This window comes from Microcaecilia unicolor, chromosome 14, assembly GCF_901765095.1.
Source record: "Microcaecilia unicolor chromosome 14, aMicUni1.1, whole genome shotgun sequence".
NCBI lineage: Eukaryota > Metazoa > Chordata > Amphibia > Gymnophiona > Siphonopidae > Microcaecilia > Microcaecilia unicolor.
The window spans coordinates 20108912-20179953 of NC_044044.1; the positions used below are offsets into that span (position 1 = coordinate 20108912).

Consider the following 71042-nt stretch of genomic DNA (forward strand, 5'->3'; position numbering starts at 1 on the left):
GAGCAAAAGCTACACATCTATGTAGATCACTAAAAAGGTCATCTAGCACTGGTCTCGAGACAAGGAAAATACAGCATCCATATGTATAAAATGAAAAGGGTGAAATGGGACCGACCTCATAATGCAGGCACACAAACAGCAATGTGATGCATGCAAAGGACAAACAGTGTCAGTCTCAAGACACACCCACTATGGGAGAGATCTGAAGTGCAAAATAGCCATTGGAGAAATAGGTTTTCAAACAAAATTGACTACCAGAAATCATGATTCAAAATCAATGATAAAACCGCTACCTCTTCTGGAAAAATGTTAGTACTGATGCCTTTGTTACATTTCTAAACACTTAAAAAAAAAAAAAACAGACGTAATATGCAGCACACGGTGGTCAGCAATTTTTAAGCTGCTAATAGCAGTAGGAGAATTAAGGCCAGATATTCAAAGCCAGGCCACAACTGGAATCTGCAATTGAATATTCTGGTATGTACGGTCAGACAGATTCAGACCAGTGCCCATTTAGCTCAGCAGATAAGTTAGGACAACCTCTCTGTTGTCCTAACTTTGAGGTCATTTTACTAAGCCGCGCTAAAAAGTGGCAGGCGCTGCTGTAGGCATGCAAGTTTACCACGAGCTGGGGCAGTAAAATGGCTGCATTTGCTATATCCCCCATTAATGGCCATGCACTAATTTCACAATCAGTGCGTGGCCTTTAAGGCAGAAGCCTTTACTGCCACCTATTCACTTGGAAGTAAGGGTTCCTGCGGTAATTGGGCAGCATGCGGCAATGTGCCTGAACTATCTGAGTAGCACAGGGCACAACTACTCTCTGCCCATGGGTGCGTCTCCCATGCTGAAAAATAAAAAAATATTTTTCAGTGTGGGATTAGCGCGTGCTGAGCAGCACACTAACACCTCAGTGCATCCTTATATCTGCTTACTTAACTGGTTAGCAGACTGAATATCACCACTAACCGGATAAGTGCAGACTCCATCCAAGCTCCCCCTCCCCAGACCACCCCTGCACTAACCAGACAGTGCAGGGGCGATTACCGCCATATTCAGTGGCACTGCCCTGCTGCATATCACCGGATAGGCAGGTAGAAGTGATTTAAGTGTCACCAGCCTCAGGTGAAAATATTGCAGTTCACCCCCCTCTTCCACCCTGGCAGTCATCATCATAACATCTGTATTTCCTTTACATCATTGCTAGCAACAATTAAATGATATATAGCGTTATTTTCCTTGGTTCACCTACAAATTATAGCGTTTAATGTGTCACACGTGTGAATACTGTCTCTCAGGTGAGAACCACTGGCTTAAATAAACTGCTAGGAAGCAAAAATTTACCTTAAAACATACAAAACTGCATTTTAAAAATAAAGAGAGGAATGATTTAATTAAGTTGCATACCTTCCTCTCTGTAATTCCACAATAGGTACTCTTGACCACACGCTCTATCTCTGTCCACACTTACAATTATTTTGGACTCTAGTTTGGGATAGAATTCCACACTACTTCATTCACAGATCAAGTCTGTAAATGTCCAGTAGCGCTCAAGAAATGTTAAGTAGTAGTAGTAGTTACAGATCAAGTTAAGACTTCCATACAATTAACTTCAGATCACTTGTTTGTCAACATTACCTATCACCAACACAAAAGAAATTATTTGCTATTCTTATGGCTGTAGCCCTTAAAACAATATAACTCCAAAGTTTCTTTGGCTTTCTTTGAGGAATTCTGTTTGTATTATTTATAAATATGAAGCTAAAATTGCAGAGAAGTCGAATAACCTTCCTCATTTCCTTAAGGTTTGGAAACCTGTTGACTTCTATTGCATTTTAAAAATAAAGAGATGAATGATTTAATTAAGTTGCACACCTTCCTTTCTGCAATTCCACAATAGGTACTCTTGACCACACGCTCTATCTCTGTCCAGACTTACAATTATTTTGGACTCTAGTTTGGGATAGAATTTCTACACTACTTCATTTACAGATCAAGTGAGAATTCCGTACAATTAACTTCAGATCACTTGTTTGTCAACATTACCTATCACCAACACAAAAGAAATTATTTGCTATTCTTATGGCTGTAGCCCTTAAAACAATATAACTCCAAAGTTTCTTTGGCTTTCTTTGTGGAATTCTGTTTGTATTATTTATAAATATGAAGCTAAAATTGCAGAGAAGTCGAATAACCTTCCTCATTTCCTTAAGGTTTGGAAACCTGTTGACTTCTATTGCATTTTAAAAATAAAGAGAGGAATGATTTAATTAAGTTGCACACCTTCCTTTCTGCAATTCCACAATAGGTACTCTTGACCACACGCTCTATCTCTGTCCAGACTTACAATTATTTTGGACTCTAGTCTGGGACAGAATTTCTACACTACTTTATTTACAGATCAAGTTAAGACTTCCATACAATTAACTTCAGATCACTTGTTAGTCAACATTATCTATCACCAACCCAAAAGAAATTATTTGCTATTCTTATGGCTGTAGCCCTTAAAACAATATAACTCCAAAGTTTCTTTGGCTTTCTTTGAGGAATTCTGTTTGTATTATTTATAAATATGAAGCTAAAATTGCAGAGAAGTCGAATAACCTTCCTCAATGCCTTAAGGTTTGGAAACCTGTTGACTTCTATTGCAAACCTAAGTTTTAACATCCCTTATTGTATGCCTTCTAGGTATCATCAACACACCTTTTGTTATTCTTATGGACCAATGCTGTTGCCCTTGTTTTGTTCTTTTGTACTGTTACTTATAAAAAAGCTTTAAGGAAGAATATTTGACGTCAAAAAATAGAAAAGACAGACATTTGTCCATTAGATTGTAAGCTCTTCGATTCTATGTTATATTGTACAGCGCTGCGTAACCCTAGTAGCGCTTTAGAAATGTCAAATAGTAGTAGTAGTAGACACACAATGGAGCAACATCTGTGCAATTTGCAGGAGAGCAGCAAGAGTTCCCCTAAGCTAAAGTCACAGAAATGGAGATTTCACAGCTTAGAAATAACAGCTGCTGGTTTTGACCCCAGTCATTACCCACCACCAATTTACCTGCAGCTAGTGCTGTCCAGTTAACGATTGCAATCGATTCGTGTTCAGAGAGAGACTTTCCCCACTTCCTCCCCGCTGTCACCCAAACAGCAACAGCGACAAGAAGCTCAACTAACCGCAGCAGGGCCCAGCCGGGTCTCTCTATTGGCCCAGGCAGGCTGCCGGCTCTGCCCCGGAACAGGAACTGACATCGAGGAGCGGGAGCTGCGCGCGCCAAGCAAAGCACCAATGCGAGGAGCCAGGGAGAGTTGGATGTAAACAAGGAGGTTGAAAAGGACGCGGGATGACGTCGCAACGTTGAAGCCAATTTGGCCCGGTCGCTCTTTCCCATTCCCCGCGCGCAGTCGTCATCTAGTACACTCAAAACAAAGCAAGAGCTGCTGCAGCCTCCTTGTCCTTCGTTACTGTTTGGGTAGCATTTTTAGTTCATCTCACTTGTATTTTCAAACAAGTCACCTTTAACTGTATTTTCTCAATTTGTAATTTTTTCTTAATTTATCTGTAAGCCACATTATGCCTGCATGTGGAGTGGCCTAGTGGTTAGGGTGGTGGACTTTGGTCCTCCTGGGGAACTGAGTTGGATTCCCACTTCAGGCACAGGCAGCTCCTTGTGACTCTGGGCAAGTCACTTAACCCTGCATTGCCCCATGTAAGCCGCATTGAGCCTGCCATGAGTGGGAAAGCGCAGGGTACAAATGTAACAAAAATAAAATAGATACTATTGGAGATTCTACATGGAATGTTGCTACTGTTGGATATTCTACATGGAATGTTGCTATTCCACTAGCAACATTCCATGTAGAAGGCTGCGCAGGCTTCTGTTTCTGTGACTCACAGAAGCAGAAGCCTGCGCGGCCACATTGGTGATCTGCAAGGGCCGACTTCTAGTGGAATAGCAACATTCCATGTAGAATCTCAAATAGTAGCAACAGTGGAGGAGTGGCCTAGTGGTTAGGGTGGTGGACTTTGGTCCTGGGGAACTGAGTTCAATTCCCATTTCAGGCACAGGCAGCTCCTTGTGACTCCAGGCAAGTCACTTAACCCTCCATTGCCCCATGTAAGCCGCATTGAGCCTGCCATGAGTGGGAAACTGCAGGGTACAAATGTAACAAAAAAAAATGTGGGATACAAATGAACCATAAAATAAGCGTTAGGGCTTGTGCAGCCTAGGATGTACACAGAGGGAGTGTAATAACAGAATAACTTTTCATAGGTCATTTGTTATAAACCATTGCAACGGACTTTATGCAGGATGCAAAGAACAACTCATAAAGAAACTACGGACTGCTCAAAACACAGCAGCCAGGCTTATATTTGGGAAACCGCAATTCAACAGCGCCAAACCCCTACGAGAAAAACTGCACCGGCTCCCAATCAAAGAAAGAATTACTTTCAAAATCTGCATCCTAGTCCACAACATTATCTATGGCAAAGCTGGGAAGGGCTCCACATCGCTCATTAGATCTTATTATTCTATAAAGTATGCCTAAATGAAGGCGTACTTTATAGAATGCACCTAGGCCAATTTAATTTTGGCGATGAATTTTTAGGCGTGATGTATATTTCCTATACTTTTTAGGGAACAGATGAGTTGCTATATACTGGACTTAGTCCAGCGTATAACATACTTTTTAAGGAAGGGAGACAAAACACATAAAGGCCACACTTAATGTTCACTAATGCATCATACATTCACCTCTGAATTCTCATTCCCGTAATATCACATCTCTCATACCTTTACTCACAGAAAGATATATACCATATGTCCTCATGCCTTTTTATTGCCCTCCAAGCTCCCAGTGTTTCCTTCCAAAGTTTCAATGTTTATGTTCCATTGTTACATTCCCTAACGACACCTCAATTGTTTCGCATAACTCTGCACAATGTAATCTATAACCAATCTGTAACAAATTGTATTTCTAACATTTAACTCATATTGTAAGCCACACTGAACCCGCAAAAAGGTGGGAAAATGTGGGATACAAATGCAATAAATAAATAAAATAAATGTATGATTATATGTATTCTCAAAAAAGAGCTCCTGCAAGCATTAGAAGCACTGAAAGAATAGAGTCCAAATACTAGCCTGGACAGCAGCACCTTTTCCATGGAATAGCTAATCAGATCTGACCAGTGTGTTTTTTTCTAGCAAAAAAGGTGCTGGTACTCAAATGCTAGGCCACCCTTTAGGAGTGTGGGGTGATCACTGAGGGATCCACCCCAATAGCCAGGCCCCCTGCAACCAGTCACAGAATCTATGACAAGACAGAATTGACACATAGGATTTTCATTTGATACTCAGATTTAGCAATCAACAAGTCATAGAGCATCATAGTAACATAGTAGATGACGGCAGAAAAAGACCTGCACGGTCCATCCAGTCTGCCCAGCAAACTATCAATACTGTTTTCTGCTAGCCATCATTATTCCCAGGATGCATCTATACACATTATTTGACATCTCTCTTATAAATAGTAATAAACAATATTAATAAGTAAATAAATAGCTAAAAACTCTAAATATTGAGCACCTGATTCTCATAACATGATGTCTGTGACTAGGGTTACCATTCGTCCGGATTTCCCCGGACATGTCCTCTTTTTGAGGGCATGTCCGGGGCGTCCGGCGGATTTTGCCTGCACCCACGTTTGTCCGGATTTCTGGACAAACGTGGGCGCGGGTGCGGGCAGGCGCGTGCGTGTGGGCGGGCGATCGGCGCCGTGGTAACCCTACTCCCGTCCCCTCCCCTTCCTTACCATGTTCCCTGGTGGTCTAGTGACGTCTTCGAGGCAGGAAAGAGCCCCCTCTTTCCTGCCTGGAGCGCTGCCTCCCCTGTCTATCATCCTCCTCGGTCTGGCTGGGGATTCAAAATGGCCGCCGAGAGTTGAACTCTCGCGAGGCCACTTCAACTCTCGGTGGCCATTTTGAATCTCCAGCCAGACCGAGGAGGATGCAGCAGGCAAGGACAGGCAGCGCTCCGGGCAGGAAAGAGGGGGCTCTTTCCTGCCCCGAAGAGAAGACCCTACTAGACCACCAGGGCTAGATAGTAAGTGAGGGGGGGAATATGTGAGGGGGGGGGAACCATGTGACGGGGGGCGGGGAATAGAGGGGCGGAACGAGGACCCGAAGGGGGCGTGGCGGGGGCAGGGTATGAGGCGTGGCGGGGCGGGGTAGGGGGCGTGACATGTGTCCTCTTTTTCAGAGGACACAAAATGGTAACCCTATCTGTGACCCTTTACACTTCCTCTGTGTACATCCACCCGCGGGAGGTGGTGGAGATGAAAACGGTAACGGAATTCAAACATGCGTGGGATATGCATAAAGGAATCCTGTGCAGAAGGAATGGATCCTCAGAAGCTTAGCCGAAATTGGGTGGCGGAGCAGGTGGGGGGGAAGAGGGGTTGGTGGTTGGGAGGCTAGGATAGTGGAGGGCAGACTTATACGGCCTGTGCCAAAGCCGGTGATGGGAGGCGGGACTGGTGGTTGGGAGGCGGGAAATGCTGCTGGGCAGACTTGTACGGTCTGTGCCCTGAAAAAGGCAGGTACAAATCAAGGTAAGGTATACACATATGAGTTTGTCTTGTTGGGCAGACTGGATGGACCGTGCAGGTCTTTTTCTGCCGTCATCTACTATGTTACTATCCGTAGGCTGCACAAGCCGGAATGTTTGAAAATACAAGTGAGATGAACTAAAAATGCTACGCAAACAGTAACGAAGGACAAGGAGGCTGCAGCAGCTCTTGCTTTGTTTTGAGTGTACTAGATGACGACTGCGCGCGGGGAATGGGAAACGGCGACCGGGCCAAATTGGCTTCAACGTTGCGACGTCATCCCGCATCCTGTTCAACCTCCTTGTTTACATCCAACTCTCCCTGGCTCCTTGCATTGGTGCTTTGCTTGGCGCGCGCAGCTCCCGCTCCTCGATGTCAGTTCCTGTTCCGGGGCAGAGCCGGCAGCCTGCCTGGGCCAATAGAGAGACCCGGCTGCGGTTAGTTGATCTTCTTGTGGCTGTTGCTGTTTGGGTGACAGCGGGGAGGAAGTGGGGAAGTTCTTTCTCTGAACGTGAATCGATTGGAATCGTTAACTGGACAGCACTAGCTGCAGGTAAATTGGTGGTGGGTAATGACTGGGGTCAAAACCAGCAGCTGTTATTTCTAAGCTGTGAAATCTCCATTTCTGTGACTTTAGCTTAGGGGAACTCTTGCTGCTCTCCTGCAAATTGCACAGATGTTGCTCCATTGTGTGTCTACTACTACTACTATTTGACATTTCTAAAGCGCTACTAGGGTTACGCAGCGCTGTACAATATAACATAGAATCGAAGAGCTTACAATCTAATGGACAAATGTCTGTCTTTTCTATTTTTTGACGTCAAATATTCTTCCTTAAAGCTTTTTTATAAGTAACAGTACAAAAGAACAAAACAAGGGCAACAGCATTGGTCCATAAGAATAACAAAAGGTGTGTTGATGATACCTAGAAGGCATACAATAAGGGATGTTAAAACTTAGGTTTGCAATAGAAGTCAACAGGTTTCCAAACCTTAAGGAAATGAGGAAGGTTATTCGACTTCTCTGCAATTTTAGCTTCATATCCTATATAAATAATTCTCACCTCCAGCGTTCTGACTTGCCTGGGACCGTGGCTCGTTCCAAGTTGGTCTGCTAGGCTCTGTAGATCAGGCTGACATCACCATAGCTATTATGATGTCAACTTCAGAACCCCGGGGGGGGGGGGGGGAAGAAAAAATGCCTCACAGCTGATCCATGTCCAGCGGAGGGTCGCTGGATATGGGGGGGGGGGAGAGGGGAGGATCGCTGGACATGGGTGGCTGGGGGGGCAGGGGAGAGAGGAGGGTCACTAGACATGGGTGGCTGCAGGGGGTCAGGGAGTCGCTGGACATGGGTGGGGCAGGGGAGAGAGGAGGGTCACTAGACATGGGTGGCTGCAGGGGGTCAGGGAGTCGCTGGACATGGGTGGCTGGAGGGGGGTCAGGGGAGAGAGGAGGGTCGCTGGACATGGGTGGCAGGAGGGGGAGAGGAGGGTCGCTGGACATGGGTAGCAGCAGGGGAGCCGAGGAAAACCTTGCTAGCGCCCGTTTCATTTGTGTCAGAAACGGGCCTTTTTTACGAGTTTATAAATAATACAAACAGAATTCCACAAAGAAAACCAAAGAAACTTTGGAGTTATCTTTGCATTCTGATAATATTGTTTTAAGGGCAACAGCCATATCAAATAATTTCTTTTGTGTTGGTGATAGATAATGTTGACAAACAAGTGATCTGAAATTAATTGTATGGAATTCTAACTTGATCTGTAAATAAAGTAGTGTAGAATTCTCTCCCAAACTAGAGTCCAAAATAATTGTACATTTGGACAGAGATAGAGCATGTGGTCAAGAGTACCTATTGTGGAATTACAGAGAGGAAGGTGTGCAACTTAATAAAATCATTCCTCTCTTTATTTTTAAAATGCAATTTTGTATGTTTTAAGGTAAATTTTTGCTTCCTAGCAGTTTATTTAAGCCAGTGTTTTTTTTAATTTTATTTCTTACATTTGTACCCCACATTTTCCCACCTATTTGCAGGCTCAATATGGCTTACATGGTGCCGAAGAGGTGTTGGTTGACACCTGAGAGACAATATTCACACATGTGACACATTAAACGCTATAATTTGTAGCTGAACCAAGGAAAATAATGCTGTATATCATTTAATTGTTGCTAACAATAATGTAACTTAAATACAGATAATATGATGGGGGCTGAGCTGCAATATCTTCACCTGAGGCTTGTGACGCTTAAATCACTTGTACCTGCCTATCCGGTGATATTCAGCAGGACTTAGCCAGACAGTGCCACTGAATATGGCAGTAATCTCGGAGACTTCAACATACACGTTGATGACCTGTCCAACTCTCACGCTTCTCAGTTCCTCACTCTAACATCCTCCTTCAACCTCCAGCTATGTTCCACCACCCCTACTCACCGTGATGGCCATTGCCTTGACCTCGTCCTCTCCTCTTCCAGCTCACCCTCCAATTTCCACACCTCAGCTCTTCCTGTCTCTGATCATCACCTGATCACCTTCACACTTCTTCACCCTCCCCCTCAGCCCCGCCCAACATTAACCACTACTTCCAGGAATCTCCAGATTATTGACCCTCCCACCTTATCATCTAGTATTTCTAATCTCCTCCCCTCCATCATGTCCTCCGAGTCTGTTGACGAGGCTGTCTCCGCTTACAATGCCACTCTCTCCTCTGCTCTGGACACCCTTGCACCATCCACCTCCCGTCCCACAAGGCGTACTAATCCCCAGCCCTGGCTGACCCCTTGCATCCGTTACCTTCGCTCCTGCGCCCGATCTGCTGAACGCCTCTGGAGGAAATCTCGCACCCATTCAGATTTCCTTCACTACAAATTCATGCTATCCTCCTTCCAGTCCTCACTATTCCTTGCCAAACAGGACTATTACACCCAATTGACTAATTCTCTCAGCTCTAACCCTCGTCGTCTCTTCGCCACCCTTAACTCCCTCCTCAAAGTGCCCTCCGCTCCCACCCCCCCGTCACTCTCTCCTCAATCACTGGCTGACTACTTCCGCGACAAGGTGCAAAAGATCAACCTTGAGTTCACTACCAAGCCACCTCCTCCTCTTCACCCTTCAACCCTCTCCCTCAACCAACCAACCCAGACCTCCTTCTCCTCCTTTCCTGATATCTCCGAGGAGGAAACCGCCTGCCTTCTTTCCTCCTCAAAATGCACCACTTGTTCCTCTGATCCCATCCCCACCAACTTACTTAACACCATCTCTCCTACTATCACCCCCTCCATCTGTCATATCCTCAACCTCTCTCTCTCCACTGCAACTGTCCCCGACACCTTCAAGCATGCTGTAGTTACGCCACTCCTCAAAAAAACATCACTAGACCCTACCTGTCCCTCCAACTACCGCCCCATCTCCCTCCTACCCTTCCTCTCCAAGACACTTGAGCGCGCAGTCCACAGCCGCTGCCTTGATTTTCTCTCCTCTCATGCCATCCTTGATCCGCTTCAATCCGGTTTTCGCCCTCTTCACTCGACAGAAACAGCACTTTCTAAAGTCTGTAATGACCTGTTCCTTGCCAAATCCAGAGGCCACTACTCCATCCTCATCCTCCTGGATCTATCCGCCGCTTTTGACACTGTCAATCATGACTTACTTCTTGCCACACTGTCCTCATTGGGTTCCAGGGCTCTGTCCTCTCCTGGTTCTCCTCCTATCTCTCCCACCGCACCTTCAAAGTTCACTCTCATGGATCTTCCTCCACCCCCATCCCCTTATCTGTTGGTGTTCCCCAGGGATCGGTCCTTGGACCCCTTCTCTTCTCAATCTACACCTCTTCCCTGGGCTCCCTGATCTCATCTCATGGTTTCCAATATCATCTCTATGCTGATGACACCCAACTGTATCTCTCCACACCAGACATCACCGCGGAGACCCAGGCAAAGGTATCGGCCTGCTTATCCGACATTGCTGCCTGGATGTCCAACCGCCACCTGAAACTGAACATGTCCAAGACCGAGCTTATCGTCTTTCCACCAAAACCCACTTCTCCTCTTCCTCCACTTTCTATCTCAGTTGATAACACCCTCATCCTCCCCGTCTCATCTGCCCGCAACCTCGGAGTCATCTTTGACTCCTCTCTCTCCTTCTCTGCGCATATCCAGCAGATAGCCAAGACCTGTCGCTTCTTCCTCTTTAACATCAGCAAAATTCACCCTTTCCTCTCTGAACACACCACCCGAACTCTCGTCCACGCTCTCATTACCTCTCGCCTGGACTACTGCAACTTACTCCTCACCGGCCTCCCACTTAGCCATCTATCCCCCCTTCAGTCTGTTCAGAACTCTGCTGCACGTCTCATATTTCGCCAGAACCGATATACTCATATCACCCCTCTCCTCAGGTCACTTCACTGGCTTCCGATCGGATACCGCATTCAATTCAAGCTTCTCCTTCTTACCTACAAATGCACTCAGTCTGCTGCCCCTCACTACCTCTCTACCCTCATCTCCCCTTACGTTCCCGCCCGTAACCTCCGTTCACAGGATAAATCCCTCCTCTCAGTGCCCTTCTCCGCCAACTCCAGGCTCCGCTCATTCTGCCTCGCCTCACCCTATGCTTGGAACAACCTTCCTGAACCCTTACGCCAAGCCCCCTCCCTGCCCGTCTTCAAGTCTTTGCTTAAAGCCCACCTCTTCAATGCTGCGTTCGGCACCTAACCCTTACCGTTCAGTGAATCCAGACTGCCCCAATTTGATTGCCCCTATCGGACCGACCGTTCACTTGTCTATTAGATTGTAAGCTCTTTGAGCAGGGACTGTCTCTCTTTGTTAAATTGTACAGCGCTGCGTAACCCTAGTAGCGCTCTAGAAATGTTAAGTAGTAGTAGTAGTAGTAATCGCCGCTGCACTGTCTGGTTAGTGCAGGGGTGGTGTGCGGGGGGGAGCTTGGGTGGAGTCGGTACTTATCCGGTTAGTGGTGATATTCAGTCTGCTAACCAGTTAAGCAGATAAAGGGATGCGCTGAGACGCGCTAATCCCACACTGAAAAATATATTTTTATTTTTCAGCATGGGAGACGCACCCATGGGCAGAGAGTAGTTGTGCCCTGTGCTAATCAGATAGTTCAGGCACATTGCCGCATGCTGCCCAATTACCGCAGGAACCCTTACTTCCAAGTGAATAGGTGGCAGTAAAGGCTTCTGCCTTAAAGGCCACGCACTGATTGTGAAATTAGTGCATGGCCATTAATGGGGGATATAGCAAATGCAGCCATTTTACTTCCCCAGCTCGTGGTAAACTCGCATGCCTACAGCAGCGCCGGCCACTTTTTATCACGGCTTAGTAAAAGGACCTCAAAGTTAGGACAACAGAGAGGCTGCCCTAACTTATCTGCTGAGCTAAATGGGCAGTGGTCTGAATCTGTCTGACCGTACATACCAGAATATTCAATTGCAGATTCCAGTTGTGGCCTGGCTTTGAATATCTGGCTAAGCTTAATTCTCCTCCTGCTATTAGCAGCTTAAAAATTGCTGACCACCGTGTGCTGCATATTACGTCTGTGTTATTTTGGATTTTTTAAAGTATTTAGAAATGTAACAAAGGCATCAGTACTACCATTTTTTCCGGAAGAGGTAGCGGTTTTATCATTGATTTTGAATCATGATTTCTGGTAGTCAATTTTGTTTGAAAACCTATTTCTCCAATGGCTATTTTGCACTTCAGATCTCTCCCATAGTGGGTGTGTCTTGAGACTGACACTGTTTGTCCTTTGCATGCATCACATTGCTGTTTGTGTGCCTGCATTATGAGGTCGGTCCCATTTCACCCTTTTCATTTTATACATATGGATGCTGTATTTTCCTTGTCTCAAAACCAGTGCTAGATGACCTTTGCAAGGTGATTTCTTTTTGTGATCTACATAGATGTGTAGCTTTTGCTCCAAAAGAAGTTGGTTCTAGATGTTATTCTGAACAGCTTACTATTATATATGTGATTAATGAAGGGACTTCAGTGAAAATGTATTTTGATGAACTCTGACAATGTAGAGTTCTTCTAACAGTGTACAGTGTGCTCAGGGAGCCCATTGCGAGTAACTAGAAGAATTTTGGGTGTTTTTACCTGTCCTAAGGTAATATTACACATATGTGGTACTGGCTATTCACGTATAGATAGATGGTGAGGGTCGCTAGTCTGACTTTCCTCACATTTTATTGTATGTTTTTACTCTTTACTTTTGTTTGTTTTGAAGAAAGTGCATAAATGTTCTCTTTTTTTTGTTGTTGTTTATTAATGGTTGCTTATGAATCCTTGAACATCTTGAATTGTATTTGTGCTTCCCTTTCTATGAGGCCATTTTACTAAAGAGCACTACTACTACTACTATTTAGCATTTCTATAGCGCTACGAAGCATACGCAGCGCTGCACAAACATAGAAGAAAGACAGTCCCTGCCCAAAGAGCTTACAATCTAGTAGACAAAAAATAAAGCAAACAAATCAATTAATGTGTAGAGGAAAGAGGAGAGGTGGAGGCGAGTGGTTACGAGTCAAAAGCAATGTTAAAGAGGTGGGCTTTCAGTCTAGATTTAAAGGTGGCCAAGGATGGGGCAAGACGTAGGGGCTCAGGAAGTTTATTCCAGGCGTAGGGTGCAGCGAGACAGAAGGCGCGAAGTCTGGAGTTGGCAGTAGTGGAGAAGGGAACAGATAAGAAGGATTTATCCATGGAGCGGAGTGCACGGGAAGGGGTGTAGGGAAGGACGAGTGTGGAGAGATACTGGGGAGCAGCAGAGTGAGTACATTTATAGGTTAGTAGAAGAAGTTTGAACAGGATGCGAAAACGGATAGGGAGCCAGTGAAGGGTCTTGAGGAGAGGGGTAGTATGAGTAAAGCGACCCTGGCGGAAGATGAGACGGGCAGCAGAGTTTTGAACCGACTGGAGAGGGGAGAGGTGACTAAGTGGGAGGCCAGCAAGAAGCAGATTGCAGTAGTCCAAACGAGAGGTGACAAGGGTGTGGGTGAGGGTTTTGGTAGAGTGCTCGGAAAGAAACCCTTAACATAGGCAGCCGAGAGACCTCGGTTTACAATTTTTATAGCAGTAACAGCATTAATCATCACATGACACAATGTATTTGATGTGGTATAACTCGGCCGCAGCTTTATTTATATACAAACATCTCACATATGGGTATACCCAAGCCTCCCACAGCCTCTGGCTCAAATGTCCATCCGCAGTCCGCCGTCCTAGCAGGACTGACCAATCGTAACCTGTGCTCCCCGCCGTCTAGCAAGGGAGCTCCACCGTACTCGCAGCTGCCCCAGCTGCCTAGCTTACACCATCAGGCTTGGGTACCCCGCCAAAGCTGCGACAGTATAGAACAATGTACAGTAAACATGGCATAACTTGGGGAGGGAGGGCTGGGTGCACCTGGAGCCCGGACGTGAAAGAGGGCGTCCGGGCTCCTCCCCGGGGCTTTTATCCCCCGTTTTCTCTCCTCCCTCTCAGCGGGGTGCCCCTTTCGCATTGGGCACGCGGCCACCTTGTACCTGGCCTGGGCACCCCACTGGGCCAGAACGCGCATGCCCCCTCGGTGCACGGCGCCACGTTATCTTCGGCTCCGTGCACCCAAGGGGGCACTGCGCCTCTCTGTAATGCTAGCGTGAGCGGGAAACCACATGAAGAGGCTAGTGCAAAATGTGTTAAAGCATTTTGCAGTATTTTAAGCCTGTTTGTGCACTGTAATATGCCTGTTAAGTTTTTTTTTTTTTAGCATTTTTTTTGGAGAGGGCTAACTGGATAACGCAGAGTAAACACGGAAGCACTTAGCACCTCTTAAATAAGTGGTGGTAAGTGCTCTCGTGTTAACTATAGGCAGGTACCTAGTACACGCCCTGCAATAAAATATTTTTAAAAGCCCCGCAAAGTGCCGTGTTAAATCTGGGCTTAGAATGCAGGAAAATCCCAGGTTAAAACGTGTTAAGCCTTGATTTCACCACAATTTAATAAAAAGGGCCTCTGTTAGGTCAGTGTTTCAAGTTATAAGCAAAAAAAACACATTGTTTTAAGTTATAAGATGATGATGAGTTTTTTTGATTTTACATCTGAAGTAGGCTCGGGGCACAGCATATGATTTGAGTTGATTGTTGTGGATAACTTTGCAGATTTGTTTTAAGGTTGCTCTTTTAATAAACCAGTGAACTTATTATAGCTTCTGGCTTTTAAGTAGGCTGTTTGTTTTATGTTAACATGAAAATCATCTTTCCCAACCACCTAAATTTGATGATTTTAGTATTAATCAGGATTAATATATTTGGCCTGGAATCTCCAGCATACATGTCTTTCCTTTTGTATGTCTCACAGAGCCTAGAGAGAGAGAGAGTCATCTCTTGGAATTATCCCATGAACAAGGTGCTACCCCATCTGGACTTGTCATTATTCAGCGAAGATCTAATGAGCGATGTGGAGCCCTTCCCAGCTTCCTATGCTGGTTCCACTCCTTGCACCCCAACTAACGTCTCAAAGATCCTGTTTGAGGGCTCCGCTGCATCACAAAGGGAGAGGACTGCTCCATCACCGACGCACTCCTCAGAGGTCACAGCCCAGCTCTATGCCTCACTTCGTAGGAGCAAGGAAGTGGAAGCAGAAGCACGGAGCCAGCTAGAGCAATGCAACTCCAGCCGGCGTGCCTTTCTGAACTGGGAGAGGGACTCCCAGTCACCAGAGACCTCCCTAAGAGAGATGAACACCTCGCTCAATAGCACCTCACGGGACAGGAGCTTCCAGCCTGCAGAGAGGATGGAGAACAGCGCCCGGATCCTCCTCGCCTCACGATTTGGAGGCAGTCAGGAACCTTTTGCTACCCCTAGCTCCTCTCAGCATCCACAGATGCCTCTATTCGTATCCCCAGATGATCTTATTAGCCTTTCAGGTTGTGAGGCTCCTCAGGAGCTCTCAGCACCTCCTGTAACGCTGAGGTATGAGCCCAAGGCTGTGGAGGTAACAGCTGTGGATGACCACAACCATGAGGATCTGGATACTCTAGCAAAGGAAATGAGCCGGACTTTATCAACTGGAATCCAGACCAGCGCTGTGAAGCAGGTGAGGACATCTCAACAGGGAACCAGTTAAGTATACAAAAGACATGTACCCCCCTAGAGGAATGTTGCTGTTGTAAGGATTGTTGGGGAGAAGTATAGATAACTTGCAATTACCTCTTCATGCATAAGCTGCAGTTATCATATGTCCAAGAGAGTATATCAGTAGCTCTAGAAATTCTTGAAGGTACGAGAGTCAACTTGGACACTTTCCTGTCTGACAGGCTGCACTGAATTAAGAAATGTATATATCCTCGGAGATGTGATGTTAGCGTGTGTGGAACCGCTCATGCATGGCTGAAAGGTAGAGACGACAGAGGGTGATGGTAAATGGAGTTTACCTCAAAGATAGGATGACTAGTGGAGTGCTTCAGATCTCTGCTGTGGTCAGTTGTGTTTAATATATTTTGTGAGTGATGTTAGTAGAAAAGATTTTTTTTTCAGGTGATATAGTCAGTAATAGATTATTTCCTTATTGTCCCTCCAGTCCAGTCCAGTAGCTATAGAATTTCCAGCCAGCAGGTGGAGACTGAGAGCCATTGGCTTTATGACATCACCTTATAAGTATCCTTTGCAGCACACAGCCAGCCAGTACTTCTTGGTTTCCAGCAGCAGATGGTAGTTGTGCTATTTTGTGCAGCCTGTTCTTTAATTTTCTTTTTGTCTCTTCGGTACACACACACACACACACAAAAAAATACAAATAGCTGTGCAAGGAATTAAACGGGCTAGGAATAGCTGGGCCGCTTCTTTAGCCACGGGGGTGCTATACCCTAACATTACTCCATTTTATTATTTCTAACCATACACAGAACTGTACACAAACACATTAAGAGATAAGACACATAAGGGATTAGAGTTTCATTTGTTACGGCACTGAATAAAGCGGCAAGGGTATCGAACGGGTAAATAAGGAGTTCCGAGTTTAAAAGCCTCAACAAAGTGGGTTTTTAGCCTGGGTTTGAATGGGGCCAGAGATGGAGTATGACGTACCAACTTAGGAAGTCTATTCCAGGTGTATGGCGCAGCAATATGAAAGGAACAGATTCTGGAGTTAGCTGCGGAGGAGAGTGATTTACTTAACGAACAGAGTTTCAGGGGTGGGGTTTAGGGAGTTCTGGAAGCTGCAGAGTGAGTGCGCTTGTAAGTCAGTAAAAGAAGTTTGGTGTACATAAACGGAATAGGGAGCTAAAAGTGACTTAGGGGTTATGTGAGTGTAGGCGCCACTGGTAGAAGAAGATAAGTCGAGCAGCAGACTTTTCAACAGATTGAAGGATAGAGGTGGTTTAGTGGGAGACCTGTGAGTACCAAGTTGCAGTTATTCAAATGGGACAGAAAACCCGTCCACCAGGAGTCAGGCATCCTTTTTGGGCAGAGCATAGGTTGATTTCTTTCCTTGGGCAGTTGTAAGGTGGCTGCCTGGTCATTACATTCTTTTGTGCGAGATAGACTGGGCAAGGATATTGACAGCAAGATTGTCTGTCTGATTCCCTGTCTTTCTAGATATGCTTTGAAATGTCCTATGCATCTCGATTGGTCTGGAGTGATAATACATAGTAACATAGTAGATGACGGCAGAAAAAGACCTGCATGGTCCATCCAGTCTGCCCAAGACAAACTCATATGTGTATACCTTACCTTGAATTTGTACGTCCTTTTCAGGGCACAGACCATATAAGTCTGCCCAGCAGTATTTCCCGCCTCCCAACCACCAGTCCCGCCTCCCATCACCGGCTCTGGTACAGACCGTATAAGTCTGCCCTCCCCTATCGCCTCCCAACCACCACCCCCTCTTCCCCCCCAACTGCTCCGCCACCCAATTTCAGCTAAGCTTCTGAGGATCCATTCCTTCTGCACAGGATTCCTCTATGCATATCCCACGCATGTTTGAACTCCGTTACCGTTTTCATCTCCACCACCTCCCGCGGGAGGGCATTCCAAGCGTCCACCACCCTCTCCGTGAAAAAATACTTCCTGACATCTTTCCTGAGTCTGTCCCCCTTCAATCTCATTTCATGTCCTCTCGTTCTACCGCCTTCCCATCTCCGGAAAAGATTCGTTTGCGGATTAATACCTTTCAAATATTTGAACGTCTGTATCATACCACCCCTGTTCCTCCTTTCCTCCAGGGTGTACATGTTCAGGTCAGCAAGCCTCTCTTCATATGTCTTGAGGAAGGAGGTTTGATCTTACCTGCTAATTTTCTTTCTTTGAGTCCCACCAGACCAGTTCAAAATCCACCTGGTGTGGTTAAAGAACAAGTAGTTTACTCAGTAGTAGTTCTGGAAAGTTATTTTTCTCTAATCTGCTCTGGTTGTCTGTTGATTTATCCTTTGATTCAGATGGGAATTTTAGTTACTGCTTTAAAGAGTACTGGCTGGCTTTAGTCTGCTCAGGTTACTTATAAGGTGACTTAATAGAACAGTGGTTTTCAGTTTCTACCTGCTGGCAGGAGGGCATATACCCATGTGTATTGGTCTGGAGGGACTCGGAGAAAATTAGCAGGTAAGATCTAATTTCTTCTCGCTCATGAGAACAGAATGAGAATTGATCTCAAATAGTATGAGGTGTGGTTGAATGCTCGACAGCTAAGATTAAATACAAAAAATATATAGTGCGGTATATTTGGGGGTGTACAAATGTGAAGGCAGGCGGAAGATACTGCCGGGTGCTAAACAGGACAGAGACCTTTTGAGTGATCATATCTGAGATCAAAAACAACGTGAGCAAAAAAGGAATAGAGAGAGTTGGCTGTTCTCAAACGACGAAGGAGACGCCTAGCTGGATGAGAGTCTTTATTGCAAAACATCAACATGCATTTTGATGTTTTGCAATAAAGACTGTAATCCACCTACACGCCTCTTTCATTGTTTTAGAACGGCTAACTCTCCCTACTCCTTTTTTGCTCCGATTGCTTTACGTAGGGAACCGGTGCACCTCCCACCCTTTGTGTGGTTTTCCCCTTCTCCTCTCAAAAACAATGTGACACAATGCTAGGGTGCCTGGGGAGAGGCATAACTAGAAGGAAGGCGGTGATAATGCCTCTGTACAGTCTGTTAGGGACACCTCACCTGGAGTATTGTGACCAGTGGAGGCTGCATCTCTACAAGGATACACAGAATGACGGTGTTCTGGAGAGAAACGTATTGCAGAATATGTACCAAAACCCTGCTGACTTGTAAGTACTTAAGTGAGAAGGAGGAGCAGGGAGAGGGACATTTAGGCACCTCAAAAGTTTGTTGCACACAGAAGGCAATTTGGTTTTAATAGCAGGAAGGCTGGTCTGTTACATCAGAAAATACAGTATGTAATGAAGGAGGAGGTAGAAACAATAACTGACTTCCAGAAAACCGGGGACAAGTACAGAGGATTCCAAATTAATATAGGCAAGCTGGGCACCATTTAGGGCCTAGGAGCGACTAAAATGATAGCGGGGATGGGACGACTTCCCTATGAAGAAAGACTAAGGAGGCTAGGGCTATACAGCTTGGAGAAGAGACGGCTGAGGGGAGACATGATAGAGGTATATAAAATAATGAGTGGAGTGGAACAGGTGGATGTGAAGCGTCTGCTCACGCTTTCCAAAAATACTAGGACTAGGGGGCATGCGATTAAACTACAGTGTAGTAAATTTAAAACAAATCGGAGAAAATTTTTCTTCACCCAACGTGTAATTAAACTCTGGAATTCGTTGCCGGAGAAAGTGGTGAAGGCGGTTAGCTTAGCAGAGTTTAAAAAGGGGTTGGACGGATTCCTAAAGGACAAGTCCATAAACCGCTACTAAACGGACTTGGAAAAATCCAAATTTCCAGGAATAACATGTATAGAATGTTTGTACGTTTGGGAAGCTTGCCAGGTGCCCTTGGCCTGGATTGGCCGCTGTCGTGGACAGGATGCTGGGCTCGATGGACCCTTGGTCTTTTCCCAGTATGGCACTACTTATGTACTTAATGCAATGGAAAGTTAAATTGGCCAGGCTACATGGCCATGTGGTCCTTATACGTCTGGAAGGTTGTGTGTTAGAATGGCCGTTACCTTTCCCTCTGCTTTTCCTCAGAATGGCCGGAGGCACATTTCGGAGATGGAGTCGGTCCGCTTACACCTACAGAGCATGCTCCAGATATCTGCCGCTTCTTCCCACCGTAAGTTTCATGATCACGTGTCTGTCTGGACTGCCTGCCTTATTTTCTGTATCCTCTGGTGAATAAATTTACTCCTTCCGGAATTGTGCGGCAAAAAATTTGAAAATTCTGCAAAATTCTGTGCACACAATTCTCAAATGTTTTTGCAGCCCCTTCCCTCCCACAGCATCCCCTTTCTTTCTTTCTTTCTCTTTTTTTTTTTTTTTTTACGTCCGCTTCCTCCCACTCAGCTGACACCCCGCCCACTTGCACGATATTACCACTTGAAGTCTCGATGGCCATTTTGAAAAAGCACGGCACCAGTAAGAGAGTGACAGCAGCGGGGCAGGAAAGAGGGAGGTTCTTTCCTGCCCCCTGAAGCGGCCACTAGCCCACCAGGGAATGCGCGGGTAGGCTGGGCGGAGAGTCGGGAGCAGGCAGGGGATCAGCTGAGTGACGAAAGCTTGAGTTCTCTATGACTGGGGAATTCTGTGTAAATTCTGCGTTCCGCGGTTGCACAGAATTCTGGCAGGAATAATAAATGAGCTTTCTTATCTGTGATAATCACCCATCAACTGCAGGGCTTTATTTTTACATGCAGCCAGGGGTGCTCCTAACATACTTTCTCTGATCCCCAGTTGCGTTAATGACAGTTACAAACTTACCCCCTCATTCTATAACAGGTTGTCTAAAGTTAGGTGCCAATTGCACATGGAAGTTATAGAAGACCAGAACTTAACATGTGAGGCTGTCAGTTACACAAAAGCACTAATTGTTCACTAGTTATAAAATATCGCTTAGCATGGAGAGGAGGCACATGGGCAGGAGGTGCATAAGGTACAGAATACTGTAACTTCCATGCTAAAGTGCCACATTTAAGCATTCATTTACGTCTGGTATTGCCGTGTCACGTTGCAATGCCTCTGCTTTCTACAGGAGATTCCCTAGGCCTTTTAGCCCCAACCAATGAGAAGAGGGGCAATGATTCCTTTGAAAGCGACAGCACCGTCAACCTTATCAAGTAAGGAGCCATACTGGGGAGGGGGAAGGTGTGTGTAGTCCCATTTGAGCAAGGGGGACAAGGATATCATTCTAGCAGGGGGGAGGGGTAGGCTGTGGCCATGGCCCTTATTTGTCCCTGTGGTGATAGAGGGCCGGGGCATGTTCTACTGCGACTCACATGACAATATTTTAATGATTTAAGCCTAGAAATAAAAAGACAACCGCATGCATTACTCTTCAATGTGTTTTCATACAGAGCTTGGCAGATGAAACCTCTCCCAGCACCTTCCTTTGCCTGGAAATGAATGGGAGGGTCTCACCCTTCCCCTGCGTTGTACAGTGTGAGAGGCAGACAAGGCGCCTAGAGATCTGCTGCAGAATATATGTTAAATCTATTACAGTGCAAGCAGAAAGGGGGTGCCAGGCTTACTCCACTACCATCTGCTGAGTGGATTAGGCTAAGAACCAGGCACTGCACTAAGTCTTAAATCCTTATCTCTTTCCAAAGACACTGTGAAAAAAGGAGACCTTTTTGATTTCTCTAAACTCGACTTGCAGTTCAGATTAGGCAGAAAAGCATGCCACTGCATTGCTTGGATTCTGCAGACAGGAAATGGCAGACAATGTACCAGCTGTGTTTTACATTGAGATGATGTCTGCAGACAGTTACTGCCCTCTGTTGTTGACTCCTAGCTTTGAAGGAGGCACTGGAAAATGCAGGTGGTTATTGCAGGCATGGACTGTACTTTTATTAAAAGCTTACGTACCCCTCTCAATCCATCTTGAAGCTCTCTAAAACTTTTCTGACTTTTATTTTTTAATGTACAGTGCTCAGCCACTGCAAGAAGCCTCTCCACCAGTCTCGGCCACAGGACTCGAGGAGCTGTTTCCCCGCTATGCCAGCCTCGGGCCTGTAGCCCCAAGGGACCCCTCATCCTACTCTGAGATCCAGCTACTTCGAAACTCTTTAGAGAAGGAACGGACTCGACGTAAGGTAAGAGAAAAGACCCTTCAGGACTTCCATCCTAAATGATAATTCTAGCTCCACTGGAACACCATGGAGAAGGGCCAGAATCAGCCACGGCAATTGTGTGAAAAGTGATAGCCATCTGCATTTTGGATCATGTCCTGAACAATGATTTGCTGGTTATTCTTACTTAGTAGCACAAACGCTACTGGGCTCTATTCCTCCCTCTGCCACTGCTTTTCAGTGTGAAATGCCGCCGAAGTGGAACTCCTAGGAAAGGGAATCAGTACTTGAGCTATGTATGGGAAGGTGAGGATTACAGGGAGGGGCTGGGTAACTTCATAATGAATTTCCAGTCACCAGAGGTCAGAGCAGGAATTCCCAGCTTGCTCCAAACTGTTGACTAATTAAGTTGCAGACTTTGGCAAGATCCTCAGGTCTTGCCGCTGATGGGCCTCCTCTCTTTTCTCTCTCAGCATCTGGAGCGACACATTCAGAACCTTCAGACCCGAACACTGGAGCTGCATCAGCAGCTGGCTATCGCCATATCTGCTGATAAGAAAAAGGATGCAATGATCGAGCAGCTAGATAAGGTGAGCAGAAAAGGCTTGGCCCAGGCTGGAGGCTCCCAAAGCCATCTATATCAGGCAGCGTCAGGCATAAGAACATAACAAGTGCCATGCTGGGTCTGAGAAAGGATACTACTCCTCACTGAGTTCTATTTGGGTTCTATTTAATGCGTCAATCTTCTTTTGCATAACTTCAAAAACATTCAATTACAAATCGAGCTAGTTTTATACGCTTCCATAGAAATAGAGATTAAGGACAGAAAAAAAACAAAACAGGAAATTTTTTGCTTAGCTCTTTTTGAAAAGTCCACAAATTGTGTGACTCCAGGATCACAGAGGAAGGTTACAATAACAGGCATATTTTAATTAACATAAAGGGAAAAGTAGTGAGTGAGTTCTGTCTAACAGTCCAGACTTTAAACTACAAGAAAGCTACTTGAAACTGTGGCATCATCTGGGCCTACCTCAGATTGTCTCCTGATTAATCCCCTGACAGCTGAGAAGGTGCAAAAAAAACCCTATATACTTTTCAAAAGTAGTTGTTGCAATACACGTACAAGGAAACTTTAGAAGTAATCTCTTCCCCCCCCCCCTGTTTTAAAACCCCTGGATGTAACAGCAGAAAGTGCTTAGGCCTCTTTTTTCCACAGATGCACATCTGGAAAAATCCAAACTTCATGGTTAAGGAACAGTTTTTGATGACCAAACAAAAGTAATCATGAGGGTAGCAGCTTCCACCAGCTCAGAACTTTCCAGCAATCCAGTTAACTCTCCCACATCGAGATCCTGTGCTGTATTCTCCTCCTGTTGCACCTTGAGACCGTCATCTTTTGTTTGAAGGCAAAGAATAAACCTTAGTATGTGGTGATAAATTAGCCTCGGGTCATCCAAGAACTTCCATCGTGTATTTACATAATGTATCTTCTGATGAAATGGAGTATGAAAGATTAAATAGCCAAAGTTGCAAGACTGGATGTTATTTGGGGGACCATCGCCAACTTGGCTAAAAGATTTTGGTGCCCCACTTTTAACAAAGTTGGTGATGGTCCCCCAAATAACATCCAGTCTTGCAACTGCAAATTTGAATCTGTAAGCAGGTGGGCAAAGACTCCATCTCCTTTGGCAAACTTTCCTCACTCAGTGTAGTAGCCACAAGTACCTGAGGTGATGATCTGGGCTATTCCTCTGGTCACTCTTCTCTTGCCGCTCAACTCTGCTGTCTCAGGGGAAAATGTACTGCCAGTCATAAACTCCAAGTTTGACTCTTCTCTCATGAGCATGCTCCGTGCATCTTTTATCCGAGAGCACAAAACTCTGCACCCAAGGCTGATAGGGAATCCTGACTGCTCACAGAGAGATCCATTGGGCCAGGTACAACAGGGGGCATCTGTTTTTTTTTCTTCCTTATTAAATAGGGAAGCACAACAATCTAAGAGCAGGTCGGAGATTTCATCATACATCTGTCTTCTTAGACCCCCTACAATTCCTTTGCTTCAATCTTCCTACGGATAACATAGTTTTTCATAAAAGCTTCCTCTCTACTCAGATACAACATTTTTCACCAGCTATTTTAACTCTGATTTCTACTGATCCCTGCTGTACCTTCGCCACTTGAGATAATGAACCTTTCCCTATTTCTGAGGAATAGATTGCAATTGGCCTAACCTTCCCATAAGGTTTGAAAATTTAAATTTTCATCGTTCAGGGATCTCCCTGATTGCATTGATGCTTTGGGTGTCGGTGTCAACCTGGAAGTCTTTTGTTCCGTGTTGGAGGGAGACTTAACTTCCTGTTCTGCACAGACTTGCTCAGTTTGGCCTCTCAAGTCCTCTAGCACAAACTGAGTCAAGAGCCCTTCACTGGGTCTCTGCCGGAGAGTAAATGCCCTGGCAGGGATTATAACGGTCTTCGGTCATTTTTCTTTAGCTACAGAGTTCTCAGTTGAGGGTAGTCTGTTATGGTCCCCTCTTGTTCATTAAATCAAAGCAGAAGAATGGCAGCTGGTGCCTTCAGAACTTTGACAAGCAAAGCCGAAATGGAATTGTAAAATTTTCATCTTCAGCACCCTATATCTCTATGCCCTTGGTGATTTTCTTTTTCAACAGTGTGAACAAGACTTTACATCATGCAAAAGGTTGAAGCAGTGATAAAGCATTTTGTGAATTAGATGCTTCCATCTTTTGCCCAAAGGGGCAAGACTTAAATTCCACTGGCCAAATCAAATTCCTTTTTGAAATAAATAGCCTTCTGTTCATAATTATTAGTCTCTCTTCAACTTTGACTTCACCACTAATACATTGAGGAGAGAGCCTGAAGAGCCAGTGTGGGAAAGGGCTGAGGCAGGAACTTACACATGTCTAGAAAGATTTCAAACTCTTTTGGGTTCTGAGAGAACCATCACTCTTGGTCCCATTGGATGTCATTGTCCACCTGTGTGGCTGATTTCATCCTGTTCCTTGATGGAGAACCTATTTATCACTCCCGTATCCTGCCCCTCATTTTGTCCAAATATTCTTTGCTATTATTAACAAGAATAATATTCCCTGCACAAGTTGTTGTATAGATCAGCCAACAAAATGGGTTATTAAACATTGTACCCCTAAGGTGGCTGCATGTCCCTTTGTGCAACAGCATAAATGGAACTTGAAGTGAGGGTCTAATTTGGCCATCAGTACAAAGACAGTAATTACCCTATCTATATTGTCCCCAAGCTCCCAGAGACAGGATTTCTTTTTTAAGGAGAGTAGGGGAGGGAGTGATTATGTGTAAGTATTTGGATATTCTGTCTCTTCCTCGTAAAAAAAGTCTTTTTTGCTTTCTTGTAGACTCTAGCTAAGGTGGTGGAAGGGTGGAACAAGCATGAGGCAGAGCGCAATGAATCCATGTGTCGACTACAAGAGGAGAAGCAGGCAGCAGAGAAGGTCCAAGCACATCGGCAGGAGGCAAGTACCCAGACAGTTATCCTGCATAGACTGCTCTTTGGCTTCCTTCTCGGGATGACTGAATGTACCCTTACACATTTGGCAGTAGTTGGTCTGCAGTTTTTTATTTTAGTTCTTTAGAACACAGGTGTGAATACCATCAAGTCCTGGTGATTTAATACTACACTATTTAGTTTGTCAAATTGCTCTAGTACATCTTGCAGTTTTAGAATAACTTGCTTCAGTTCCTCTGAATCTCCACCTATGATTAGTTTTGATATGAGTATTCCCAACATCCTCTGGAGGGAAGACCAAGGCAGAGAATTTATTTAGTTTTTCTACTATTGCAGTATCCTCCCTGAGTGTCCCTTTACCTCCTGATAATTCTAGTGATCACCACCTGCAAAAGTAAATGTGCATTCTGCTAGTGTGGTATGGCTGCTGTTTTCACTAAGTGCTTTTTCATCTTACGCAGCCTCTGACTTTCTTTGTTAATTCCTCAGATGCTGTCCAAATTGGAGACAAAGCTGGCCCAGGTCATGGAAGCTCTGTCTAGGGAGCAGCAAGCGGCCAGAGATCGAGAGAAAGAAAAAGAGATTCTGGTAAGAATGGAGGGAAAGCAGAGCGTGATGGGCAGGCAGAGAACGATCCTGGTGGGAATGGCACTGACAGAGGAAGGGAGAAAGAGAAGGATATGATCAGATAAGCATGATGTGGCAGGAGGAGTGGATAATGGGCAGCGGCCCAGGAGGGCCAGAATTCCTGATAAGGATGGCACTGCTGACAGAGAAGGGAGGGAGATAGATCTGTGCAAAAAGAGGGTGAGAAATTCTGACTTCCTTAGCAACCCTCCAGACCGGTCAAGACGCTTGGATTATGCACGCCTGCCAGCAGAGGGAGACTGAGAACACTTAACTTTAAACACTGTACATATAACCTGTTCAGAACCCCAACCAGACAGTATTTTCTCAGTCTCAGTAGAGGGTAGACATGCAGCCTGACCGGAGAGGAAAACGGTAACGGAATTCAAACATGCGTGGGATATACATAAAGGAATCCTGTGCAGAAGGAATGGATCCTCAGAAGCTTAGCCGAAATTGGGTGGCAGAGCTGGTGGGGGGAAGAGGGGTTGGTGGTTGGGAGGCGAAGATAGTGGTGGGCAGACTTATACGGTCTGTGCCAGATCCGGTGGTGGGAGGCGGGACTGGTGGTTGGGAGGAGGGGGTAGTGCTGGGCAGACTTATACGGTCTGTGCCCTGAAAAAGACAGGTACAAATCAAGGTAAGGTATACACATGAGTTCATCTTGTTGGACAGACTGGATGGACCGTGCAGGTCTTCTGCCATCATCTACTATGTTATTATGTTTGGTAGGCCCTTGAGGGTCCTTAGTGTTCTGGTTATTTCTGGGTATTATCCCCAGTCCTAGAATGTACACTTGAGCATGTTTTGTTTCCATGGCTGTGTTTGGTGCACATGCAGGGGAGCAATGTGAGTGTTTAGTCTAAGATCTTTTTTTTTTTTTTCATCCCTGTAGGAAGGAGAGAAGGTGCTGCTGGCAAGGAACCTGGAGTTGGAGAAGGAGCGTTGCCTGAGCCTGCAGTCTGAGCGGGATGCTAGTGTGGCTGCAAAGACGTATGAGGAAAGACAGCTGGAGACTCTGCGAGCCACACTAGAGGAGCAGCAGGAGGCCTGGGCTCAGAGAGAGAGGCAGCTGGAAGAACGCTACTGCCAGCTAAAGGAGGAGAATGAATTTCAGATTGAGAGAGAGAAGGTGTGTGGGGAGTGGGGTGGGAATTGGGAAGAGTGTGGGAACCAGCTGCAGAGGGACGTGGAGAAATGTTGACTGGACAAACCCCTCTCTCTTGCTTGCAGTTGGCTTTCAAGAAAGAAGCTCAGCATGCCTTGGACGCTCAGCAGCTCTTGACCTCTGTGCAAGCAGAGGTACAGCAGTTGGAGGGGAACTTAGATGTGGTCCGGCATGAGAGGGACAGCCTGCAGCTGGAAATTAGCCTTGCCAAGGTAAAGCACGGTCATGGGGCCAAGGTCCATGATCTGATCACAAGAGCTGAAGTGATAAGCTGTAATATGAGCTGACTGCCCCGTCAAGCTTTCAGCAACCAGCATAAATACACAGTGTGCATATGGCATTCTGTGGGCTGAAATGGACTGCTGCCTGCGGTCCATCACACTGAAGGTATGAAAGAAAAATGAAGAACCTACAAATAGCACATGTGCTTAAGTCTTCCAAAAGTTGTATTAAAAACTATAATAAAATTAGTAACAATAAAACTAATGGATTATATTTAGTACCTCAAAGACCTATAATATATAGAGAGGAGAAATTAGATCTTACCTGCTAATTTTCTTTCCTTTAGTCCCACCAGACCAGTCAAGAACCTGTAGGTTGTGTCTTATCAGCCTGCAGATGGAGACAGAGAAAGTCCCGTGTACCCCTATAAGGGCACCATGCAGCCTTAGATCTTAGGATCTCAGTATTTCAAATGACAAAGTAATGGACTACCTTTTCCTGTTGAGTTGATATATTAATAGTATTCATTTTAAGGATGTTTTTTAAAAGTTAAACTGAGGAAACTTAATGGTTCATAACCAGCAGAAAGGATGCAAAATTGAGCAATTTAGAATGGATTGAAACTGGAAGGGTCTCTGGACTGGTCTGGTGGGCAAAAGGAAGGAAAACGAGCAGGTAAGATCTGATTTCTCCTTCCTTAGTGTACTCACCAGACCAGTCCAGAATCTGTGGGACGTAGCAAAGCACTAGAGCGGGACTGCACTGGAAAATATTAGCCTCAAGAACAGTGACTGCATCCCCAACCCCTTCACCATGGTCCTACACCAAACTAAACATTCCTTGCTAACGCATGAAGAAACATAAGAACAGCATTTGCCCACATTAAATTTCATCTGCCGTTTGGATGCCCAGCCTTCCAGTTCCCTAAAGTCTTCCTGCAATTTTTCACAGTCCACATGTGTTTTAACAGCTTTGAATAGTTTTGTATCATCTGCATCTTTAATCACCTCGCTCGTCGTTCCGATTTCCAGATCATGTATAAATATGTTAGATATTACCAGTCCCAGTACAGATCCCTGCGGCACTCCAATATTCACCCTCCTCCATTAAGAAAAATGGCCATTAACCCAATTTTTTTTTTCTGTCCAATAACCAATTCCTAATCCACAACAGAATATTACCTCCTAACCGATGACCTTTTAATTTTCTCAGAGTCTCTCATGAGGAAGTTTGTCAGAAGCTTTCTTAAAAGCTAGATACACTACATCAACCAGCTCTTATCCACATGCTCATGCCTTCAAAGGCAAATTGGTGAGGCAACCTTGGCAATATATATATAACCGAAACAAAGAATTCATTCAGTCTCTCTACTATGGCCTTGTCCCTGAGTGCCCCCGTTTGCTCCTTCATTATCTTATGGTCCCACAGATTCCCTCGCAGGCTTTCTGCTTCTGATAAACCTGAAAAAGTTGTTACTGTGGGTTTTTGCCTCTAATAGTCTCGTTCACTTCACCTGTTAACCATGCCAGCTGTCGTTTGCTCTTCTTTCCACCTTTGTTAATACGTGGAATGCATCTTGTCTGGGCTTCCACAATGGTATTTTTAAACAATGTCCATGCCTGATTTAAAGTCCTAACCTTTATTAACACCCTGTAAGCCACATTGAGCCTGCAAAAAGGTGGGATAATGTGGGGTACCAATGCAATAAATAATAATAACTTCTTTTTAACCATTTTCTCATAGTCGCTCTTTTGAAAATTAAATGCTGCTATTTCCCAGCAGAACCAACATCGTTACTTGTACTATGCCTTGCATTCCACTTTGACCAGTTGCTCCAAGAAGCAGTCATATATCACATCTAGGAATTTTTACCTCCCTAGCGCTCCCTGATGTAACACTTATCCAGTCAATATTGGGCTAATTGAAATTACCCATTATTACACAGTTGCCCAATTTGCCAGCTTTCTTGATTTCTGTAAACATTTCTTCATCGGTCTGTTCGTTCTGTCCTGGCGGATGGTAGTAAGCCCTACCAGTATTACCCTTCCCTTCACACATGGAATTTCTATCTATTAGGATTCCACACTTTAATGTAGAATGTTTGTTGTTTGAGTCAATTCCCTGTTTATTTATTGCACCTCCCCCCCCCCCCCCCCCCCCCCGTCCAATTTGATCAACTCTGTGTCATCCACAAATTATTCGTCACTTGTTCCCATTACCAAATCATTTATAAATATGTTAAAAAGTACCGGTTCCAGTAAAGATCCCTGTGGTACTTCACTGTTCATCTTCCTCCATGGGGAGAATTGGCCATTTAACCCTACTCTTGTTTTCCATCTTTCACCAAGTCGCAATCCACAAGAGAATGTTACCTCCTATCTCATGGCTTTTTTAATTTCCGAGGAGTCTCTCAAGAGAGACTTTGTGGAAAGCTTTCTGAAAAGCCAGATACACTATTTATTTATTTATTTATTTGTTACATTTGTACCCCACATTTCCCCACCTATTTGTAGGCTCAATGTGGCTTACATAATACCCGAGAGGCGTTTGCAGACTCCGGTGTAAACAAATACAAAGTGATGTTGTGGTAAGATAAAGTTCATGTGGCCCAGCCACACTAGGGAATCGTACAACGGAAGAGTTGTGTTATGTCCATTACGTTCTTTAGTTTTGATGTGTTGCAAAGATCAGGCATTTATGTTGGATCGGTAGGATATGCCTTTTTAAACAGGTTAGTTTTTAGTGTTTTCTGGAAGTTTAGGTGGTCGTTCGTACTTTTCAAGGCTTTCGGTAATGCGTTCCACAGTTGTGTGCTTATGTAGGAGAAACTGGATGCGTAAGTTGATTTGTATTTGAGTCCTTTGCAGTTTGGGTAGTGCAGATTTAGGTATGTTCGTGTTGATTCGGATGTGTTTCTCCTTGGTAGGTCGATCAATTCGGTCATGTATCTCGGACCTTCACCGTCCATAATTTTGTGAACCAGAGTGCAGGTTTTGAAAGCAATGTGTTTATTCACTCCTTCAAAAAAAAAAAATAAATGTAGCAAATTGATGAGGCAAGACTTCCTTTGGCTGAATGATCTTCAGCTCACACCTTTGCTAAACATTACTGCTTTGATCATTCTTCGACCCAGGATGCAGCCTTTAGTTCAGCAGTATTATGTAACTTCTTTATCCACTAATTCCACAGAACACCACGCAACGGTTCGCCACCCCCCCCCACCCCCATCCATTCTCAGGCTGCCAACCAAACATCCCAACAAGGCAATTCTCAACCCTGGAGTCACTGTGAAGTGTGCCTTCATTCTCCTGCAGCCTATGGAGAATCCCTGTTACAGGTGCACCTCGATATGTTGTCTGTAATATTACACCTTATGAAGTTCAGAAGAAAATGTACTATTAATGCTTTTCATAATACTGTCATACTTGAGAGAGACTGTGCCTGGCTTAGGAATGAGGTTGTTTTTGTAATGATATGTACAAAACATTCCTAATCATAAGATTCTAACCTGACTTGGTGGTAGAGCTGGAATCACCTAAAGTTCCGGAAATCACTAAAAATTTACCTGTTCAAAAAGGCGTACCCTACCGATCCAACTTAAATGCCTGAACCTTGCAACACCACAAAACCAAAGCACGTAGTGGACATAACGTAACTCTTCCTCTCTGTCCACGTGAACCTCATTCTACCACAATATCACTGTGTAACTGTTTATACCGGAGTTGGCGAACGCCTTACGGTACTATGTAAGCCACATTGAGCCTGCAAATAGGTGGGGAAATGTGGGATACAAATGTAATAAATAAATCAGAACTTAAAATTTGGGCCTTAACCTAACTCATCATTCCATCCTGTAACACCATATCTCGGCCCTTGTGTGACTACTGGGATTATGTGGTTTTGGGAACGTGGAAAATCAGTTGTATGTTTCCAGTAGATGGAGTGGCAGTGTTCTGGGCTCATCTGATGCCCCATCTCTCTCTCCCCGCTCCTTCCCCCAGGTCCGCTATGAGTCACAGAAGTTGAAACTGGAGTCGGACCTGAAGGTGGCATTGGAGCAGCAGGTCACCGAACAACTGGCTGAACTGCACAGAGAGAACATGCAGCAGATGATGACCTTACGGGAGCAGCACAGGTGAAAAACGGGTGTTTCTAAGTCGTCTGCTGATTCAGTATCCTAAACCCCCATTTACATTAATGTTTCTGGGCTTGCAGGAAACAGCTGTTGGAGCTAAGCACTGCGCAGGAAAAGGAGCTGGCTAGTCAGCTTTCCCAGTTTCAGGCAGAGATGCAGGAGCGGGATGAAAAGCAGCGACGTGTGATGGACGAGTATGAGCTCAGGTACCTGAAACAAAAAAAAAAAAAGGAAAAACAACCTTTGCATAAAACAAAAGCAACACACAAATAGCAAAAGTGACGATAAAAGTCCCCGAAACAACGGTGTAGTGCAGAACTTTATTAATTGGTATCAAGGACTCAACACGAGCCATGTTTCGGCCGCAAGGTCCGTTTCAGGAGTCAATACCAGATAATTACACAGTGGGTCTAATCCTGTGTACTGAGAATAAATAACTGCGCCAGTATCACGCATCACGTTCCCTTGGAATAGCGCTGCTAAACAGCTCAATCGTCAAGCAGTGCCCTGCACTGACCAAAAGTTAAAGCTTTTATTTTCCCTTTTTTCTCTCCCCACCTCTCCTTTGGTAAGCGTGCTCCTCTTCACTAATGGGCCGATCAGAAGCAAACACAGGCACTAGAGGCTATTAGCGCCATAATAGCGCCTTCGTTTGCTACCGCCTAGTGATCAGATGCATGCTAAACATATTCCTCCCCAATGATCAGCGAGCAGCTGGGAGCTGGCATTAAGGTTTGCAGACCATTGGGGAGGAATGGTGAGCCCTGTCCAGCATTCATTTCCCATTCCTCCCAATATAACAGCCCCCCCCCTGCAGATCCCCAATCTCCCCCATCTCAAGCCAGCAACACGGGGGTTGGAGGCAGTCCCCCTGACCTCCCCCCTCCCAAGTTCACGGGGGGGGGGGGGGCTGGAGATCCGGTGGATTTTCAGCCCCCCCCCCCAACCTGGTGGTCTACCGGCCTTCTTCCCTGCCCTCCCCTCCTGTATCTGAAGTGTTGGAAGACGGAGTAGTACACTCCCTCCCCTTCTAGCAGCACCTTGAAAATGGCAGCACCCATCCCTGCCCATTGCATCACCACCATATAAAGGACTTTTCTCTTATATGGTGGTGAACCCCTGCCTAGTGCATCCCAGGATGCACTGGGCAGGGCTGGGCACTGCCATTTTTAAGGCGGCACTGTAAGAGAAGGAAGTGTGCTGCTCCCTTCAACGAGGCTAAGGTATGGAGGGGGGGCAGGGAAGAGGGCTGCTAGATCAGGTTGGGGGGGAAGGGACTTGGTTTGTGGTGGCCTTTTAGTGGGGAATGTGCGGGGGGGTTAGGGGGACGAGATCACTGGATCTCCAGCCCCCCCCCCCCTGAATTTGTGTTGGGGGGGGGGGTCGGGGGGAACTGGAGAACCACCGGACCTCCAGCCCCCGTGCCACTGGCTTGGGATGGGGGTTCAGTGGTGGCACTAGGCTACCAGGGCCTTGCTGTATCAGGGGTTCTGGTGGTCCCACGGACCTCCAGCCCCTGTGTTTGACAGGTCTGGGCTTTTGACAGCCCGGACCTGTCAAACAACTGCGGGAGGATGCGCTGAGGCACAATTCTCCCGCACTTTACCCTATGATCAGAGATAATAGCATGCATAAACTTGCATGCTATTATCTCTGATCATAGAGGTGGTAAAGCCTCATGCTGTTTGGAACAGCGGAGGGCTTTTGATCATCGAGGCATAAGACTACAATTCAGTCTGAATAAATAAACAAATCCCTGATACTTCATTTTAAATCTTAAGTTCCAGGCAGGGAGGGAGCACCAAACTGGTCCCTACAGGGCCCCACAGTTGCTAAGGCTATCCCTGGTGATGGGATTGGGAGACCCACCCTCAATTAAACACAGTCAGATGCTAGTAGGTAATACAGATGGTGTGCTGCTTGCAGGTTAGCTCGAAATCAGGAGGAGATCCAGGACCTACTGTCTAGCCGAAGGAAGTTGGAGCTGCAAAGGGCAGAAATGGTGGGACGCCTGAAGACCATGATGCAGTCTCACTGGAATGAGGCCCTCCGCTTCTTAATGAGTGAGGGGTCATCTTCAGGACACCAGGTGAATTGCTGCCCAAGGAGATTGAAGGAGGAAGGGCTGGATCGCTAGCAGATGAGGTACTTATCAGGGTTCCTCGGGCAGGAGTCACTGAATGGAGATGCTGGGAGAAGGGGTTGAGAGTTAACTCCATGCATGCGCAGCAGAATCATTGACTCAGATATCTCCAGTACCTTATAGACCACGTTCGCTCCAACCCTGAAGTTGAGAAACTAAATGGGCATAATCTAAAAGGGAGAGCCAGGACTACTTCACGCACACCCTTAACAAAGTAAAATGTTATGCTTTGTTTCTGGGGTGGTGTGATTGCAGCAGAAGAACCCTAATCTGTGTGTGTGTGTGTGTTTTTTTTTACCTTTTCACAGCTTCAGAGAGAACTTTCCCAGCCTCCTCTGGCTGCCTCTACAGACTCCGTGATGCCAAGAACCTTGGATGGGAATCCTCCACCTCCCTTTACCTCCTCCCTGGGCCTATCCGAGATGGAGCGTAGAGCCACTCCAGGGGCCTCGTTTCAGGAGGGACCCCAGAATTCCCTACCTGAGCATTCTGGCATCACTGTGTCCGAGCTGAGACCCCATATTGACAGCTGGGAATCCCACGCTGCTTTCCCCTGGGCAGTGCCCTTGCAACCAGCCCTCCAGCGCAGTTCTCAGCAGCAGGACGCCCAGCCCAGCGCTGCCAGCCAACAGACAGAGCACAGCAGCTACGTCCACTCCAGCGAAGGCAAGTTCTACCCACTGCTCTCCTCCGACCTCAGCCAGCTGCTGAACCACAGCATCGTCAGCCAGTACAGCTTCAACCCACTGGAGCCCCTACCTGACGAAACAGGTATCTCACATAACCATCTTTTGTTTCAAGCAGGAATGTGTTCCCAAGCTGTCCCCCGTCCCCCCTCAGAGACAGCTGTATACCTATTTCTGAGGTGCTGAAAGTAGCACGTGTGCTGGGATCCCTCCTCACAGGATGAAATAATTGATTAGAGAATCCAAACGATTGTTGAAGTGACTGTCATTTCTTCACTGCAATGATCGAGCAGATGGAAACGTGTTCCTATGCAGGGGAGTGGGGGGAGAGTTATTTTTATTGGTAAAGGCCTTCAGACCTGTGTCTGCCCTTTGCTGGCTGACTGGTGCTGCTCCTTCCTCGTTCCCCTGTACGTGGTGGGGAGTGATAAGATTAAGCAAGATCTTAGCTGTCCAGGAGCTGACAGCCTGCTGTGACTCCTCATTAGTGAGAACTCAGCCTCAGCAGCTTCCATTATTAATTCATCACTGCCTCTGCTCCCCCTCCCTCTCCTGTCCCAAGCTCTGTGTTGTCAGTGCCTAGAGCTCTGAGGGGTCACTGTCGAAATTTCAGCAGTACGGATGAGGTGTGCAGGATTCACTGTCTGATCTGGAGAAAGCAGCTTCCCTGCAGGCTGCCATACTTGGCGTTGGACCTGCCTATCAATTCAGAGATGATGCGGAGCGGGAAGCTTTTGAGATGTGAACTGACAGCACCCCCCCCCCCCCCCCCCCCGCATGCTCTTAAAAGTCTCCCACCTAGTATCATCACTCTTTAATTGATAGTTTGATTCAAATCAAGCTCCTGCAGCTTCCAAATATTTGTGCTGGAAGGACCCCAGATGATCAAAAGCCCTGCGCTGTTCCAAACAGCGCTCTAAAAATAGCGCTGGAACAGCGCGAGGCTTTACCGCCCCTATGATCAGCGATAATAGCATGTAAATTTATATGCACTGTTATCTCTGATACTAGGGTAAAAGTGCGGGAGCACGCTCAGGCACAATCCTCCCGCATTTGTTTGACAGGTCTGGGCTGTCAAAAGCCCAGACCTGTCAAACACAGGGGCTTGGAGGTCCGTCGGACCACCAGACGCCCTGAAACAGCAAATCCCTGGTGGCCTATTATCCCCACCCTAAGCCAGCAACGCAGGGGCTGGAGGTCCAGCCAAACATCACTACCCTGCTCACCCAAGATCTGCTCCTATGGTCTCTGTTGAGGTGGGGAAAGATGTGAATGAGCATATACCCCCACTGCCTCTCCCTCTTCTCTCAAAAGGTCATTTGTTTTAATTAAGAGCCCTGCTGAGATTTCTCCTCAGTGTGCCATCTGTTCAGCAGGAAACAGCCAAGTGTTTTTAAACCCTGTATTCAGCTCTAATTAACAGGTTGGTAGAAGGTAGCAATCAGACAGCTCCCCTTCCATCTTCTCCGGTCTCTCTTCTCCACAGCCTTACCTGTAGCAGGGGTTCTCCTTTGCGGAGTACTAGCCTAGGCCAGGAGTTGGTGCAGGGTCTGATGCGGCAACTCGTCACACTCCATCATTTTTGGGTTTTGTTGGAAATCGCAGGGCAGTCACATAACGCGAATCATCAGCCTTGCAAGGGGTAGGGGGTGTGTTATGAGGGTTTCAGTTTAAGAGGTGGCAATCACTACATGTGCCTCAGTCCTTGCAGGGAGTTCTAGGGGAGCCGAGATCTATCTTGCTGATGTCTCCGTCAAATGTAACTGCATTTCCCTACTTGTCAGTGGAGAAAGTTTACCTGCAGACAAAGTAGACTGCAGAGCTCTTGAGGGGGCCTGGGTTTATGGCATTAGACAATCATACTATGAAGCCAATATAATAAGATTCCTTAGCTTACCACTCGTTTTAATGCCTCTTTAGTGGAGTGGAGGAGAGGCCTAGTGGTTAGAGCACTGGTCTTGTAATCCAGAAGTGGCCGGTTCAAATCCCACTGCTGCTCCTTGTGATCTTGGGCAAGTCACTTAACCCTCCATTGCCTCAGGTACAAACTTAGATTGTGAGCCCTCCTGGGACAGAGAAATATCCAGAGTACCTGAACATAACCACTTTGAGCTACTACTGAAAAAGGTGTAAGCAAAATCTAAATAAATAAATTTGTTCTGTGCTAAAATTTGTATTATGTAGAAAGCGTTTTAGGGTAACGCTAAAATGTGCAAATGAAATTACTTCCAATACAAGAGTTCAGTAAAAATAAAACAAGTCGTCTTTGAATGCGCTAGAGGTGAAATATACCTCCCCCTCCTGTTTACAAAGCCACGCTAGCGGCTGCTGGTGCACTAATGCTGAAGCAGTCCATTCATTTTGCCACGAGGCTTTGTAAACAGGGGGGAAAAGTTTTTAAAACTTCAAGGTCAGGGACCTCCCATTCCATTTCTCTCTCCTAATCCCACCCGGCCACTCTACACTTTCTATGGATCCTCCTGTCTTCAACAGCAGCCGGTTTTAAAGAAAGGAAAGTGTAGAGGGGCCTTTAGGATGAGGGAGGGGCTAGGTGGATAGGAGGCTGCAGGATCCGGACTGGACCAAAGAGGCTGTAACTCTTTTTTTTTTTTTTTTTTTTTAATTAAATGTTTAGAGGTGGAGATTTAGTTTAACTCACATCTCTCAACACTAGAGGTAAAGTGAGTCCCCCTGATATTGAACACTTTAACTGCCCGGGAACGAATCCTGGCCGCTTAAATGGCCTTAAGCCGGCTATCTTGGCCGAATATTAGTGCTGAGCTGCTAGCCCGGTCACTTGATTATGTCGCAAGACACAGCCGGTCAGCACCAATATTCATCGGCTGACTGGCTAAGTTTAGCAACCTGATAGACCTGTGTAAATAGCAGATCTATCTTTGGCTGCTATAACTCAGCCGGTCAACCAGTGAATATCGGCTTAACCAGCTATGTACATAGCAGCCAAAAAATGGAAATTCAAGGCCGGGTGCCGCATATGGCCCAACATTGAATTTCTGGGTTCACCGCCAACCACAGGAGTTAGCTGGGGCTCCCTTCCTTTCAGCTTAGTACTGTATGTGTGTGCGGGGAGGTTTTGTTTTTCTTTTTAGCATGCTTTTGCAGCTGTTGCTGTGAGGACCGGGGGGGAATTCCGTTTTCAAATTTGATATACCACAAATCAAAGCATTTATCTAAGTAGTTTACAAGGTATTTAAAAAAATGGGAAAGACTTGTACAAAGACATGTTTTTTTGTTTTATTTTACACTACTACACAATTAGTATATAATTTTAGCTTATTGCATCAGTAGTAGTGTGTGTTTGATTTGTTTTTCAAGGTCGATAGTAAAGAAAATGTGTGCTAAATTTTAGCAAGTTTTTTTTTAATTCCTGCTTTGTAAGTGCAGCAGACCTGAGACTCTCTTCCTGTGATTGCTTCTTCCTAGCACTCGGCTTTGAGCAGGACAACCCAGCGGAGCACCCATTCACCGATGAGCCTGAAAAAGTGATGGGGTCAGATCCAGCAGTCAGCGAGGACAGCCTGTTGCAGAACCCCAGCATAGAGAAACTGAAGCGCCAAGATCTGCAGCAGTACATCCAGTTGGTGCGTACAGTGCCCTGTGCCCGCCTTATTTACACATCTTCATACCTGTTACTTACTGCACTGGGTGCCCTTCGCATATAACACTTCCCAAAACCAGTTGCAGCCGTGCATCCATTGGTTCTCCGTGGAAAAGCAGGATCGTCAGCCATACGTGAGTGATGGCACCAGATCAGATCTGTGCTCCCAGAGCCCAGAAAAACTCTACGGGCATGTGCGTGTTCTCCCTCCTGTGCAACCAGATCTTCTCCTCTTCTCTACTTCATCCACCTGGCATAATAGGAACAGATCTGCTCTCTCTATCTCTCTCTGTTCACGCTTTCCAAAAATACTAGGACTAAGGGGCATGCGATGAAACTACAGTGTAGTAAATTTAAAACAAATAGGAGAAAATGTTTCTTCACCCAACGCGTAATTAAACTCTGGAATTCGTTGCCGGAGAACGTAGTGAAGGCGGTTAGCTTGGCAGAGTTTAAAAAGGGGTTGGACGGTTTCCCAAAGGACAAGTCCATAGTCTGCTACTAAATGGACTTGGGAAAAATCCACAATTTCGGGAATAACTTGTATAAAATGTTTGTACGTTTGGGTAGCTTGCCAGGTGCCCTTGACCTGGATTGGCCGCTGTCGGGGACAGGATGCTGGGCTCGATGGACCTTTGGTCTTTTCCCGGTATGGCATTACTTATGTACTTTCATGCAACTTCAGATTATAAGATTCACTTAACACACATTAGGTCCAAGTGTTCAACCTTGAGGATACAAGGTAAATTTATGAAGCCATCTTTGAATTTATTCTAGTGTACTACACTGAACATTTTTTACAGCGGCCAATTGTAAAGGTTGTCCCCCCCAAGCCATTATTCCTAAGTATCTCTCTGTTAGCAGTTTAATCATGATATGTCGGTCTCTATGGAAACCATCTATTTCACCCTTTGGGATTCCCATTTACCTTGAAACAATGTTGATCATCGCTCTCTTCAACTGGACCCATGTTACTTCAAGTAATTGAGGTGACACTTCTTGCATCGCATAAATCACCCCACTCTTTAATAAATACATAATGAGAAATGCCGATCAGTTTCAGACCATGAGAAAAAGCCCTCTCAATCTCCAACCTGCCATCAATGCCATTGTCATGTTCCATTACTCCTCAGGGTAGTACTATGACGTGCACTGCTTCTTTGGATCATTCTCCAATCCCGCTTTATGTAAGAGGTGTCAACCTACCACAGCAACGATACACGGGTAGTAAGGGATTTTCGTATCCATTTTAAAAGGAGCATCTGCCCTTACATGTTCAGCTGATTTCTGTCCCGATTGTCCATGAAGAAGGTTAAGATTATTTCATGGATTCCAAATCGGCCACACAATCCCTCCCACCTCCCCAAGCGATTTGAAATTGCCTAAGCTTTGGAATAGATTGAGGAAAGAGCGTCCCTCCGGACCGGACCAGGATTGGACTGCTAGAAGGCGAGCACAACCCATCAGTCCAATCCTGGTCCGGTCCTGAGGGGCTAAAGGAAAGCAAATTAGCAGGTAAGATCTAATTTCTCCATAGTCGCACAAGAGGGAGCACTTGCCCATGCCCAGAGTTTGTCTAGACTCTTCTAGACTCTACAAGGGTGAAACCACGTAACCTTAATGCTTTGCCGTATGCACCCTGCCCACCTATTTTGTATTTAAGCTGTAATGAGCGATAGTTTGTATCTGTCTTCTGTAATATTTTCTTTTCCTCTGTTCTCATCGCCTTCTCTTTCTTTCTGTTGTGTGCCCTTAGCTTCATTCTGTGTCTTCTTCTCTCGCTTCATCTCATCCTCTGCTGTTTCTTGGGGTTCTCTTTCAGCTGCTGGACCGTACACCTGGAGATCCCCTAAATGAGAAGCAGGAGAAGCCTGAACAAGGTAAGAAGCCACCTCCCTCACTGTTTTGCTTGGGGAAGTCTTACCTTTGATTACATTGGCTGAGAAAATACTTCAGAAGGTGCACAGTGGTGCTGTGATGAGAGCCTGTGGGAAGATGAGAACTGGATGGGGGAGAGGCAGCTTGCAGAGTGAGGTGATGGGCTTGTAGCACATCTGTTTGTCTCTCTGCAGGAGGATCTCTGGGTTTCCAAGACAAGCTTCTGGATTGTTGGGACCAGACACGACTCCCAGTATCCAGTCAGCAAATCATGTCTCGCATCCCACCAGCTGTGCAGAAAACCAAGGCCCCTGAAATCATTTCCAGGATCATAAGCCAAGGAGCATATAGCCCACCTAAACCAAACATAGGTGAGAAAAACAGGCTGCCTGTCTCTCCCTCTCTCCGCTTTCAGTGGTTCTTAATGCTGTGCTGATGGACCACCAGTCCCTAATGAATATTTATTTATTTATTTATTTGTTTGTTTGTTTGTTACATTTGTATCCCACATTTTCCCACCTATTTGTAGGCTCAATGTGGCTTACATAGTACCGGAGAGGCCTTTGCAGGCTCCGGTGTGAACAAATACAGGGTGATGTGGTAAGATCAAGTTCATGTGGCATAACCACATTAGGGCATCGTATAACGGAAGAGTTGTGTTATGTCCATTACGTGCTTTAGTTTGGTTGTGTTGCAGAGATTATTAGGCATTTAAGTTGGATCAGTAGGGTATGCCTTTTTAAACAGGTTGGTTTTTAGTGATTTCCGGAAGTTTAGGTGGTCGTACGTCGTTTTCAAGGCTTTTGGTAATGCGTTCCACAGTTGTGTGCTTATGTAGGAAAAACTGGATGCTTAAGTTGTTTTGTATTTAAGTCCTTTGCAGCTTGGGTAGTGCAGATTTAGATAAGGTCGTGTTGATTCGGATGTATTTCTAATTGGTAAGTCGATCAAATCTGTCATGTAACTCTGGACTTCTCCGTAGATGATTTTGTGAACCAGGGTGCAGATTTTGAAGGCGATGCATTCTTTGATTGGGAGCCAGTGTAGTTTTTCGCGGAGAGGTTTTGTGCTTTCAAATCACGTTTTACCAAATATAAGCCTAGCTGCCATGTTTTGAGCGGTCTGAAGTTTAAGGTTTGTTCTTTACATCCCGCATAAATTCCATTGCAGTAATCTAAGTGGCTTAGTACCATTGATTGTATCAGGTTGCGAAATGTTTCCCTGGGGAAGAATTGTTTCACGCGTTTGAGCTTCCACGTTGAATGGAACATTTTATTTGTTGTGGATGGCACTTGGCTCTCTAGTGTTAAGTTACGGTCCATTGTAACGCCGAGGATTTTCAAGCTGTCTGAGATAGGAAGGGTGTGATCTGGGGTGTTGATACTTGTTGGGATGACAATGAGTTTTTTCTTTATTGAGTTTTAGTTGAAATGCATTTGCCCCATGAATCCATGATGTTCAGGCCGAGCTTGATTTCGTTGGTGATTTCTGTCAGTTTGGTTTTGTAAGGAATGTATATTGTGACATCGTCTGCATATTTGCCTGTAATGGAAATCTCTGTCATGCATAATCATTAGGAATATCCTGAAAACTCAACTGACTGATGGTTCCCCAGGACAGGTTTGAGAACCACTGCTCTCTTTTACCTGTACTGGGTGAGTGGAGCAAATGTGCCCCCTGTTAAACTGGAGTCTAGGGTGGTTTTTTGTTCTTGCATAATAGAACAGCTCTGGAATGAGGTTTGCGAGGGTCATGACAATGGCTAAAGACAATGACTGAAACCATAAGCACCGCCATACTGGGAAAAGACCCAAGGGTCCATCAAGCCCAGCATCCTGTTTCTGACAGCAGCCAATCCAGGCTTGAAGAACCCTGCAAAACCAAAAAAAAAAAATTTAATAATGTTCAATGGACTTTTCCTTCAGGAATCTGTCCAAATCCCCCTTAAACCATGGTCTAAGTCTTCATTTGTTTTTTTTATTTATCACTGCTTTTTGCTTCTTCCATAAGGTCCTCAGAGTGGAGTGGTATCACCCAAGGCATTGGCAGAGATTTCCCGCTGGCTTCATTGTCAGCAGGTTCGCACTGACCACACCATGCCCAGGATGGAGGAGCTTCTCACATACCTACAAGCCATGGACCACAGCAAGTAAGCAGCAGGAGGGGGAGGGGTGTTCACTTTTCTTCCAGTAGCACATTGTCCTAATCTGTTTACTGCAGAGCACATCTCTCTTCCAGGTTCCAAGATAAAGAAGAGAGGAGTTACAGCCAACCCTCAGCTCGCCGCAACCTGGACCCTCGACTGAATGAGGCTGTCAGGAAGGAGGTAGGGGAGTACTGATTTGCTGCCTTTTCATTGCTTTTCATCCTATGCTGGGCCTCACAAGAGCATTTTTCTGTTTCTAGCCACCATCTGCCACCCGTCGCCCTGTCTCTGCACGTCCCGTTAGTGAGAAGAATCAGCTTGCCCCAAAGCTCAGCAAGAAGGCAGCGCCCTCAGGCCAAAGTAGCACAAAGGGCAGCAAATCTGGCATCTGGAGATAACCAACTGGAAAATGTGTACAACTGGGGCTGGGGGGGTCAGCTTAACCCACCCCTGGCGCTCTAGCATAGCAGAGGGACCTTCTATATCTGTTTCCTACCTCCTGACTGCTTCGCCTGCCTCTGCCTTTTCAGCAGACACGGAGCTGGAGAAATTCAGGTGACTATTGGTGGGACAGTGCTGTAGTCCTTCTGTCTGGCGGGTATGAGAACAGGAGTGAAAGGGGCCCAAGTGGAGGTAGTTAAAGGATAGCGTGCACTTCTGAGTGTTCGTTCCTTAAACTGAACCTCTCCCCTGCATTCTTCCCACAGTGCTCAGCATGACTTATTCTCCCTGTCTTCCCCCACTGTTCTCTGAGTGATCTCGAACCATCGCTGTAGTGTCTGCAGAATTCTGCTCTCCGCTTATGCCTGTTACATGGAAATCCACTGCAGTGAGATTAGTTAGGGGTTTTTATTTTACCGCCTCCTTTCTTGATTTTGTTTAAAAAAATGATAATTTTGGATGCTGCTGTAGGTGTATCTTTTCTTTCCGCCCTGTAGCAAAGACAGATACCCTATTTATGAATTTATGCTCCACTTTATAAATTGTGGCGGTCGCCGGAGGAATCACGACATTAACTTATTGTAAATAAAAATTTGTGTGTCTTTTTTTTTTCCTTTTCTAGATGATGTTTTTTATATTGTGGAAAAAAAAAAAAAAAAGTTACAATCCAGGCTGTTTTGGTAAATTTTCTGTGGTTTATTTTATTTAAGTAAAGATATTTTGTTAATACTTGTTGTTTCTGTTTTACTTTTAATGGCTGTAGTGTTTGCTCCCCTTTTCTTTTTCTTTTTTCCTAGTGCAGGTTAATAGTTTGTTTAAAAAAGTGTCCAGGGCTGTATTTTAGTCCAGAATCGTAGCCAAGTTGGAAGGTCGGGAGGGGGGGAGCAGAGAGCGGACTGCCACCAGCGCTGGCATGTGTTTAAAAATGGGGTCACAAAAGAGAGGGAAAACAGCATATAAATACAACAAGGCAAACAAACAAACAAACAAACAAACAAAAAAAGCAAACACTGGGCCTTCAGGATTGAGAAAAATGTAGTCCTTTAATATCACAAATACCCGACACGGGCCGTGTTTCGGCGTACAACCGCCTGCATCAGGGGTCAATAAACTCCTATCGGCCAACTTGCAAACTGTGGCAAACCTGAAGGAGAAGCAATGAGAACCTGGAGACCCTGAGGCCTGGAGGAGGAGAGGGTCCTGAACTGATTGGCAGCCTGAAGACATCAGGGGAAAAGGGCAGGAGTTTTACCCCGATTGTTTCACCTACCTCTTGCACCACAGTTTGCAAGTTGACCGATAGGAGTTTATTGACCCCTGATGCAGGCGGTTGTACGCCGAAACACGGCCCGTGTCGGGTATTTGTGATATTAAAGGACTACATTTTTCTCAATCCTGAAAGCCCAGTGTTTGCTTTTTTTGTTTGCCTTGATGTGTTTAAAAATGACAGGTTGTGTAAAAAAAGGTTTGTTTGGGGGAGCGGCCGCTCCCCTGGTGCCCCCCCTCTCCCCAAGCTATGCCACTGCTTTAGTCTCTGTACCATAAATAAATACTAAATCTTGTCTCCTGTTTATAAAAATAAGTAATTGGGGAGAGGACTTCCATAAGAGCATAAGAACAGTCATACTGGGTCAGAACAATGGAAGCAGGATATTGGACTAGATGGACCAACAGTAGCTAATCCATGTACCTGGCAGAATCCCAAACAGTAGTAAGATTCAATGCTGCCGATCCCAGGTCAAGCAGCGGCTTCCCCATGTCCTGGTATGTTTTGGGGGGGGTTTTTGTATGAAAGCAAGGTGTACGCGATGGGATCCTGCATCTCATTCCATCTTCTAATAAAAATGAGCTTTGCTGTTACTTATTCCCATTACTAAGTAATATAAGCTTGTTCACATTGAGAGTCACTGCCCAGGCTCTGCCCTTTGAACTGATGAGTCTAGCTTTGGACAAGGTGGAGTACCAGCTAAGTGGAAACTGCTTAATATAGCACTGTGCAACCCCCTGCCCCTCATCTCTGTTTTGCAGTTGATAGTCAGGGGTTTTCGACCCAGTCCTCAGGACACACCAAGCCAGTCAGGTTTTCGGGATACCCACAATGAATATGCATGAGAGATTTGCATTCAGCGGAGGTAGTGCATTCCAATTTCTCGACTGGGTTGAGAATCACTGGTCTAGGTGATGGTGGGAGATCTTCCTGCCATGGCCTGGGTCCCCTGTTGTGTGCATTGAGGCAATTATTTATTAGTTATTTATAGTACATTTCTACCCCACATTTTCCCACACACACACGCAGGCACAATGTGGCTTACATAGGAGAATTAAAAATGACAATACAGGGAGGCATTTGCAGAAAGTTTTAAATACCCAGTGCTTCCCATTAAGCCAGCATTCTTGTCAGAGGAAGATAGGAGCCATGTTCATTGCTCTGATCGCGTCATGCAGCCTTCTCTTTCCTTCATCCTCCTGTTGATTGCCACAGCCTGACAGAGCTGCAGCCTTCCTGTGCACCAGACAGAGTTAAAGAGACATTTCCAGCCAATGGTATCATAGGGCATCGGTAACAACCACTGGAGGTGAACAGGTCTTGGGAGATGTGCACGTTGGGCTTTCCATGCTCCTTGAATCCCTACCTCCCTGTCTGCTATTGTCAGCTTTAGCCCCGCTCCCCATGGCTGAGATTTTTACTGAATCAAATATTATAGTGCAGACAACTGCTAGACCTTTTTCTGTGCACAGATTGCCTCAAAGTTGAGTCAGAAAAAGAAAAAAAAAACAGCTGCAGCTCATTGTTCTCTATATCTGAAGATGAGGACCTGCCTGATGGAGACGAAGGGGAGAGATGCCCAGCTTTCCAAAAGTTCCTGTATGGGAAATGGTACCTAAGGCAACAAGGAAAAATTTTAGGAAAAGGAAATTGTCATCTTCAAATTGCTGAGGGCTCAAAAAAAAAAAAAAAAAGGATGAAAACATGCAAGGAATGAGTAGATAGAGTAAGCAGTAGTGCCCTTATTTAAACTTACTATATAGCACCTAACCTAGCTGGCAGATCAAGTGGTTTACAAATTTTATGAAAATGAACTACAAATCAAGATAGGACAACACTGCAAACACAGCAAGGTAAGACAAAATAGACACGAAGAATGAAAAGAGAGCCAAGCAAAGGGTTAGAGAAGTGGGTAATACACTATGCAGTGATCAGCAAGCAGGGCGTCCCCCTAACTAGTAGCAAAGGGTTGCTGAAAAAGCCTAATACAATCAATGGCCCTAAGTCATGCAGATTACTGTAACGGAATCTGCGTGGGATGCAAAGAACAACTAACAAAAAGAACTCCAGACTGCCCAAAATACAGCAGCCAGGTTGACATTCAGCAAAACACGCTTCGATAGTGCCAAACCCCTTCGAGAAAGATTGCACTGGCTCCCAATCAAAGAACGGATCATCTTCAACATCTGCACTCTAGTCCACAAAATCATATATGGTGTAGTCCTAGGATACATGACAGACCTCATAAATCTACCAACAAGAAACAGATTCGGGTCTGCTAGATCATACCTAAGCCTACACTACCCAAATTGCAAAGGATTGAAATACAAAACAACCTACGCATTCGGCTTCTACATTACCGCATAACTATGGAATGGCCTCCCAAAAGCTGTGAAAACAATCCATGACCACCTGAACTTCAGGAAATCATTAAAAACCAACCTCTTCAAAAAGGCCTACCCCAACGACCCTACGTAAATCCCTTCACCCAAAGCATAGCATGCCTAATGAGCGCACTGGACAACACCCAACCTTCATCCCCTCCGATCCGCCACATATACCTCACTCGACCACTATACAACCTTGTATTTGTTATCAACCGACTGGGCAAATGCCTAACGGTACTAAGTAAGCCACATTGAGCTTGCAAATAGGGTGGGAAAATGTGGGATACAAATGCAACAAATAAAGTTTTTAACAGCAGTTTTAAAAGATTTAAAGGACAATTCTGTGCGAATGGCCAAAGGCAACGCATTCCATAGCGAGGCGGCAGCGAAAAAAAAAAAGGCACAATGCCTGATGGATTCCAATTGGGCATTATTACATGGGCTGAAAAGTACTATCTACAATGCGTATGTGTGAAATCAGTTTGTATGCACTACCTCAATTCTATGCAAACCTATCTCGTGCATATTCATTGTGGGGATCCTGAAAACCTGACTGGCTAGGTTTGTCCTGAGGACTAGGTTGAGAACCCCTGCCCTGATACGATTCTGAGTTGAATGATGGCCCTTCCTTCATGTGATAGATGTGGTTGGCCAAGAGGACACCTCATAGTTCATCCCCATGCTTTCCCTGTTCATACAGCATCCTGCAACAGTTAACGATGATTGGAGTTTGCTAAAATTTGATGAGCACTTAAAAAGATAAATGGGAGGAAAATAAATATGTGACCAAGGTTACCAAAGACATGGACCTGTGGCTAAACACAATGGCTAGTTAAGCCGTTTTGACAGACCAATTCAGCCATCAATCCAACATGAGCTTTGTTAGTGTAGGATGTATGCTGGCTCTTTAACAAGTCTTCCTGCAACATATGTGATTGTAGGTACTACTACTTATCACTTCTATAGCTCTACAAGGCATACGCAGCACTGTACACCATACACGAAAAAGACAGTCCCTGCTCAAAGAGCTCACAATCTAAAGACAGGTAAACAGACGGAACAACTAAGAGGTAAGGGAATTAAGGGTAGGGTACAGGGCAAGGGAGTAGTGGCTAGGAGTCAAAAGCAGTGTCAAAGAGGTGGGCTTTTAGCCTGGACTTGAAGGCGGTACCAACCTCTTCTCCACAGACATCCTTGTACAGATAAGAACCATAGGACTCGGTGGACCATAACATCTCCTGACCAGTGCTTAGTAATCACAGTACCAGCAGCAGCTTTAGGGAATGAGAAACCAGGCCTAAGGCCTCACACCTTATGCTAACCCAGAATGTTATAAGAGGGAAAGGGAAATGGGGCTTGATAAACTGCCTTTCTGTGGTTTTTGCAACTACATTCAAAGATGTTTACATGGTATATATAGGTACTTATTTGTACCTGGGGCAATAAAGGGTGAAGTCGCAAGGAGTTGCAGTGGGAATCAAACCCAGTTCCCCAGGAAGAAAGTCTGCTACACTAACCACTAGGCTACTCCTCCACAAGTGCTCATTTCAAAGTGCTACCACTCAGCAGTGGTATTTATTCTAGTTTACTTCCTAATGAGGTTTCTCTACAAGACTTCTGAAGGTGCAAATATATTCTAAACAAGATCTTCTAGACTCTTGATGCAGGCCACTTTGGCCGTGTGTCGAGCTCGGTGAAGATCTCAATAAACTGTTTAAGGGACACCTTTGACGTAAGGTCTTTTTTTGGTCTCCTTTACTGTTGTGTGCTGGTGTCTTATGGTAGAGCCAGCACCCTAAGAAGGTACAGTCTAGAGCACTGGACATGCATTCAATGGGCAGAGCTGAGAAAATATGGCCCCCATCTTGACTTGGGTCACAGGAGTGTCCACATCTATCAGATGGGCCTAGGTGGAATGAGGTGGTCACAGCTTGGCCCTCTTCTTCACAAGAGGTGGGGCATCTATATGCTATTGTCATTTATCCTGGGGGACATGACCTAGGAACCTTTTGCATAGAGGTATTTCAGGAGGCCAAGCAGAATCTCTCCTTCATCAATATGCTATTCAATAATTCACTAATATAGTTCAACATCCCTCCTTGTTGTCAATTGTTTGCACCAAAACAATAGAGACAAGGTAATAAGAAAGTAAATTAGCGGACTGGAGTGTGGGCAAGCCAGGTCAGGGGTGTGCAAATTATGCATCCTTGGGTGAACAAAGGTTGCGCCAGACTACTGGTAAGTTGGTGTTCAGTTATCAGACACTGGGAACAGTGATTTACAAGAACTCATTGAGTCACACCTGTTGAAACCTTGAACCCAAGTGGACTGGCTGTAGCCTGATTGAGGGGGGGGGGGGGGGAAGGGGAGTTTAACTGGGACAAGTTACAGAGCAACTCCCCCAGGTTGGTGGTGGGGGTGCCTGAGCCAAGAGCCATGTTATTGGACACTGGCCTTAGTATGATTGTAAACAAAACAGGAACAAAAAAGTCATCCACAAGGGTAGAAGAAGTCAACCACAATCTTCAAAGTGATCAGTAACACATTAATTTGCTGACAAATTGAACCCAACATGGGCCATGTTTTGGCACCTGTCACAAAATGCCTAGCCACTCACCTGGGGCTAACCCTGCGGCAACTTAGAGGGTCTATCCCCAGCATAGCTCAGGTCTGCCTGTACCTGGGCCTGTGCTGTACACTACCACCCTCCTCCCACGGACTGGGTCCCAACTGCCTCTGCACGAGTCTCCTCTCAACTTATCCCCAGTGATTTCTAGGTTACTGGGGCCACAATCCCAGTGCTACCGCAGTTCCTAGAAAGCACTCACAGACCCAACACACAAACCACCAGCATTCTTATTCCAGACAAGCAGAGTCAATAAATTAAAAAAGGTTTATTTTCATAAAAATATTGAACAGTGAACTATAACAGATGGAAAATAATAGATAACTGAATAAGGATCAATTATAAAACTAAACATTTTATCATTACCTGGATAATGCCTGGAAAGTACAGGAACTATAGCTGCTCACAGGGTCTCAGTAAATAGGTCTTTCTCTATTCATCTTATTTTCTTTTCCATGTTTTATTTTGTTTGATTTCTGTTGATTATCTACTTCCAAACTGAGACTGGAGAAAAATCCAGTATTTCCAGACTGGATTTGAACCGGGCCAATCACAGTCCAGAACATTTTTTAAAAGTAGCTGGCCACAACTGCAGGCTACTTCCTCTCTGTGTTAAACTAAATAAGGAATAGTCATTTCTCTGTAACAGCTTTAAACATAAAAAAAAAAAAAAAATACATGCACCACCTGCTGGCCAAACTGTAGAAATATACTTCATGAAATATTCTTATACGGTAATTCATATGCTGGAAAACTCACCATTTCACCACAGCGCCCAAGCCTTCTTCGGGGGCAAAGTTATCATAAATACAGATGCTGAGTTAAGCTCCTTAGCACTGATGTTTTATTTAGTGAGTCAGCATCAAGTGTGTCAGAGAGACACCCACAGTAATGCCTGTGGATGTACATGAATGCAGTGTGCTTGTGACTTGATGCAGGTACACATATGTAATTGGGTTCTATGTTTTGCTAATGAAGCTGCTACCAAAGTGTACTGTTAATATCAGGAATCATGTCTGTTCCTGGCCTGATCTGGTGAAGGAGACAGGGTTCCCAGTTGCCTGTGTTATGAATTCTAGCGGCTCTGTCCTGCTTATTGTAATCCGCTGTGCTAGCTAAGATCTCTTCCTCCAGATAGGGCTGATTTACAAGTCAATTATCCCGCAGGGAAGGGCAAGCTAAGTCTTGAGGCTCATGCTTGTTCATGGAAAGGTTTTCTCCCTGTCAGAAAACATGATATGAGCACTGACCAATAGACCGTTTTCACCATCCAGTTTTTCTTATTTATATAGCAGGATTTCATGTGACACAATGGTGCAATGTCAAAGCTTCAGAATGTCAATCTTATGTACTTCTGTAAAGCTTTGTGGTTGTTGAGGTTGTACTACATTACTTAGCTGTTAGAAATGCCTAGATATGGAATGATAATCCTACGTGAGGCTCGCAAGAGAAGGCTACAGCATTCTGGGTTGCAAGGTGAGGCATCTCTTATGGTACTTGACATCTACCTTTGTACTCCGCTGCATGCGCTGACTGAGTTTATACAGTGCATCTTTCACAGGACTCGGGTACAAAGCACATCATTAATTTATAATCCCAGCCTCCCTCCCCAGCTGCATCTATGTTTCAGGCGTTGTGGAAAGGGAGAACATAAAGTACTGGAAATGGGAAATGCTGAGGACAACGAACAGATGTGGGAACTGCTGAGGTGAGGGAGAGAGGGAACAGATGAGGAAAAAAAAAAAAAAACAGAAATAATGAGGAGAGGAGGGCATTGCGACTTAGATCCAGGCAATAAAAAAAAAAAGTGGTGACCTGTTCTAGTAGATTGGCAATTGTTTGAAGTACTTTGGCAATTGTTTTAACTACTTAAGTAATGTGGTGAGGTAGCCGTGTTAGTCCACTTTTAAAGGTAATAAATAGAGAGAAAATAAGATGATACATTTTTATTGGATTAACTTTACAGTTTTTGATTAGCTTTCGAAAGCAATACCTCCTTCAGATCAGGTTAGAGCAGCAGGCTCAGAGCCAGGGTTCAAATCTCACTGAAGTGTCATTGGGCAAGTCACTAACCCTCCATCACCTCACAATCGAGCTTAGGGGTCCTTTGACTAAAGCTTAGCCTGTGTTAACAGAATTAACACGCACTAAATGCCAGGCATTCCATAGGTATAAATGGATTTCTTGTGCGCTAAGCTTTAGTAAAAGGACCTCTTCGATTGTAAGCAATCCAGGGACAGTGAAATACGTACTGCACCTCAATGTAAAGTGCTTTGAGCTACTACTGAAAAATTGTGAGCTAAATCTAAATTGTCATCAGACAGAACAATCCCAGATGGGGGTGTAGGGATCCGTGCAAATCGGAGCACTGTTAGAACAGCAGATGCCAGAGCCCTGTCTATCATACTATATCTGAGACTGTCTCTCCTCCCTCTTCTCCCACAGGGGAGGGATAGAAAAAAAAAATCAGGGGCTATAATCCCCAGCATCTTCCTTCTACCACACACACACACCCCTACCCCTAATGCTCTACCACAGATCCTTGCGTTAATCATCTTAAATCCAAATACAGAACAGAAGATTAGGAAAGAGATGGGAAAAAAAAAACATTCCCTCACCCCTCCCCAGCTGAGTGCTGCTCCCAAAGAGTTATCCAACCTCTAGCAGCTTCTGGGAGCAGAGGGGCTCTCCATCCATCTCCCTGCCCATGTGAAAAGGGATAGACACGCAATGGCTAGAGAGCTGGAGGTGTTCCTTGGATTGTCCTTCCTTCAAACTTTGGGATTCTGTGACTCCTGCAGCTCCTTTCCTGGTGCCGTCCTCACTTCTTGCTGTGAACCAAGCCCGGTAAGGGTACTTCCTTTTAATTTATGAATTACCAACTTTTTGTTTTTCCCAAGCTGGGCTCTCATTTGCAGGAAATCAGCAGCTAAAGGGGGGAAAAAATACGCAAGAATGAGCCTTCAGGAGCCGTGTGTGTGTTTCTACTGTACTCTGATGCTGCCTCTGTGTGTGATCCTTTTTTTCTGACTTTCCAGTTTAAATGTTCTTCATTTTAACATTCTTTTATCTCCCATTCAATATGTAATATCTCTGCGCTCCTCAACTCCACTGTTCCTTCTTCTCTTTTCTTTATCTTTTCTCCTTTTTAGGTATTTTTATAGTAGGTACAATGTTTATGTATTTTATGATAGGAGTACCTTTTATCCTGTTTGTATCACTTTTTACCTATGCATAAAGCACATACATTTCCTTCTCATGGAAAATTACATGGGTAACAAACTATATATTTCATTCATTGGAAATTTTGTAAACATTATAACATCACTGTACCGCAAAAAGCATTGGGATCGTGACCCTCAGAGAATTGTGGAAAACAAAGAGATTATGATAACCTTGGATATCTCTGTCCCATCCGATAAAAAGTTGGATGCATGATCGCCAGATTTAGGGTAAAAGAGAAAAATACCAGAACAGTATTAGTCATAGAGGTGTCGGTCCCAAACGATTACTCGAGGAGAGAGAGAAAATCTTCCAAGTACCAAGAAATGCAGTCGGAGACCAAGACAATGTGGCAGAAAGATACAGAAATATTTCCCATCATGGGTGCCACAAGCTTGATCTAAAAGAATTTCCAATTATATCTGGATAGGTTGCCTGTACATGTTACATCTCACAAAATTCTGGAGGGAAGCTCTCTTTGGCGTGATGCAAATTTCACAGGGAGCGTCAGCAGTACATTTGAGAGACTGAGATCATACTCCACATACCCTGGTTTAGGAATGAGGTTCATTTATGGTAAGCGCAAAACCTACCTATTTGAAGAAATTACATCCAAGAGAATAGTCGGAGGAGTTGACAACTGGAATATCTGTAAACACCCTTCCATATATATATTTAATTTATTTGTTGCATTTGTATCCCACATTTTCCCACCTATTTGTAGGCTCGATGTGGCTTACATAGATCCGGAGAGATGGTTACAGACTCTGGTGTGAACAATACAGAGCGGTTAGAATTGTTAATTAGAATTGGGGTAGTTTGTCCCGTGCAGAATGTAGGGTGGGATCTACAGCAAGGGATTGGGTATTGTCCGTTTCCTAGTTTGATTGTTGAGTTTGTGTCTGTTCTGTGGGGTATGCCTTTTTGAAAAGGTGCGTCTTTAGGTTTTTTGAGAAGTTTAGATGGTTAATCATGGTTTCCAGGTCTTTTGGTAAAGTATATATATACATACACCTTTCCCTCTCCCTACAGACAATTTATCCACAAAAACAGTCTATCCATCACAGTCTCTCTCCCCCTACAAACACACACACACATGCGTTCTCTCTTGCCTCTCCTCAACAATACCTCCCAAATATCAAATCCATCACATGTGCAAACTTTGATGTAGTGTGTCAGTATATATTTGTCTAGTGGTGGCATTTTGTCCCTCACAAATACTGGCTGTAGGTAAAGAATGCCTTTGGAAATGTGTCCTCCATGAAGTATAATTTTCCGATCTTGTTTCTTTTCTTCTTCTTTCATTTTTTTCTCTTTGTCTTCTGTTAGCATGGCCCGATGCTCCTTTGCTGGAATAAGCAGTGACCAGGTGGTTTAAAAGGCAAGTACTAGTTAGTATTGGTGACTGGTCACTCAGAGGAAAATCTCATGCTAGATCTCTCCAAAGATTCTGGAATCTGGCATGTGCTAGACTTCTTCAGAGGAATCTGGAATGTACTAGACCTGTCCAGAGATTCTGGAATCTGGAATGTTCTACAGAAGATTCCAGAATCTGAAACCTCACAAACCTCTTAAAGGATTTTGGAATCTGAAATGTGCTAGACCTTTCCAGAGGATTCTGGCATCTGGAACATGCTGGACCTCCCCAAAGCTTCCCCATGTCTGTCTCAATAGCAGACTATGGACTTTTCCTCAAGGAATTTGTCCAAACTTCTTTAAAACCCAGATACGCTAACCACTGTTACTACATCCTCTGGCAAAGAGTTCCAGAACTTAACTATTTGTTGAGTGAAAAAATATCTCCTCCTATTTGTTTTAAAAGTATTTCCATGTAACTTCCTTGAGTGACCCCTAGTCTTTGCACTTTTGGAACAAGTAAAAAAAAAAATCGATTTACTTCTCCTTATTCTACACCACTCAGGATTTTGTAGTCCTCAGTCATATCTCCCCTCATCCATCTCTTTTCCAAGCTGAAGAGCCTTAATCTCTTTAGCCTCATATAAGAGGCATTCCATTCCCTTTATCATTGACAGGAGATGGCATCACGTGATAAGGTTGATACACTCAAGCAAACTATTGGTCCACACCAAGCCACACATAGGCAGCCCTTATTTCTAATAAGCATTTGCTATTGTTTTGGGTGACTCAATATGGCGGTGAGCTCCACCTACTGGCTTCAGGCCAGATAGTGGGCCAAGCATGCTCCCACTGTCTCCTGGCAATTAAACCTCCTTGGAATCTGCCTGTCCATAGAGATTGACAAGATCGAAGCACCACCCCATACTGGTAGCAATGCATTTGGAGGGCACCTGCTCACCTTAGCGGGAACAGTACGCGCAACTGCTAATAAGAGCCAGTTAATGCTTGTTAGCACCGATTACTGATACTTATCTCCAATTAAATGCCCATTAACTAATTGTTGTGTGCCCAACTGGCCCTATTCTATAACTAGGTGTGCAGTTGGGTGCCTAACCTTAGGTGTCATTTCTAGAATTGGCCTTCATGTGTCTACTCCGATGAGTTGCAGCTTTGGCTTTTCCGAGGTTCTGTTCATTTGATGTTTTTCTCTCATTGGCAGGGACCCCTCAGTCCTCAAGTATTGTCCTAATGCTCTTATTCTACTGATTGAGGAGCAGAAGCTAAAGAAGTAATCCAGGCTTACCTCCGAGCAGAAAGACTGCGAACTGAAAGACTTGGCATAATCCAAAATAAGATGGTATTGCTCTGAATTAGGTGGGTGAAGCTGTATGTTCCATGAAGGGCAGATCTGAAGTGGGGATCACACTAGACCTGGATATAAGTCTCCCAAACATCCAGCTGAGAAACAAGCTTTATATAGTATTGGCTCTTCTCCCTCCTTATTTTTCTTCTCTGGGTGTTTACTTTCTTTCTCCAGGCTTGTTAGCCATTTTATTGTGAACTGCTGCAACCATGCCACTAGGCAATATGCGGGATATCAAATAACATCAAATAAATATTCAGAAGAGGGTAATGCATAGGGACAGAGTTAACTGAAGCATTATGTAACCCATCTGCATGGGGCAGTTCAATTTGCTTTTATGTCTCTGGATGAGCAAAGGGCTTGGATGGGAAAAAAAACCCCAAGAAGGACTTCGCAGTATTTTTGCTTTATTAAATTGTTTTTAACCGTACTGTGAGGTCCTTCTTGTTGACATTCAACTGATGTTTCCATCTGTTGTTCCTGTTGAAGTTTTGCCTTTTCTCTTGTTTTGTTGACCAAAGAGCTTGGACAGCTGAATCATCTCTCCCTCACTCCCTTCCCTGTAGCTCCACCAAGAAACACCCTTTAATCTTTGTTCTTTTCTCTCTGCAAGTCTTCATGGAAAACCAGAAGATCTTAGCCATGCATCTGGCAACAGCTGGCTCCTTTTATACCACCAAGGGCTCTTTGGGATTGATTGCTATGAAGCTAGGCCAATTGCAAAGGTGAAAGAGGACTGGCCTTTTCCAGACCATGTCCATTAAGCACTACCATTTCCATGACTTCTTGCTGATGCTATCCAACCACCCCAGGTGGGCTTTGTGCTACTGCTTGAGAATCTGCCACGAGTGGGATTACAAATGGGCTCATGGTATCTTCTTCTTCTTCATATTATTCTTTCCGTGCCATGTCCAGACAGCCACCTTCAAAGTTGGCATCATAGGCCCTTGGACTTGTGACCCCATCTTAGCCAAGGCCCTGCCTGAGCTAGCCGCCAAGCTTGCTGTGAGTCACATTAACAAAAATTCATCTTTGAACCAAGGCCTCTGGTTTGATTACATCATGTTCGATGAGGACTGCCGGACCTCCCGAGCCTTGGCTGAATTTGTAAACATGGAGAACTATGCCTCAGGTTTTGTAGGCCCTGTCAACCCTGGTTACTGCACCGCTGCCGGGCTCTTTGGGAAGAACTGGAACAAAGCCATTGTCTCCTGGGCCTGCCTCAATCTTGACAATGAGGCAGGAAGTGCCACCACCTTTGCTAGGCCTCTTCCACTCTCTTCAAGCATTCTTTTCACTGTGCTCAAGTTCTTCCAGTGGGCCCATGTTGCCATAGTGACATCAATGCAAGATCTCTGGCTGGAGACAGGACAGGAACTGGCCACTTCCCTCCGTGGCTTTGGCCTGCCAGTCAATGTTGTGGTTGCTATGGAGACAAATCCCAGAGGGGCTCACGAAGCCCTAAAACACATCCAGAGGGCCTACAAAGTAAGAGGTAGGAGGAGAAGAGATTAAGTAGAGTAACCATATCGGGTTGCCTCACCAGACACTGTATCACCTCTATACACAGCAGACAAGGCATAGGGCATATCTATAGGGAACATGCCACAGGGGAGTCATCTCACCATCCACTGTACTACTTTTTTACATAGACTTGGGATCCATAGTCTAAAACCCTTATAGAGAAATACCCAGAGCTTAATTTGTAGACAAAATGGAAAGAGATATTTGAAACCAGAGGGAGGAATAGGGTCTGAAAGGAACTGTGTTCCCCTAGAAATTAAGCCCTGGAAATACCTCTCACTTCTATAGCTACTGTGGCCTGGAATCTATCTCGAGGGGATTTCTAAGGATAATAAACAGTGAGAAATGCTTATGGTGGGAGGGTCTTATTGACAATAAGATACTGTGTCCTATTTTTGTTTTCCCCTAGTGATTGTCATGTGCATGCATTCGGTACTGATTGGTGGGGAAGATCAAAAGATATTGCTAGAGAAGGCAGATGACCTCAGGATGACAGATGGATCCTTCGTCTTCATACCCTATGATACACTACATTACAGCCTTCCATATCATGAGGTGCCCTACCGCCTCCTGGCCAACAACTCCAGGCTTCGGCGGGCCTATGATGCTGTACTGACCATCACCATTGACTCCGGCAAATGGAGCTTCTACCAAGCGTTCAAAAAAGCTCAGAAGGACTACAAGATCCTAGTCCAAGGCGATATTGAGCCAACTGAGGTACCACAGAAGGAGGGAAGATTGTTTAGGGGTTTTTTAATTCATTGATTTTGTATACAGCTAGAGTGATGTATATTAACATTATCAGTACAAGTACCATATAAATAATACAATAATGATAATATAGAGCTGGCAGAAGGGTATTCAGTGCTTTGGAAAACCTTCAGCCATACATCTCCTTACTCCCTCCCCCTAACCTTCAATTATCTTGTAGCATTTTATCCCAGCATCACCCCTTTCAGAAAAATCCTATAAATATTCTTAGTTACGATAAGAACAGAAGAACAAAAACCCTCGCACAGGTCGAACAAGCTGGCAAAACACAGCAAAGGTGACACAAAAGATGATGTCAAAGCAAAACGTCTAATGGACTCAGGTAGTTCACATTGAGAAGTTTAATTCAAAATATGCAATGGACTCAACACGAATCGTGTTTCGGCCACAAAGGTCTGCCTCAACGGTTCCTGTAGTATGGAAGTATTCAATTCTGTAGTGCTCTATAACGTCTAAAATCAAACACCTGATGTAAATTTTTGACCCTTGCACCTGCTCCTCTAAGTTTTTTTTTTCACCGTTCTTCTCGTTTGACCATAGTCTCCTTTTTTATAGTTAAACGCTAACGTATTTGATTTCCTATGTATACTTACTTCAACGCCAATATCAAATCTGATCATAGCTTTAGGTGTGAGCACCTACGCAAGATCAATGGTTGGCGTAAAGGCAGTTAGGCGCGTATTCTAGAACCCACAGACTTAACTGCCTGACCCACCCCTGACCCATCTATGCCCCTCCCAAGATCACACCCTTTTGACTTTGCATGCTCTGGAATTTGAGCGTACAAAATATAGAATAGTGATTAAACACAGTTACGCAACTAAGTGCTAACTGGTGCCTAGTATAGTCTACTATTGCTCGTTAACGTCAATTATCCGCTCATTATTAAATTAAGTTACATGAGCAGCTATCCTTATTCTCTAACTCGCGCGTGCAAATTTGCACCCTAGTTGCAAGTTTAGGTGCGCAGCTTTCTAGAATTAGTGGGGGAAATGTTTTCAAAGTTGTTAACAGGTAAAAGTAGAGACTAACCAAAGACGATTCACCACTGGAGACTTGAGTCCAATAAAAAGACCCAACACGGCCGTATTTTGATTCATGCAAGCGCCTACATCAGGGGTTCAAATAAAATACTCTAAAGGTAAAAATAAACATAAAACCACCATAAACAGACATGTATACAAAATCTGATATAATATTACATAAAAAAAAAAGCCAAATGCACTTATTGAATCCAACATATGTAACGGAATCTAAAGACAATATATAAAAATTTATTTAAAAAAACAAATATACCATAATAATCATGTAAATTTGGATTAATGTAAAAACATTTTGAGAAAACGAAAACAGTGACAATTCGCATTTATCTTTAAAGCAAATTGATATAAAATTTTTGAAAATTGTAATTAAAGAACATATATTGAATAGAATTAATGAAGACATCCATAATATTGAAAATTGAAAGATAAGTTTTTGTAATATTAAAAAATTAATAAAAATAAAAAATTAATAAAATAATTTTAAAAAAATTGTAATATTAAAAAAATTAATTCAAAGTTGTTAAAACAGCAAAGGACTATGAGGAACTGCAGAAGGATCGTGAGAGACAAGGACAAAGCAGTGATGTAGCCAGACCTCAGATTTTGGGTGGGCACAATATCCTCTATGTAGCTCTTTAACTTGCTCTCTGTCCCCTGCCCCAACTCTAAATATTAAATACCTGAGCCGGTGCAGATCCCCAAGTCCCACTAGCTGAGGGCTTTCTCGAAGTTGCCCAGAACTCCCTCTAGTACATCTCGACAGTCAGCGGTAGCTGCTGCCCAATGACAGCATTTGACATGTACTCAGTTTTCACACAATGGCAGGGTCAATATTGCTAGCGTCTTATCTACCATTAAAGCATTATTTTTCCATCTCTTGTCTCCTCAGTCTCACTTGGAAGTGTCCTGTTGATCACGCTACTCCCTTATCTCTGCAGGATCAATATTGCTACCTTTTATCATTTTTGATATCTCTACTTATGAGCCCAATTGCACTGTTGCTTTCCTAGCTGCATTATCATATCGGCTGGCGTCCCTCATATCATCTGATATGATCATGCCACTGCAATTTCAGGTCACATTGGGCAGAAACTCCTGCTCAATTAAATCACCTGTGCAGGATTATCCACTAATATTTAGCAGCATTTAATTGGATTGCGCCGCTGAATATCAACACTAGCCAAATCTGTCTATTCAATGGACAACTCAGGGATGGAGTTGGATAGAGTTGGCACTTAACTGGTTAAGTGCCGATAAATACAAGTCGCCAATTTAACTTATTTATTTAGATTTTGCTCACACCTTTTTCAGTAGTAGCTCAATAGCTCAAGGTGAGTTATATTCAGGTACTCTGGATATTTCTCTGGGCTCACAATCTAAGTTTGTACCTGAAGCAATGGAGGGTTAAAGTGACTTGCCCAAGATCACAAGGAGCAGCAGCGGGATTTGAACCGGCCACCTCTGGATTGCAAGACCGGCCACTCCTTAAGCGGTTACGGCTGAATATCAGTGTTTAACCAGTTAAATGCCAACCAGCTGCACGTACCCAGATATTCAATACCAGTATCCAGACATGGCCCAGCTGGCGGTAACCCTGAGTGAATATTTACCCATAGATTTCCTATACTTGTTGTCTTCACACACTATTCAAAGTAACTCAGGGTCCCTTGGATCAGCAGAGGGCCTCACCATCTTATTCTCCGTAGGTTTCTCCACTCTTTGGAACAATATACAACTCCATCTACTTTCTGGCTAAGGCAGTGGAACGCACCTGGGCAGAGGGAGAGTGGGTGATGGGTACCAATATTGCTCAGCATGCCAGGTCCATCAGAGTAGAAGGCTTCAGCCATTCCATATCCGTGAATGAGGATGGAGAGCTTCTGCTAGATTACATCCTGCTGGACACGGACGGAAAGGGAGCTTTGCTGAGGCCTACTTACAGCATCCATGTAGCTGAAGGCAAGCTGAGATATATCGATGAGATTCACTTCCCACACAGCTTCAGCCCTGGAGCGGACTCAGATTGTTGGTTCCACACGGACACCATCTGCACTGGAGGTAAGCCCCCATCTTGATTTAGGCATCGGCAACCACCTAGGGTGCCACGTTTGAAGGCGCCAAATAGCCAGGCCAAAGAACAGCCTGTTGACAGAGAAAATGTCAACAATGTCATTGCAGGTTGTTAATTAAATGAGCAGAAAAAAAAATACATTTTAAGGGCAATTCTGTAAATGGTGCTCAAAAAATTATTGCCGAAAAAAAATCAATGATATGAGCCAGGGGCGTAGCTACGTGGGGCCACAGGGGCCTGGGCCCCCATAGATTTGGCCCTGGACCCCTCTGCCAACGACCCTCTTGACTCCCCCCTCCCGCCGCCAACCTGCCGTCACTTACCTTTGCTGGCGGGGGACCCCAACCCCCACCAGCTGAGGTTCTCTTCTTCCTTTGTTCTGTTTCTGAGCCTGACGTCCTGCAGGAAGAAGAGGACCTCGGCTGGCGGGGATTGGGGTCCCCCGCCAGCAAAGTTAGGCGACGGCAGGGGAGGGTTGGCGGCGGGAGGGGGGGGTCGTCAAAATTGGTGGCGGGGGGGGGGGGGTGGTCGGCAGCACCGGAGGGGGGGCTAAAATGTGGCTCCTCACCTCAGGCTCTGGACCTCCCTCCTGCTGAAGTATGACTATGCCCCTGGCGCCAAGAAAACCTAAAGTTCAGCGTGGTTTACAGAATGATGTGCCAGCGGAGAGGTCGCATGTAACAAGAACACGGTGCAAATGCCCGCACCTAAATTTACGCGTGGAGTACCCCTATTCTACAGTTACATGTGTAATTCAAAACCACACTCACAATGCACCCTGAAACACCCATGACCTCTCATTTCCACACACCCTTTTTCGGACCACTTGTAAAAGTTTAGGTGCAAGCATGACTCACAATTAAAATCTAATTAGTGCCAATAATTTATTGTTAAGCCAATTATTGGTACTAATTGGCTCATTATTGTATTAAATTGTGCATGCAAATTGGGGCCACGCCTAAATTTACATGTGCAATTTTTGTCAACTTTTGTAGAATCAGGGCAAAAACTTATAACAGAATCTTGGTGCCAAGAAGACATTATAGAATTGATGCTAAGCGCATGGCATTAGGGCACTTAAATTTTGGCGCCAATTTCTAGAATTGCCACCTTTGTGTTTTTTGTTTTCTTTTTCTTTATTGTTTTGTTTTTTGCATTTTCTTTTTTTAGTTTATGAATTTTTTTTTATTGATTTTATAATAAATGCAAGAACAACAAACCAATCAACACTGTACAAAAAGGGCACGAGGAGTGTTTTTTGTTTTGATAGTAGTGTGTAGTCCTTGCAAAGAGGGTGTACCTTTTTTTTTGATCGTGCACACAGGCGCAAACCATTGTGCGTATGCGAATCAGCATGTATGCACAATTGAGAAAAGAGTGCTCCCTCTTTACAAATAGTGCGTACTCTCAATAACATAGCTCCCATAACGAACAAAAAATGAACAGAACAAACATTCTCGGAAGCAACATAGAAAATGACACAAAACAACTTTCTGTCTGCCTATCCCTACTGTGGCCTTCCTCTGCTCCTGGCTCGTCACTATTTGGGGGATCTGACACTTCCTCTCTCCCCACCCTGCACACTCTCTGGAATCTACTGTGCCTACAGGTTTCAAAATCTTAAATCTGGTCAGGTGTTCTCCTCGCTAATGTTTTTATCTGTCTCCTCTCCCTGCTACCGCGAGGGTCTCACGGGTTGCCTCTCTTCTCTTCAGGTGTGGATCCTACTTTCATGCTGCTGGTCTTTATCCTGATTGCTGGACTGATCCTGAGCGGAGCTTTCCTTGCACTTTACCTCAGGTGTGTGTTGGTTGTTCAAGTTTCCATTCAGATTTTTATTTTATTTATTGCATTTGTACCCACATTTTCCCACCTATCTGCAGGCTCAATGTGGCTTACATAGTACCGTCAAAGGCATTTGCCCAGTCGGTGGATAGCAAATACAAAGTTGTATAGTGATCGTATGAGGTATAAGTGGAGAGTCGGAATGGATGAAGATTGCGTGATGTCCTGTTCGATCATAGTCACGCTGTGTTGGTAGGTGAAGAGGGTTACGTGGGGTCGTTGGGGTAGGCCTTTTTGAACAGGTTGGTTTTTAGTGATTTCCTGAAGTTCAAGTGGTTGTGGATTGTTTTCACAGCTTTTGGGAGGCCATTCCATAGTTGTGCGCTTACGTAAGAGAAGCCGGCTGCAAAAGTTGTTTTGTATTTCAGTCCTTTGCAATTTGGGTAGTGTAGGTTTAGGTAGGATTATTTGGAAATGCTTATCCCACGGTCTCTGCATGTGTCTCCACTGTGGAGGCGCATCAATCTAGAGACAGTTTTGGACACATTCCCCTTCCCTCCTCTCTCCTGGTTTCCCTACTCCTTCCGTCCCTTCCTCTTCCTCCCCATTATCTCTTGTGTAGGTTTTTCTGCTGTATTAGCTTCATTTTACTGCGTTGGCGGCTGCCACCGTGGTGCGCTGTAAGCCACATTGAGCCTGACATTGTTGGGAAACTGTGGGGTACAAATGAGATAAGAAATAAAATCTTGATGATCTGATTTTGTTTCTTATTGGTAAGTCTATGAGGTCTGTCATGTATTCTGGGACTACGCCGTATATGATTTTGTGGACCAAGGTGCAGATTTTGAAGATGACCCCAGATCATTGGGAACAGGCCGATACTGGTCCTCCGTCTCCTCCACTGCATGCTGCACCTTAGGGAGAGCAGAACTACAAGTTTGTAGACCAGGGTGGGGTAAGCCAAACCTAGGACCACCTCTGCCTGTCCCTGCTGACTCAAAAAAACAATGAGCTTATTGTGGGGGAGGAGGGAGTGAAGATGAAGGGCAACAACATGGGAAATGCTGGTTAGGTCTACTGTGCGCTCTTTCATCTATTTCCCTGCTAGTTTAAGAGGAGGAAGTGAGCCTCGAAAATGATCCTGCAACACTATTTCTGCTCCTTCCCAGGCGTCGCATCCAGCAGGCAAAACTGCTGAAGGGGCCAAACAAGATCATCCTAACCTTGGAAGATTTGGCTTTTATCAACACCCAGACTAGCAAGAAGGTGAGTGATTATTCTGCCCCTGGACCGGTCTTCTGCCTCAGCCATGTCCAGCGTGGAATGAATGCCCTCAACGTGTAATTAAACTCTGGAATTTGTTGCCAGACAACGTGGTAAAGGCGGTAAGCTTAGCGGAGTTTAAAAAAGGTTTGGACGGCTTCCTAAAGGAAAAGTCCATAGACCGTTATTAAATGGACTTGGGGAAAATCCACTATTTCTGGGATAAGCAGAATAAAATGTTTTGTACTTTTTTGGATCTTGCCAGGCATTTGTGTCCTGGATTGGCCACTGTTGAAAACAGGATGCTGGGCTTGATGGACCTTTGGTCTTTCCCAGTAGGGCAATACTTATGCACTTATGGTAAGACCAAAGAACTACAGCTTGGAAAGGAAACAAGTGATGGATGAGAGGAAAAGGGAGGGGGGCATTATGTGGGATGAGCTAAGAGAAGGAATGATATGTGTGGGTGAACAGGCTGAGAGGAGACAAAGTGTGAACTATGCTAGAGAGGAAAATGAGAGCATGTGGGTGGGGGGGTGAGGTGAAGGTAGCAGACAGATGACTTTGTGCAGGGTTAGCAGAAAGCAGTGGTAATATGGAGGACGCTGAAAGGGGTAGCAGTGAGGTGGGCACATTTAACACACCCGTAACCTGTGCTTTGCAGAAAGTGTTGGAGAACAGCCTCACATGCCTTTCGAGGAGAAGTACCGGTGAGCTAAAAAGCAACAAGAGCCCGCGTCACTCCACCTCTAGGAAGAGCACCACTGCCACACTCCAGACATCCAGTGTGGCCATCTTTGAGGTGATCGCCCCCACCCCTCATTTGCTTGTTGGCTGTCTGGGGCAGAGACACTAAAGTGAAACTTAGAAGGAGTGAAATGAGGAAAAGAAATGTTTAATTTAATATACTCAAAGACTGCATTCCTCTCCACCCACCCATGGACCATGGGGTCCCAGTTTTGTTGTGCAACAGGGACACCTGCTGATTGTCTGAGGCACAAACTGTGCTGAGAGTAACATAGTAAATGACGGCAGATAAAGACCTGAACGGTCCATCCAGTCTGCCCAACAAGATAAACTCATTTTACGTGGTATGTGATACTTTATACCCAAGTTTGATTCTCAGGGCACAGACCATAGAAGTCTGCCCAACACTGTTCTTGTACTAAGTTCTGAAGCTAACGTCAAAACCCCTTAAAATTTACACTCCAGCCTATCCATATCTATTCAGTCATGATCAGGGCATAGACCGTAGAAGTCTGCCCAGCACTGTTCTTGTACTAAAAGTTCTGAAGATTCTGGAATTCTAAAGAGTTTAAAAATTCCAGAATCCCAATTAGTAGCAACGTTCCATGTAGAACCCCAAAGAGTAACAGAGTAAATGACGGCAGATAAAGACCTTACGGTCCATCCAGTCTGCCCAACAAGATAAACTCATTTTACGTGGTATGTGATACTTTATACCCAAGTTTGATTCTCAGGGCTCAGACCGTAGAAGTCTGCCCAGCACTGTTCTTGTACTAAAAGTTCTGAAGATTCTGGAATCCTAAAGAGTTTAAAAATTCCAGAATCCCAATTAGTAGCAACGTTCCATGTAGAACCCCAAAGAGTAACAGAGTAAATGACGGCAGATAAAGACCTGAATGGTCCATGCAGTCTGTCCAACAAGATAAACTCATTTTACATGGTATGTGATACTTTATACCCGAGTTTGATTTGTCCTTGTCATTCTCAGGGCATAGACCGTAGAAGTCTGCCCATCACCAGTTTTGCTTCCCAATTACCCGTCTCCACCCAATCTCCGCTAAGATTCTGTGGATCCATTCCTTCTGCACAGGATTCCTTTGATCTCCAGAGGAAGCCACAGTTCCCTGTCTCATAGCTGGGGGCTGTCACTGTGATACCGTAGGAGCCAGCTCTGTGGGTTCTTGAGCACCCCCAATATTGAACAAACTCCTTGACTAGGTCCGGGGAGAGGTCATTTCCATTGGGTTTAGCACCCCCAATCATTGTGAAACGTTGGCTCCTATGCCTGGATGAGAGGGTTTAATGGAGGAGATGAAACCCCTTGTGAGAGCTGGAAGTCCAGAGGAACAAGAGGAAGCTGCTATTCTACCCCCAAAAAAATGTGTTATAAAGAAGGCAGGATTGTTAACTCTTTTGATGTTATGAGTTGAAAGAGAATGTGAGAGAGTTTAAATTAAAAAAAAAAAAAAACACTTATTTGGTGCAGATGTATTATAGGGGTTTGCCCATTTTAGGGGTCATTTCATAAAGGATATATGACAGAACTTATAGACCTACCACTCAGAAACATAACCAGATCATCTCGAACAACCTATGCGTCCAGCTTCTCCTATACAAGCACACAATTATAGAATGCACTGCCAAAGGTTGTGAAGACAACCTACGACCACCTAAACTTCAGGAAATCATTAAAAGCCTACCTGTTCAAAAAGGCATACCCCGCCAACCCAACACAAATGCCTGCACTCTGCAACACAAACATAACCAAAGCTTGTAATGGCCACTAAATCATCTTTCCTCTCCTTTATCCCCATTGTAACTGAAACACACGTTCCTTATTCAACCACGATACCACCTGTATTTGTTTCTTTACCGGACTTGGCGAACACCTCTACGGTACTATGTAAGCCACATTGAGCCTGCAAATAGGTGGGAAAATGTGGGATACAAATGTAACAAATAAATAAATAAAACATTTTCCATGTATAAACCAGGTTTTGCATATGGAGAGAGCTCTTGTAATATTATGCAGCTGAATACGTGTCTACAGGTATTTCCGGAGTGTAGATGTATATTTTCTTAAGTGCACGCTTATGTACAGAGTAAACATACATATTTACACCCTCATCAAAACAGGTCTAAGTTAGTGTGTGAGGATCTGTATGCACAGTTGGAGCTGGGTCTGTTCCATCGTATAGGCGTCTAGGCACCTCTATTACCTTCACTGCCTTTACCTGTTATAAAATGACTAGTGGGGGAGGGGAAAGCTTAGAACATCTGGCCCTTAGTGATGCCCTCATACCCCTACTCTGATCTCCTTCTCGCAGCCGTGTGATTTGCTGGAACAAATCAGCAGGGGGGGGGGGGACAGTCTTCTTCCTCGCATGTCCAGCAGGTGTCTTCATACAGTATGTGGGCTCGGAGTGTAATACTTTGTTTCATCTCTCAGGGGGACTGGGTCTGGCTTAAGAAGTTCCCGGGAGAGAAGCACAGTGAAATTAAACCTGCCACGAAGACCGTCTTCTGCAAGGTCAGTTCTGAATAGGCTGGGAGTGTTGAGAGATTCTGTCGGTGGGGAAGGGTGAGGTGAAGATGTCATGGGCAACAGAGGTGAACCCTGCTGGGTAGGAAGAGGGGGAAATGGGACTTGATATACCACCTTTCTGTGGTATTTTGCAACTACATTCAAAGCGGTTTACATATATACAGGTACTTATTTTGTAAGTGACTTGCCCAGAGTCACAAGGAGCTGCAGTGGGAATCGAACCCAGTTCCCCAGGCTCAAAGTCCGCTGCACTAACCATTAGGCTACTCCTCCACAGTGAAGGACTCATGGTTAGTTTCCTACTGCAGTTCCCGGATAAGAGCCTGGGTCTGCAGATGTCCCAGCTCTGGGCTCTCTGTCCCGGGTCACACACAGTAAGGTTGGCAGACAGTGGTGGGGTTGGAGCTTGGGCTTGCAGGTGTCAGAAATTAACTGTGACATAACCGCTCTCCAGCTTCGAGACCTGCGGCACGAGAACGTGAACCTGTACCTGGGCTTCTTCCACGATTGTGGGGTCTCCGCCATTGTGTCCGAGCACTGCTCCCGCGGCAGCCTGGAAGACCTGATCCGCAACCTTGATATAAAGTTGGACTGGATGTTCAAGTCTTCACTCCTGCTAGACCTCATCAAGGTGGGAGTTGGGGTGATGGAGGGATATGGTGTGCGGTGTTCCGTCAAAGGTGTACATTTCTTATTTTTAAAACAAATGTCAAAAAATTTCATGAGTGAAAAGGTGTGTATGTTAATGTTTTTGTCAGCCAAGAATATCTTCAGCTTATTCCTGAAGGTATTAATGGGAAATGTTGGGATGATGTGGCTGAAAGTTGGCTGGGATATCCTCTCCTGAGGTCTTAGATGTTTTCTGATGGTGCTTTCAGCAATAAGGGAGTGTGTTAGACAAAATGAAAAGAGAGAGAGAGAGAGATGTTTCTGTCTCCCACAGGGTCTCAAGTATCTCCATCACCGGGAAGTGGCCCACGGTCGTCTCAAATCCCGAAACTGCGTTGTGGATGGAAGGTTCGTACTGAAAGTGACCGACTATGGCTACAGTGAACTTCTGGATGCGCAAAAGGTCGCAAGGGCAGAGCCCAGGCCTGGAGGTACGAAGGGAGGAGATAAGCATTAAGACAGAGAGAATCCCAAGGAGAACTGCAGAAGATAGAAAAAAAGAAGAGAAAACAGACAAAGCAAAGATACTATAAGTGGAAACCGTTGCATGTGGATCACTTTGTAAAGTTATTGCCTGTCCATCCATTTTTAGGGGCTGATGCAGAAAAGCGCACGGTAGAGCCTCATGTGCATGTCTTGAGCACATGGCTTCTACCGTGCCCCAGACCCTCGTGCAAAACTTCTCGCACGTTGAAAGTGGGGAAGGTACTCTCTACATTGTACAGAATGCCTTACTTAGCTCGTTATGCATCCACCACTATTTAGGATTAACAAGTTTCAAACACATATCAGGTGTTGACCTCTTAACTAACAGATCTCAGCAGCACCACTCCAAGCTCTCAAATGTTTATTTGCTCTCTCGTCAATCGGTCTTAGTGGTATAGATTATATTCATTGGGTTCAAATAAATTCAATAATACTTTATATGATAGATTTACAGTATAATAGCTTTCAAAAAAGTGTTCCTGAAGAATATTAGGAGTGGCCTAGTGGTTAGGGTGGTGGACTTTGGTCCTGAGGAACTGAGTTCGATTCCCACGTCAGGCACAGGCAGCTCCTTGTGACTCTGGGCAGGTCACTTAACCCATCCATTGCCCCATGTAAGCCACATTGAGCCTGCCATGAGTGGGAAAGCGCGGGGTACAAATGTAACAAAAATAAAATAGATACTATTGGAGATTCTACATGGAATGTTGCTACTATTGGAGATTCTACACAGATTGTTGTTATTCCACTAGCAACATTCCATGTAGAAGGCTGCGCAGGCTTCTGTTTCTGTGAGTCTGACGTCCTGCACCTACGTGCAGGATGTCAGACTCACAGAAGCAGAAGCCTGCGCGGCCACATTGGTGATCTGCAAGGGCTGGTGGTGGACTTTGGTCCTGGAGAACTGAGGAACTGAGTTTGATTCCCACTTCAGGCACAGGCAGCTCCTTGTGACTCTGGGCAAGTCACTTAACCCTCCATTGCCCCATGTGAGCCGCATTGAGCCTGCCATGAGTGGGAAAGCACGGGGAACAAATGTAATAAAAATAAAAAAATATTAAATATTGGTATCTGTTAATATGCTGGGAAGGAAAGGGATGAAATTGGTTGGTTTTTAAATATACAGTAATATGTTTATTTGTACCATGCTTAGAGAAAAAAAAATGTTTATGCAGATGTGCAATTAAGTTAAATGAATGAATACATTATGCAGGGGAATAGTACATGGATATTGTAAATAATGGAAGGATATTGTAAATAATAGATGGATGTGTAAATACTATGGACAGATATTGTAAATGATGGAGGATGTTGGACATGATGGATGGAGATTGTAAATGATGGATGGATATTTATTTATTGATTAGGATTTATTTACCGCCTTTTTGATGGAATTCACTCAAGGCGGTGTACAGTAAGAATAAATCAAACATGAGCAATAGGCAATTACAGCAGTAAAAATATTCAAATAACATTGCACAGAACGGATGGCTGGATGGGTCAATGCAATGCATATATAGATTGATTAACAGAGATGTCAATAGGTTGACAGTTCTGACTCGTATACAAAAATAACTGGAGGTTGTCTCTCCTGCTTTTGGTAGACCTGTTCTGGATGGCACCAGAACTGCTGCGAGATCCTGTGCTGGAGCATCGGGGCACCTTTAAGGGCGACATCTACAGCTTCTCAATCATCATGCAAGAGGTGATCCTGCGCGGGGCCCCCTTCTGTATGCTGGAGCTCCCCGCGGAAGGTGTGCAGCCAATACAGAGCTGCTTTTGGAGAAAAATCTCGTTCCCCCCCCCTCCCCCACCCACACTCCCAAGAGGGAGACAGCAATGGCCCATGAAAGTGTATCATTTGAATGGTCATGTCCATCCTTTTTTTTGTTTTGAAACAAGATTGTTGGATTCAGTATACCTTACAAAATGCTACAGGAATGGGGTAAAGTCATGTATTCCATACGTACATAAGTATTGCCATACTGGGAAAGACCAAAGGTCCATCAAGCCCAACATCCTGTTTCCAACAGTGGCCAATCCAGGTCACAATATACCTGGCAAGATCCCAAAAAAGTACAAAACATTTTATACTGCTTGTCTCAGAAATAGTGGATTTTCCCCAAGTCCATTTAATAATGGTCTATGGACTTTTCCTTTAGGAAGCCGTCCAAACCTTTTTTAAACTCTGCTAAGCTAACCACCTCTACCACATTCTCTGGCAATGAATTCCAGAGTTTAATTACACGTTGAGTGAAGAAACTTTTTCTCCGATTCGTTTTAAATTTACTACATTGTAGCTTCATCGCATGCCCCCCTAGTTGGGAGAGAGTTTTACCTTGTCCTCTTTCAACTACAAGCCCTTGTGTAATCAGTTTGACGAATTTGTAGGGTTCAAAGCCGTCTCATGTTGACACTGCCTTCCACTCTTCCTTTGCTCCCATTGCACAGAGATAATAAAGAAGGTACGTAAACCACCACCGCTTTGCCGGCCCTCCGTGTCTGTGGACCAGGCACCCATCGAGTGCATCCAGCTGATGAAACAGTGCTGGAGTGAGCAACCTGACCGCAGGCTCACCATTGACCAGATATTTGATCAGGTGAGGAGGGGAAGGGCAGAGAATAGATACGTGTGTGCAGGAACATATCAAGCCAGAATCACACTCTGTACAACACGTTTCCTGGTGCCCCCCCACCAAACCATGTGTCAACAAAAGGAGACAGTGAATGGGGAAAACCTTTGGTGCCTATCCTCCCTTTCCTCTGCTCCCAGGTCCATTATCTCTTTCTTTCTTTCTTTCTTTCTTTCTCCCTCCCTCCTATTGTTCAGCAACCTCCCTCCCCTCCACCCTCATGAGTTGTAACACAAACTTGGTGGTGAGCAACCCAAAAGTTATTTGCATGGCTGATGGAGCTTACTGCTTTTGCAATAGCTTCCACTGGTGACCCTCCCAATTCTGCAGTTCACTCCACAAATCCCACTCAGGGTTTGGCATCTGCCCCCTCTCAATTACCCTCCCCCCCAATCTTCCTTCAAGTTGGTGTTTTGTTGGTCCCTGGCAGTGGCTGCCTACTGTCAGGTCCAAAGTTTTCTCTCTGACCCATTTCCACCCATGCAAAAACAGGAAGTGATATCAGAGGAGGCAAAACGGGCTAGAGGGAAAAATTTGTAACAGACCACAGGCAGCAAATGTGCAACACTGCTGCTGCTAAGGACCAGCAGAAGACCATTTTTAAGGTAGGCTGATGTGCGGGGGGTAATGTTGAATCCTAGTTGGAGGGAAAGATGCTGGGTCAAACTGAGGACAGGGGTTGGGAGTGGAAGAGAGCAGAAGAGACATTTGGAGGAGACAGGAGATGCTGCAGCGCGCTAAAAATTTTTTTTATCGCTCTTAGATTTTTATAGCGCAATTAAAGATTGATGCATTAATCGCATAGTTAACTGTGATTAACTTGCAGCCTTAGTTTTAACCTTAATGCATTTGTGCACGCTAGCAGGTGTCACAATTTTTGGCAACTTGTGATTTGAAGTATGATTTTGTCATTGTGTTTGGTA

At 44.9% G+C, this 71042-nt stretch overlaps 3 protein-coding genes across 6 annotated transcripts in view; 2 read left to right on the forward strand and 1 right to left on the reverse strand.

Moving 5' to 3' along the window:
* Nucleotides 1–3321, reverse strand: part of TRAPPC1 (trafficking protein particle complex 1) — a 10386-nt gene extending 7065 nt beyond the window's left edge. The window contains exon 1 of the mRNA XM_030187903.1: nucleotides 3061–3321. The gene's annotated coding sequence lies outside the window, so the exon portion shown is untranslated. The remainder of the gene's footprint in view (nucleotides 1–3060) is intronic.
* A 3611-nt stretch (nucleotides 3322–6932) lies between these two features.
* CNTROB (centrobin, centriole duplication and spindle assembly protein) lies at nucleotides 6933–43008 on the forward strand. Of its 4 annotated transcripts, none has more exons than XM_030187913.1 (20): nucleotides 6933–7164; nucleotides 14966–15703; nucleotides 19757–19841; nucleotides 20757–20841; nucleotides 21651–21816; nucleotides 22266–22382; nucleotides 25184–25300; nucleotides 25783–25881; nucleotides 26816–27052; nucleotides 27154–27300; nucleotides 31312–31445; nucleotides 31526–31651; nucleotides 33372–33534; nucleotides 33897–34359; nucleotides 37719–37876; nucleotides 39716–39773; nucleotides 39966–40142; nucleotides 41782–41920; nucleotides 41992–42097; nucleotides 42178–43008. In XM_030187913.1, exons 2-20 carry the CDS (start codon nucleotides 15005–15007, stop codon nucleotides 42313–42315), a joined length of 3414 nt encoding a protein of 1137 aa, XP_030043773.1. In that variant the 5' UTR covers nucleotides 6933–7164; nucleotides 14966–15004; the 3' UTR covers nucleotides 42316–43008. The 4 variants fall into 4 exon arrangements, with proteins under 4 accessions (XP_030043773.1, XP_030043774.1, XP_030043775.1 ...); XM_030187914.1 differs by having other exon boundaries at nucleotides 42010–42097; XM_030187915.1 differs by lacking the exon at nucleotides 20757–20841 and having other exon boundaries at nucleotides 14966–15728.
* Nucleotides 43009–55335: 12327 nt separating this feature from the next.
* The window catches only part of GUCY2D (guanylate cyclase 2D, retinal), a 26854-nt gene continuing 11147 nt past the window's right edge, over nucleotides 55336–71042 (forward strand). Inside the window, exons 1-11 of the mRNA XM_030186434.1 lie at nucleotides 55336–56077; nucleotides 56516–56823; nucleotides 59627–59978; nucleotides 61707–61791; nucleotides 62946–63042; nucleotides 63704–63841; nucleotides 66236–66316; nucleotides 66786–66962; nucleotides 67275–67431; nucleotides 69091–69240; nucleotides 69938–70086. Coding sequence (XP_030042294.1) covers nucleotides 55336–56077; nucleotides 56516–56823; nucleotides 59627–59978; nucleotides 61707–61791; nucleotides 62946–63042; nucleotides 63704–63841; nucleotides 66236–66316; nucleotides 66786–66962; nucleotides 67275–67431; nucleotides 69091–69240; nucleotides 69938–70086 — 2436 coding nt within the window. The remainder of the gene's footprint in view (nucleotides 56078–56515; nucleotides 56824–59626; nucleotides 59979–61706; nucleotides 61792–62945; nucleotides 63043–63703; nucleotides 63842–66235; nucleotides 66317–66785; nucleotides 66963–67274; nucleotides 67432–69090; nucleotides 69241–69937; nucleotides 70087–71042) is intronic.

Bases quoted from the DNA above. Each gene is read 5' to 3' on its own strand.
- CNTROB (XM_030187913.1), top strand. From the start codon at position 15,005: ATGAACAAGGTGCTACCCCATCTGGACTTGTCATTATTCAGCGAAGAT. The intron at 19,842-20,756 runs GTAAGTTTCATG...TGCTTTCTACAG, and splicing joins ATCTGCCGCTTCTTCCCACC to GAGATTCCCTAGGCCTTTTA. The intron at 21,817-22,265 runs GTAAGAGAAAAG...TTTCTCTCTCAG, and splicing joins AGGAACGGACTCGACGTAAG to CATCTGGAGCGACACATTCA.